Below are 69092 nucleotides of genomic sequence, written 5' to 3' on the forward strand. Positions count from 1 at the left end.
GACCTTGAGGTCAAGGTCACCAGGATTCGCCGCCCGCCCAGCAGGGTGACGACAATACCTCATCAGCTGGGGTGTAAAGTCAGGTTAGAAAGGCGTTTTTAAAGTTCACCGATTTATTATCAAATCTCAGGTCCAGATCGTTAACTGTATTAAAACATCCTTTTGGACTAAACCGTTTCTGATATTCAAATTATGCTAGGGTTTTGAGACTTGTGTGATAAAGGTTTGTACCTCTATGTCCAACATTTGAGGACCTTGTTGGAAATTAAAGGAACAGTCCCACACAGAAAAATTGAACATTTTCTCAGGCCTGTAGTGCCATTTCTCTGTTGGTGTCAAACGCCCAGCTTTGGAGGCATCGCCTGTGCGTTCAGCTGGGACTTGCCTTAATTTTATGACTTCGCAAAAAATAAATAAAACTCAGCTGCAACTCCAGAAATCCCAGCACCCAGTTTCTCCAGTAAACGAAGAAACAGAATCAGAGCTGGCACAAGCTAAAATCCCCTAGGAAGAAGTACTAGGACCACATTAAGGAAAAGTATATTCTTGTTCATTTCATTTTAAATTTGGAGACTAAAGTTGTCGTTTGAAGTCAAACAACTCCCACAGCTGCTATACTCTCTACAAAATGCCGGGTATAAATGAGTAATTGAAATGACAACTTTAATCTCTGCATTTTGACTTTTTTCTCAAAATGAACAATGACATTTATGTTGTTGCTCTAATACTCCTACCTAATACTATCATTAATGTTTACTTCTCATCCCACTGTCACAACCACGAGCTTCTCGTCAGCATGATCACCGGCTTCCTCCCACAGTCCAAAGACATGCGTGCTAGCTTAATTTGCGATTCTAAACCGGCCGTAGGTCTGAATGTGAGCGTGAATGATCACCCATTTTTTTTGTACAAGCCCTGTGACAGATTCATGACCTGTCTGGGTTATGTGGTTATGAAAATGTATGAATAAAGTCATTCTGAAAAAGACACTGAAGCTCAATTTTTCAAGTGTATTTTTGGCACGTTTAGCGCTAAACGGGTCATGGTGTCGCTTTACAGTAAGAAAAAGCAGACCTCTCTACACCAAACCTACTAGACCAGATAAAAATATCTATCTCCCTACATTGATTTTTTTTTTTTTGCATTACACACATAAAATAGATTTAATCATCTGGCCCAGTGATGAGTGCACTTCCTGAATCTGACTCCACTGTGAACCTACAGTCTGTAATGATGTTCATGTGGTTCAGGATTTTGGAATTAATGAGTCACATCATCTAATTCAGTCCATAAATTGTGGGTTGGTCCAAGTTTCAGTTGCACATCTCTGTTACTCCTCAGCAGATGTCTGAAAGACTCAAAGTCTCAATGTTTAACCACTGCGAGGTCTGAGGCGACCCATGAGAAGTTGAACTTTGAGGTTGTTTGTGTAACTGGGTGGGATGACATTGTCTTTGCTAACAATACTGCTCAAACTTGCATTTTAAAGGGGGGTATCAAGGTAGTTATGCAATGTGGTCTAAGCCTGAATAAACATCTACAAACACAACGTCTGTAAATGTTTCATCGTGGTATGCAAAAAAAGAAAAAAAAGTCCCTTTAAAGTGACTGAAAGGAAAACAATTCAAATCTCTCGTCCTCAGGGAACTAACCTGAGCAAAACTCTCAGTCATGGTGCTTCTCAGCGATCGCCGGCGAGCCACAATAACAGAAGGTTTGCGATCGGATGGTGCAGCAGGCCGCTCGCCTTGACCGGGCCGCCCCTGTACCCAGCCACCCTGAGGATCTGTTTGACCTCTGTGCACTGGCACAGACACTGGGATGACCAGGGGCACCATTGTGGCTTGCCTGCTTGAAGCACTGTCTTCCTGTTGAGGCACAATAAGGAAAGAGGCAGGAAGATTAGAAAAGGCAGAAGAGAGTTGAGGAAGTAGCAGGAAAATAAAGGAAAAGGGATTGAGATATAAAAAGAGGAAGAAGTCCAAGTGGTCATATGAGCTTTTTTTGCATTCGGCTTAATTTAAACAAAAAGAATCAGAATTACTGTTTCTGAACAGAAATACCTATTCTTTCTTTATTTTTTGTAAAATTTGAATCACTAAAAAGTCCCCAAGATACAGACATACATTTCTTACATTCACCAGCCACTTTATTAGGTACAGCTGCTTTAACTGCTCATCAGTACAAATATCCAATCAGTTAATCACATGGCAGCAACCTGGTGCATTTAGGCAAATAGACACGGTTAAGATGATCCGCTGAAGTGCAAATCAACCACTTGGAAGAAATGTGATTTAAGTGACTTTAAATGTGGCATTGTTGGTGCCAGATGAGCTTGTCTGAGTATTTCAGAAACTGCTGATCTACTGGGATTTTCCCACACAAGCATCTCTAGGGTTTACAGAGAATGATCAGAAAAAGAGAAAATATCCTGCGAGCAGCAGTTCTCTGGGAGAAATGCCTCGTTGATGCCAAAGATCAGAGGAGAATGCCCAGACTACTTTGAGCTGTTAAGAAGGCAACAGTATCTTCAATAATAACAATCAAGATACGCAGAAGAGCATCTCTTAACTCACAACATGAGCTACAGCAGCAGAAGACCACACTGGGTGCCACTCCTGGCAGCTAAGACAGGAAACAGAGGCAACAACTCAAACAGGCTCAACAAAATTGCACAACAGATGAAAAATGTTACCCGGTCTGATGAGTCTCAGTTTCTGCACCGACATCCAGGTGGTAGGTCAGAATTTAGTGTAAACAACAGGATAGCGCACCACGTCACTGAGCTCATCATCTCAAACTGTTCTTGAACATCCCAGTGAACTCGGTGCACTCAAATGGCCTTCGCAGCCACCAGATCTCAATCTGGCTGAGCACTTTTGGGATGTGGCAGAACTGGAGATTCATGCAATGGACGTGCAGCTGATAAATCTGCAGTGTTATGTCATGACATCAATATGCATCAAAATCTCTGAGGCATGTTTCCAGCACCTTGCTTTAGTTATGCATACACTAGCAGATCTAGTTGTACCTAATAAAGTGTCCAGTGAACATAGAAAGCACAAACAAATGCAAATAAAGTTCAAAAATATATTATTTGAATAAAAAGTAGCAATGACAACAACAACATGATACTATCATGTCAATCTGGACAAATTTCTCTGAGGAAACTCATTTAATCGATGCCACAGAGGAGTAAAGAATAGAGGGAAACATTTACCCAATAAAGTGGCAGGTGAGTTTACGTTTAAGATTTAAAAGCACCTACATGATAAAGAAGTAACTTCTTATTTTCCTCAACCAATAAACGCATATCAGCTTGAAACGCCATATTTAAGAGATCAATTAAAAATTAAAATTTAAAATAAACACCACAGAGCAGAAACATTAAAGTCTCTTTCAAAACATGTGTATTACACCTGTAAAAAAACAAAAAAACAAAACAAAAATAGAAATATATAAAATTTCATCATAGGGCTTTACAAGCACATACTTTTGCAGGCTTTCGGAGACGTCCACATGCCTGCCTGGTATTTCTGCTCATTCTAACTCAAAGAAAAACTAGCAAAATGAGTAATCCTGGCTTCTAGTGGTGGGGGTTAAAGCATGAATCAGTTTTGTGATTCATAATTTAGGCAAAGTTAAGAACAAAAGTAAAGACACTCGAGTCTCGTCTCCTGACCTAGAAAACAAAGTGCAGTTTAACTAACCACAACGCAACAGCTCTGGGTTGTGAATCGCCACCTTAAACCTGTTTGGCGTGTAGTGGGAAGAAAAGGAGTGTAGCTATACAGGTTGACAGTGCTGCCCCTCCCTAGCTCTGCTGAATGACTGGGAAAAGGCCTGAGGAATGTGGAGGTGTGCAGACATGCAGCTGCTCCAACGTGCGCGCGGTGCAAGAAAGCCTCCGATAAGCTTCGTAACCCCCTGAGGGAAGAGGACTACCTGTCCGTGTGCTCGCGTTAAAATGGACTCAAACTGAGTTTTACTCATTTCTGCAACTTGTGTTTATGTTTTTAAAAAAAAAAAAAAACTGCTAAAGAAACCTTAAAGAAGCAGGCCCCAGTGGGTGTGCCACGCTTAGAGTAAATATTATATATCCTGAATAAAACGACAGAGGGTATCATCTTTCATACAGCAGTAAAATGAGGAGAGCAGATCAAAAAGGCGAACCTTCAGTGAACGGCAGACATTCAGGTTTCACCAGATACGTTGTCTGCAGTATCGATGTGCAACTTGTTAAAACAGCCCGCAATGGCTGATGCTCAACAGCTGCACGAGTCGAGTAAACAAGCCCAAGAAAAGGATTTTGTAAACCATAGGGAAGTTCTGCATAGAAACAGAGTCCTTCCTCTTTGTACAGCTGCTTGCCAACTTTGCCAGATGAGAAAATCTGCTCTCACTTGCACAAATTAGCTGCCTGCCCCGTTCCCTCTCAAGCAACCTGAGCCTAAAGAGAGTATTTTATTTCTTTTTTTTTTAAATCATATTACTCTAATAAATGATTGATATATTCCCTACAGCAGCAGTGTAATGAGCCATTTCTCTTTTACCTTTACAATTTTTGCAGGCAGGGACTCCATCTCTGACGCCTTCTGTGCCAGGGTTTCCAAGTTGATCTCCTTGGATGCCCTCCTTCTCCTACGGATGACCCCTCCTGTTGTCACTTGGCTTTCCCCTGCTTTCGCAGCCTGCGCACCCGCTACTCCGTTTTGGGGTGGTGGAGGCTCTTTGGCTTGAGACCAGATGTTTGTGGAAGGGGGACCCAGTGGCGACTGCCCCTCCCTGGAAAGGCGACGCGAGCGCCGAGGAGCAGCCGCGTTTGCGGGCTCTGTGGGATTTGTGCCGGCCTTTTCAGGGCATTGATCAGGAACGGCTGACGCGTCACAGCTTTCAGCCTCCCCTTCCTGCCGCGGCTCCGCCGACTGAACATCTTCTTTGGACCCAGTTTCAGATGGAGGCGGCTCGGCAGGCTGATAAGCGACGAAGTTTTGGGTCTGCTGCTGTTTTGGTTGCACCTGTGGCTGTGTCGCGTCTTGCTGTGGCACATTTTGCTGCTGTAACTGTTGCTGTTGTTGCTGCTGCTGTTGTTGCATTTGCTGGATTTGTTGCTGTCTCTCCTGGAGCTGCTGCTGATGATACTGTTGCTGCATTTGTTGCTGCAGCTGTTGGATTTGATGCTGCTGGATTTGGTGCTGCTGTTGCTGCAAATGTTGCTGTTGTTGCTGCTGCTGCTGCTGCAGCTGAATCTGATGCTGTTGATGCAACTGTTGTTGCTGCTGCTGCTGTTGTTGTTGTTGTTGGTGATGATGGTGATGATGAATTTGTTGCTGCTGCTGTTGTTGTTGCTGCTGCTGCTGCATCTGGTGTAGAAGCTGCTGCTGAGTTTTGGGCTGCTCGCTGTAGGGCAGGTTCGGAATTGCCTTGTTTGCTGGAAAAACCGAGTAATAACCAGATGAGAACTGTTGCTTGCTGGGTCTGAATGTTGCCTGGAAGGGCTGCAGCATGGATCCCTGCAAACCATGAGGTGGCACATGTGACTGGCCTTGGAGCTCCACGCCTTTGTGGCTGTGTTGATAGGCTTGCAGCTGAGCCTGGTGCATCGCCGTCGCTGCAGCATGCTGTTCCCACTCGATCCCCCTGCCTTGAGCTGGAGCCTGTGTGGCATCTCTATAAACCTCCACAGGTCCGGACAGCTGATTTTCCCCTCCCATCGGCAGAGCTACACCTTCGTGGACTCCCTTGTGGAATGTCATCTGATTCCTGACATTCACTCCGCTCATGTAGGGGCCAAAATTCTGCCCCCAGGCCGACACAGGAACTTCCTGGGACCAGCCAGGGGCCTGTAAGGAGTCCTGGTGCATCCATTTTACTGGAGCACCCTGTTGATAGTGCGGTAAACTCTGGGGCCCTTTCTCTTGATTATAAACACCAGAGCTGCTGGCAGAGTCACTGTGGCTTGACTCTAAAGCTGGCGGTCCCATACCATAATAAACCTCCCCTGGGTGCTGCACAGCCTCTTTCATGGCTGCAGCACGGTGCTTACCACTCTTGTCAGTATTTACTTGAGCAGGAAGACTCATAGTAATAGAGCTTTCAGTCCCGATCTGTGAGCGTGCAAAAGCAAGTTGGTGCCTCTGTAGTGCGCTTTCACTGCTTGTGGTGAAGAAATTCTTTAACTGTGTATACAGAGGTATCTGGGAGGAAATATAAATCCCAAAGGAAAGCACAGGGTGGAGAACACGCAGTCCTCCTTCAAGAATCAAATCTGAGGCTCGCTGTCCATCCTCTTTATGGGTGCAAGACCTTACGATAGAAAGAAGAAGTCAGACACTTTTGTTTTCTTAGAAGACAAAGTTTTCACTCGACTCTCAGTCGTCTTTGGCAATGAGGAAATTGAGGCCTACACCAGCAGATAGCCCCGTTAGAGTAAAGTGAAAATATACAGAACTGCACGCAGATTGAGCAGAGAGAAAGAGTGCGCGCAGAGAGGGCATTACAAGTTTCGAAGGGACAGACAGACCTAAACACGGAGGCGCTTACAGTGTAGCTGCCATTTGGCACAACAAGAAATACAGGAAACGAAGGGGCTCGTGCAATCACCCGAGCGATAGCCAGTGATGTTTGTGTGAGAGGAGAAAAAAAGAGCAATAAGGAAGCGTCTGAGGAGCGCAAGCTCTTAGGCAATACAGCAGATTAAAAAGCATTACTTACACACCGTGTGATCACCTTATCAATGGTGCAAAGAGTCGCCCGTGTCCAACTCCACGGAGTCACTTTGGTTTCGATCAACTGCGCGCAGCTCCATGAAGGGATCGTGCGCAGCAAATGTCATAACTCTTGACAACTTTCCCTTGAGTTTCACAGCGCGCAATATGGCGAGCAGGCGAGCGAGCAGCCCCGCGGAAATACGCTCCAAAGTCCGGCCAGGGCCCGGGGCAGGCTCAGTAACGCCGTAGTTACAATGTTGCACACTGTATCCGCAAAACCGTGCACTTCCAGGAAAACATGTCCACAACTTTCCCCCCCTCCACCTCCTCCCCTCCTGCACGCAACGTAAGTAAACCCACACGCGAGACGCTGAACGTGCAGCGGCCCACTCGGGCACTTCCTCAGATCAGTGCGCTTTCGCTGAGAGGAAAGCTCCGAGTGTTTAAAGCCGCCGTTTCGGTTTGTCCGAGGTGCGCGGAAAAAGAAAAAAAGTCTGCGAAACTGCGCAAAACACGCAGAAAGTTGTGCACCTCGAAACGCACCGCCTCACCCCAAAACAGCTCAAGTCACATCCTGTTATCCAATCCGATTGTTTGGCCACTCCCATCGCCGTATCCGTGTGCGTTTGTTTCTCAGTGGCGGCTTCCCCGGAAATCGGAGACTGGGCTCGTCACACGGACGCAGTTTGTTGTTGTTGGTTAAAATCAGGCCTCCAACCGGGTTTACGTTTGGATAATTCATGTGGTTCAACAAACCCCAGCTCTTCGATTATATTTTATTCATCGTTTTATTCATTAAAGCGGGCTTATTACACGTTATTTAAAGCCCAGCTACTCACTTTTATCATTTCATCCATGTTTATGTTTTTAACAAGAAACCTATTTTAAGCAGCTTCTCTGTTTCCTGCCAGAGACGAATACATTTCCCGTCATCTGCATCTGTCCACAGTGTTATTTACGAGCAGGCACCACACTGATTACCTGGGGTGCATGCACAAACCATTTTGTGCCTCATTTTTCACATGCAGAAGACCCACCTACACCCACCAGCCACTTTGGTGGTACACCTGCTCAGATACATTTTGGCATGCAAACATTGTCAACATGGCCTACTGAATTTAAACAGAGCATCAGAATGGTGGAAGAAAAGTCAATGACGGATAGTTTTTATCTTCTCTATTTAAATGGGTTGTTTAATGGACTGTACCTAATATTATTGTTCACCCAGTCACGTGCACATTTATGCAGGGTCTTTTTTTCCCTCTAAGCCTTAAGTTCTTCCTCACATTCCCACAGACTCACTCATATTACAAGGGATGCATCGGGAGAGTTCAGTCTCTTGCCCAAGGATACTTAGACATACAGACTGGGTAAGCCAGGGATTGAACTACCAACCTTCTAGCTAGTATATGAAATGACTTCTCATTTAAAGGAAATATGGGGCTTCAGATAAACCACTGATAACAATAAGGATAACCTTATATCAAGATTTTAATATGTATTTATTTATTTATTTTTGTGGCTTTTACTCCAGAAAGCGTGGATGCTTTCTGGAGTAAGAGCCAGAAAATCAGGAATCATTTCGGACTTGCACAGACCAAAGACACGCTTATTTGGTTAAGCAGTGATTCTATATTGCGTGTAGGTGTGAAGCTGAGAGTGTGTCTCTGTTGGTTAAATAAAATAAATTAAATATAAATACAGAGCCCCAAACCTCCTCTGGCATTAGCATCAAGACAAAAGCTGTGCACTAGGAGCTTTGTGGCAGGGGTTTCCACAACTGAGCAGCTTCTGAAGGTGCAATGTGAAAGCGGCCCAGCGCTTTTGCCCATATAGTTTATGTGGAACGGGGCTCTGATGCTTTGACTCAAACATTTTGTTCTTCACCTGCTTGTTTTTGTTAAAACAAACTTGAGGAGTGACAGGTGGCTCTGATTGAAAATCTAAAGCCACTGCATGCTCATATAGTAGTCGACTTGCAGTAAATGTTTTCTTGCTTCTCTGTATTTAACAGCAACATTATTCTAAATATTGACATCATCCTGACTTTAGACTCACAAGTAAAACAGAACTCATCAATAAAATGTTTGCTAAGGTCAGAAATCCAAGAAGTCAAGTATACTTAGACTTCTTTTTTATTTTTAGAGGGGCTGCCACTGCTAGAAATTCCAAATGATGATGACAACTTTTATAAACAGTTGTTGACCTCATGCAACACACTTTATTTATCTTACTTTTTGATACTCATTGCATTTAAACACATAAATGAGAACACATCATGATTTCATGAAACAGATTTGTGTTTATTTTGCATGTGTTTCAAACACACATGCCTCTGTTTGTAGCACACATGTATAGTCAACTTTTGCATGTTCAGCTCTTTATCTTTGATTTTGTATCCCCATTGTTAGTGGGGCCCTGTATTATTGCATGCACATACAGTCAGCACATACATTCACAAAGACATAAACATAATACAAATATCAATTAAATTCATAGAAGAGAACACAAAAATAAAATAATAGTCAAGCTTAATATTAGACACACAAATGTGGTCACTTGGCTGCTGAGATCTACCCAAATGAGGAAAAGATGGGCCTTCAAAATGCACCTCTTTCAAATGCAGGAACTGGAATGTACCAAGTGTCACATAATCGCAGGGGAGGCCAAGAAATGTTTACTTTAAATAGGTTGTTTATTTTACGTGACATTTGAGTTTGGTATTCAGTTGTTTTTGTTTTTTGCATTAGATTATTGATAAGTTAAACTAACTGACAAACTAGTTGCTGTTTTATTTACTTCTTATAAGATAACTTCTTTGTGGTAGTTCCCCCGTTGGGCGTCTTTGGTGTGATCAGCCAGTATTTAAGTTCCCTTTTCTTTTGTGTCTGATAGGTCAGTTATATTTTCAGTCTGGTTTTGTGTTGTAGTTACTTTACCCTCATGCCTAACCAGCTGAGTCCCTCACAGTCTGTGTTTTTACCCCTTTTGGAGTATTTTGGAGACAAATGCTGGACTTTGTTCTCCACTTCAGGTTGACATTATTTTGTTGATTTAGATCATAAATGCTTAGAATAAATAAGCTAATAAATGATGCATTATCACAACATTTGCACAGAACAGTAGATTTAAGCTGCAATCTCTGCATGTCTTCCTTCATTGCTTCCATGAACCTCCTTAGTGGCCTTCCGCTTTTCCTCCTGCCTGTTAGCTTCATCCTCAACATTCTTTGTCTAATATATCCACCATCCCTGCTCTTCGCATGTTGAGACTACCTCCACCTCCTTACACTCTCCTCCATCTGCTTACTAATCTCACCATAGATGACAATGTGGTCTGCAACCATCACAATCCATGGAAACTCCGGCCTGACATTTTCCTTTAACCTCTTCATCACAATGGCAAAGAAGAAAGGCTATCCCTGATGTAATCCCATCCCCATGTTGAACCCATCTGGTGCTGTGCAGTACAGCAAATGTTGGTATAGAGCCAAAAATAAGTAAATACAGGGTTATACCAATACTGATATTGACACTTTTAATATACCAAAGGCAGATAATATAGGGGAGAGCAGTGTGTCATCACTTATGAAATGACCACTAAAACACTGTGATGTTTTACTTTCCATGGGAACATACACTGAACTGAGGCTAGAAACAAAGTATCGATCCTATCAAGCTAGTATCGATCTGATACTGATATCAGCATTGGCATCGATGCTATCGATATTTCGAACGGCCCGCCCATCTCTTCCTTCTGCCACTCCTAGGCATACCTGACATTTATTTGCTCATAACAAATGAATGTCAGAACTTTGGGATAAAGTATATCTGAATTCCACTTAAAGTCATACTTTGACATTTTTCGCGGCCCCATTGGCTTTTGGGCCCTCGTGTTGCCATTTGTTTTGTTTTTTTTGTAAAGAAAGAAACGTAATCGTCCCTGGAGACAGTGTGTGTCGCGAAGTGAAGGCTTATCGGTATTTTTTTCAAGGGCACAAAGCTGCGGCTCCCACTTCGTTTCTCAGCCGCTGTATTCAGCACTAACTCCTTTCCTCTGGAGCGGTCTCCGTCAGCGTCTCGCGGATGCGGGACTTTGTGGAGCAATCAGTGGACTCGAGTTCTCTGACGTCACCGCCGCCGCTGCTGAGAGAGAGCGTTCGGGCATCAGCAGCAGGCTAGCTGGCTAACTGCGGCTAACGTCAGCTATGGTCCACCACCATTGTCTCATTTCTGAAATAAACAACTCATTGGAACCACTCGCATAGCTCGGAGTACGCCGGGAGCATGGGGACCGCTTGGATTTTACACTCTAGCCGAAATCGCGATAGCGCACAGGAGCGAGGTGAAAGAGGCTTGCTACCTAACCGTTATCCATTGGTAAATGTGCTAGTTAGCTTGTTTACAGGACCACCGCAGTGAACACTGTGTGCTGGCGAGGGTACCCTCTGAATGGCTTATCTTATCTAACGTCAACTGAATATTCTCTGCTATCTGTGTTATGCTTTAGCTGTGATTCCAACTAACTACACTATAGTAGGTTCTGTCTTAAAAAAAAATCAGCTAGAGAAGGTTTGGGTTTTAAATGCCCCTTTGAGAGACGTGAGCTAACATTCACATATGAGCCACATGCTCCGGTCAGAGCACAGTAAGATGACCTGTATGTTCTGTGGATTCAGCATCACGAAGTTTGCAGTGTTTTGAAACAGGAAACTGACCTGGTCTCTAAAAGCTGTCCCCTCTTTGCAGTGAAGTGCTTGCGACACTGATGCCAGCTGTAGGCTGTAGCTGAGAGCACTCAGGATGAGTGGGGCTGGAGAGCACACAGACATCCTGTCGGTGGGAGACGTGGTCAGAGACAGATGGAAAGTGGTAAGTCCCACTTTAGAAGGAAGAAAAATCATGCTGGTTCATTTCTTCACTATAATACACTTGTGCTGACAATAAGAATTACCTTCCTTTTCAGGCCAGGAAGATAGGTGGAGGTGGGTTTGGGGAAATCTATGAGGTTCTGGATCAGCTGAGCCAGGCCACAGTGGCATTGAAAGTTGAGTCTGCTCAGCAGCCCAAGCAAGTGCTGAAGATGGAAGTGGCTGTGCTGAAGAAGCTTCAAGGTGAGTTATACTGTGCCAAATCACTGGGAGAGTAGCTGTACAGGGTGTTTTCTGCACTTAAATGCATTTGGCACCCATCAGAGAGTTTTTGGGCTTCCACCAAAACATAAAGGAAATTCACTAGGACTGCAATTTTTGAGACATATTTGTGAGTGGAGGTGAATTTATTCCAGGTTAGACTACATTTGTGTTCATGAAATGACAAAAAAACGACAGGGAGATGCAGAGTCTTGTGTTGTCAGGTAACGCAGACTCTTTGTCTTAACTAAATGAAGACCATTCAAGATTAAGTGCAAAGTCACTCCCCACAGGCTCGTTTTGAAAAACCCTGTTTGGGGGAAAAATAGTATGCAAGATGCCTTTTCTACCCTTTCTTCCTAAAAAATAGAATTTCTTTAATTCAATTAAAGTTGTTATTTCATGTAAATGTGGGTCATCTAGAGCACACAACACTGCAAAAAATGTGGTGTATCAGAATCATGCTTTGCAGCTTGTTCAAGCAGGAAAGTAATGGATGGCTTGTGCATTATCTCTAAGGAAATGTCTAGGAATGTACCACTTCATCGATATTTGCCTGGTTGACTGCAGTTGGTTCATTGGTAAATGACATGACATTCAGAAAAGGCAATGGCTTTTTTTCTGTGGTCTCCTGTCGTTTTTGCAGTCTTTATAAAGGGTGTGATACAAAGCTGAGATAATTCTTCTTTTCCCCTTGTGCAAAATGGAATATGTAACAGAAATGCAAACTATACAAACAGAAGAAGAAGAGCAAATTCTTGTTTTGTACATTGGCTTTTGTACATTATCTTATTATTACACATAATCGGTGCTGGAAAATATGTATTACTGAAAGAAATGTGTATATATATTTTATATACTATATATATTTATTTGCTTTTATTAAAATATATACCGTATACAGTATAATTCTAATAAATAATAATAAAAAATAGATATCTTGGTTCAGATTTACTAAGCCAGGCTGCAGGCATTAAAAATGCGCAGATGATGGAAGGGTGTAAAATTCTTCGGGTGGTCTACTAACAATGCAGTAAATTCATTTTCAGCTCATTTAAGTAATGACCAGCAGTCTTCCAACAGCAGTGCAAATTAGCAGCTCATACATGAGGGAGCGAGTACTCTACTAACAAAAATGATACAGTGTAACACAGTTTTACACATTTTCTTTATATCATAGAAATTTAGACCAATGATAGGCAGCTGAAGGAGAATCATCTTGTTTCTGATATAATGGCTAACTCTTCTCATCTGTCTTAGAGGTTGAGACAGCTGTTCTCTGGATACGTCTGACAGCTCAAGTGGTGCAGAACTTTTTCACGATCTCTGTGTGAAGCTGAAATCTGTCAGTAACAGCTGACCTGTACGACGTGTAGAGGAGCAGAAAACTTTATTTGCTGTCACATCCTGACCCATACACATATTGAACTTACTGTTGATTCTTACTGTTAATGTGCTCTCTGCGTTTTTTTTCTGCCTGCCACGTGAGGCTACAGTCAGTATTGCATGGCGTAGGAGTCAGACGTGAATCCAACACATTTCAGATGCGTCCTGTTAATTGCTTCATTTTCTCTGATATTTTAATATTGCATGTCGTAGATCTGTTACTGGAGAGCAAAACAAAAAACTGCATTGGAGTCAATTTGTAATGGAGCAGAGCGCTGTATGCAGACACACTCATCTGTGTGTTGAAATATGAATTAAAAACCCGAAACACTGTAAACACATTGCTGACTGTATAAAGTAAGTTGGCTGTCTGTTATACCCAACACACGACACAACCTTGTACAGTGATGAGCCACCTCTAATTCCTTTATATTTTGGTAGGGAAATGGGTATGCTTTCACTGCATTGGCAGTGTGTTTGACATCATTGTCGTGGTAACAAATAAAGTCATTGCCAATCAAATACGTCCCAGATGATGGATCAAAACCTCTTTCCTGATCTTCCCTATACTTATTGATGATAACTGGATTAATCACTCCATAAGACCAGTTACCAGACGTGTTGATTTGGGCTGGTATTTCTTTTTAGGCCTGCCTTTTCTTCTTTTGTTCTCCACTTGTCCAGTTTCCTTAGATTTTTCTAAGGACATGCTTCACACCATGCAAATATGCCAAATTATCAGCTAATAGTTCTTTGGGAATCACCGTGTTGATGTAAAAATACTATTTTATGTTTGTCAAACTGTGTTATCTTTGACGTTTTTCTTTGAGTCAGCTAAAAACATTGGAATGAGTCATGTTTTTGCAACAGGCTGCTAGTATCAAAGTGCCTAAAGATGCATTTTAAGAACTGGTTCTTTGCTGACTTTTCTGTTATGTGGAGATAGCACTGGTTCATTGAGTTAGGTGTTTTTTTTATATATGCAAACAAACAAATAAAAATCATTCCTTTGACAATGGGCCGGTAAAAAGTCTAAACGGAAAATGAGTGGAAAAGCAACCAATGTCCAAAGATAAATTTTGAAAGACCTTCAAAAAGCCTGGAGAACTATTGCTCTAAAAAACACAAAACAAGAAAGCCTGACTCATTTGAAGCAAAAAATAAAGAAATGAGTGGTGGCTCAAGACTTTTGCACAGCACTGTATATCTTGTATAGGGATCTAATCCTTTGATGGGCTTGGCTCTAAACAGGTTCAGGGTGAGACTGGGTAAAGAGCTGCAAGGCACACACAGATTTGAGTCATCCACCCTTGCTAGGTGTGCGCTTGTTCTTGTAACACATTCCCTGTCATTCAAATAAATTCAGATTCGTAGAAGCAACGATCACAATCACAGACATGGAATAAAACACGCTTTTTTCTGTGTTAAATTTAGCACAATTTGCAGTAACTTTCCTGCCATAAATCATATTAGTAGGATTTGCTTAAATTAATCTCTGGCCCCAAATTTTCTGGAGCAAAAGTAGCACTGACTCTGAACCTTATTAGTAAATCCTGATGGTAGTTTTTCAACACCAAATAGGGTTTTGAACATGAAGATGGGCATAGCTCAAACTGTATAAATCTTTCTTTCACAGGCAAGGACCACGTGTGTCGCTTTGTGGGCTGTGGTAGGAATGATCGCTTCAACTATGTGGTGATGGAACTCCAGGTAAGAGCCTCGCAAATCAGCAGTAGTTCATTTAATCTGCTCTACTTCTTGAATTTGACAGTGTTGACTTTCTCTCTGAAGGGGAGGAACCTTGCGGATTTGCGCAGAACGATGACCCGCGGCACCTTTTCCGTCTCCACAACTTTAAGACTTGGCAAGCAGATTTTAGAGGCCATTGAAAGCATCCATTCTGTCGGCTTCCTGCACCGTGACATTAAACCAGTAAGTCAACCCTTGGGTTAGATCTTATTTTATTTGAATATTACAAACAGAAACCTTTAAACTTGTTTGTTTCTGTTAAAATTGTAGTCAAACTTTGCGATGGGAAGACTAGCCAGCACCTGCAGGTGCTGCTACATGCTCGATTTTGGTTTGGCCCGTCAGTTCACCAACTCCAGCCAGGAAGTCCGTCCAGTAAGTACTCTGTGCCGATTATACTAGAGCATAGTTGGGCTTTAAATCATAAAGGTGCAGTGGAACGCCGACTTACGAATACCCCATTTAACGAAAAATTCAAGTTACGAAGGCACTTAACGGCAATATTTCTGCCCGTGTTACGGCAAAATGCCCGCGTAACGAAATCCGCTGGCTCTGATTGGCTGAGCCCAGAATGCCTACAATGCCCACAATGCCTTCCGAATCATGTGACAACCCCCTTGGCTTTCGTACTTGCGCTTCGCTGTTCCACTTGAACGACGTTGTTGCAGTTAGCAATTAGCCTATAGCCTATCGTTCACTCAAAAGGCGCGATGGGTGCTTCGACTTAGGAAAATATTCGACTTACGAAAGACCCTCGGGAACTAATTAATTTCGTAAGTCGGGGTTCCACTGTACTTGTATACATAATATTATATGCTGAGACATGGTTTTATAGCATAGTCTGCCAGCTGTTAAAGGCTTTAGTTTGGAAATTGATTTTAAATAGTGCCCAAAATAAATCAAAAAGAAGTTAGAAATGCATCACCCATGTTCTGTATATAAAAGTGCCAGTATGTATGTACACACGTAGACTCCCTGTGTAGTGTTGTGCAGTTTAAAATCCTAACTTGATCTTAAACAAAAAAAAAATATTGCTCTAGAGCACCAGAGCGTCATCCAGGTGTAATCTAGGGATTACAGAGTCAGAGGTATACATTAGAGTTCACACACAACTGCTGCTTTAACTCAGCATGTCATCATGTGACGTGAGCCTGGGACTCCACACTCAGAGCTAAAGTGTGTACAAGATGAAAACGGTAAATTCAGTTTCCTTTTAAATATAGAAATGAGAAAAATACCCAAATGTTACTTATGAGTTTTAAATGTGGTTTTAGCTTTGTGTTTGCTTTACATTTACACCCGTTTATCACTATCACTCTGCCAAATATCTCTTTTCTTTCAGCCTCGTCCCGTGGCAGGCTTCAGAGGAACTGTGCGATACGCTTCAATCAATGCTCACAAGAATAAGGTGAGCTTGCACTGTAGATGTATTGAGCACATCGATTATATGGAAGTTGGATGTAGCCCCTGAGTCTGAAAAGTGAAGTGCCTTAAACTTAGCTTCTCTTTAATGGCCAGCAGGGGGCGACTCCTGTTGTCACAAAATAGAGTTCGGGTTGTATAGAAGTCTATGGGAAAACAGACCTTGCCTCCTTCGCTCTGTGACCTCAGTAAAAGCTTCCCTAACGAGATAATGACCCAGTGGCTGGTTTCAGATCATAATGAATAAAACATGAAGTTTGTCAGTCTAAGAGTCAGAAAAGAGGGTTGTCTAGAATATGCTCAAATCATGTCTCAGATCCAATTTATCTATTGGATTCTAATACAATATATGGGTACGGTGAAAATTGCTCAAATCGGGGCTTCGTAACAGAACTGTGACATCACAGTGAGGAAACACTATTCCTGAGTATATACGTCTAGTTTTAGGAGCATATGTGTTTGTCACAGACATGGCAGGAAAGTCAAAATCCCTGCTGGCATTAGGTCCAATTTTACCCTTTAACCCCCGTGCCCCTTTTTCTTGTGTCCAAATTTGCAGGAAATGGGTCGTCACGATGACCTGTGGTCCCTCTTCTACATGCTGGTAGAATTTATGGTTGGTCAGCTTCCCTGGAGAAAAATTAAGGACAAAGTATGTGCCTCAGTGACTTCATTACTACATTTTAGCAATACACTGTAAGGTCATCCTCTCACTCTTTTCCCTCCCGTCTTCCCAGGAGCAAGTAGGAAATCTAAAAGAGACATACGATCATCGACTCATGCTAAAGCACCTTCCCTCAGAGTTTAGTACCTTCTTGGAGCACATCATGACCTTGGACTATTACACTAAGCCTGACTATCAGGTTGGCATTCACTCCCTTGTTTGGCTTATTTTGCATGTGCTGTTTATTCTTCTGCAGCTGTAAAATGCTGATGCATGTGTTTTCTTTTTATTCTCCGTGACAGCTCCTGATGTCAGTGTTCGAGAATGCCATGAAGAGCCACAACGTGCTGGAGAATGACCCCTATGACTGGGAGAAATGTGATTCAGAGGATATGCTGACCATCACTGCCGCAGCAACCACTGCTCAGCAGCTCACCCGCCTCACGCCAGCATACTTAGGGTACGTGTTTGAAATGCTGTAGGTCCATCGTTTAACTCACACTTCCTTCACACTCGGTTGGGTATGCGCTCAGTTATATAGCTGCAGCTTTTTTTAGACTCGAAATCTGCACAGTCAGATATCCCTGAGAAATCACTGCTCTAAATTATGTTATGGGAACGAGTTGCAAGGTGACCTTCCGGTCTCTTCCACAGCATGGCCAATGCTTCAGTGCTGCCAGGCGAGCTGCAGAGGGAGAACACTGAGGATGTCCTGCAAGGGGAGCGCCTCAGTGACGCTGACAACTGCCCCCCGATCCCCACGCCGACCACCCCTGGTGCAGACGTATGGGAAGAGATGGACCGTAACAAAAACCATAAACACGCTCAGCCACTGATCAGGAAGGTCAGTGGAATGTACTTTAATGTAAAGTATGATGCTCTTAGCTCTATGTAATATTCATACAGTACTGCTGCTCTTTTGTGCTGTTGGGTGGATCATTTTGCAACACTACGCTGGCTGCTCATGCCCCCCAGTCATTACACATCATCACCGAGTGTTTCCCATAAATATGATTTAAGAATACATTTACTTTTCAATGAGAAAAGCTCTCTCTGACCTCTGCTCCTACATCTTCCTCTGCTAAACTTTGGTTGAAATTGCTCACTGTCGTCCTGACGAATTGGTAAAGAAGAAACAACTTGGGCTGCCTTCCCCTCTTTTTAAAGTGTCTTGCTACAGTTTCTGAAACTCCTTCTTCCTCTTTCTTTTTTTTTCCCTCAGGTTGTGAGTGAGGATGAGCATAGTCAGAACCAGGGAAACCAAAGTCCAAACACCGGCTCCATGCAGAGCTCACCTAGACGGGTGCGTTCAGAGACCATGTTTTTGGAACGTGCTGCACCGTTGCTCCGGAGGATGAGACACAGCCAGAGCTTGGCTTTTGAAAAGAGGCTCGGACCAGAACCCAAGCCCACCATCGAGCGATTCCTTGAGGCCTAGTCAGTAATTAAAAATTACAATTAAACAAAAGCTTCAGCCTTTAAACAGACGCATTCTTACCTTAATGCTTACAATGTGTCATTTCAGCCTGGGCAAACAGCGGCCTGTCCTTTCTCATGTTGGAGAAAAGTCAATTCCTGAAAAAGGCCCTGAGCAGCAGATGTCTTCCTGCAACGAAGAGCGCTCTGGCACAGCAACCCCCGACCCAGAGGAAGCCGCAGCAAGCAGCGGCTTTGTTGCTGTAAACTTTAGTCCCGTGCCTCAAGAGGGAGACTCTCAGGAATGGGTGATGCTGGAGCTAGAGCAAGGATCTGGAGGAAGCAAGCCAGCAGCAGAAGCATCACCCGAGGGCAAGCCCGGGTCTCACATTGCTGCTGAGACGGAGAACCACTCGTCCGAGCGGCAGGATGGCCAGTCAACCGGTGTGCCCAGCAGCCCTGTGCTGTCACAGATGGCCATGCCTGGCACGTGGTTACTGGGACACAGGAGGCTGCCGGGCATGCTGGGACAAATGCCTTCAGTCATTATGGGAAGGTCCCAGATGGAGCAGGTAGGAATAACAATAATCTTGTTGTACATTAACTGAGATCAACACAGGGGAGATGAATTTGACTAAACAGGTTCAACTTAAGGCTGACTTCACACAGAGTTTGCACAGTTGCTATGCAAATGTAGATGCAATCTGAATGTTTGATGGATAATTTTAAGAATAAAATTTAGCAGCATACAACAGCAAAGAATATCCAGTTATTACATGCAAGGTTAACATTATATCAGTTAGCTATTGTATTTAATCTTAAATGTTATTCCCAAGTGTCAGTTGGTAGAGTCGTTGAATGTATAGAAAGCTAAGGCTATAATTATTTGGGGAACTTCTCTCTTTAAGCTTCAGTTGCATTGCACCTGCTAATTAGTGCTAAGTAACATACAAATGTTTCACTCACAGGAAACTGTAGTACAGACTTACTGGACAGGGTGTTAAAGTTAACTGCACTGCAAACCACATTTTACATGAGATGGCTGTTAAAAATACTCCAAAAGGCACCACCACTACAAGGAGAGAGGTCCAGTAAGTGGAGGTGGAGCCTAGCAGATAGCTGGTTGCTACAACCACCTATGTGGACATCCACCTGTGAATCACAGTCCATCCCTGTAATTTTAATCCTTAAAATAGTTTAATGGGCAGCTTCTAAAGATTAGGATTCCATGATGCCACCTTTGGCTCTTGCTTGTTGTTACTCATGTGTCGTCTCATGTTTTTAATTACAATTAACTGATCAAATAACCTGGAGGCTTAGAATGGAGAAATGTATTTTACTGATACCTCCTCCTTATAATTTTTACAACTTTTGTTTTTTACCATCTAATAATCATCTAATTCCCTTCAGTCCTCCAGCTGTGCGCCACAATCACCTGTACAGGAGACGAGTGATGCAATACCTCTAGAGGCACCATCTGGTAAATCTGAGGAAGGGAAGTTGGACTTGGCTCCTGTCCCAAGCCTTGCCAAAGGCCCCACAGCTCATCTGGCCAACGACAGAGACCCAGAGAGCGATTCTGGTCTGCCCGATCGCTCATCGGAACCGAATCAGCAGCCTCAAGCCGATACCGTGGGCGGTGCTGTGGAGAGCACAGTCACCGTGTCCTCCTCACCGCCTCCTGCTCTGCTCAAACGAAGGGACTCTCCCTCATCACCAAGGTTGAGTCGAATCCCTGTCCGAGATCCCAGCAACCCCCTGGACTCTCCGAGCAGGGACTTGAACATAGAGAAGCGTAACCGCTGGAGCAGTCCCATCCCTGGCTCCCCCACCCACTCACCCTCTCCATCTCTGTCCTGTGACAACCTCCCCTCCGCCCTGCCCAGAGACAGGCTCTCCTCAGACCGAGGCTCCAGATCCGACTGTGCAGGAGAAGACCCTCTCTCGCTGTCCTTGTCATCATGCAGTAAAAGTAAAATCCCACGTCCTGTGAGTGCCACGTTTGTGCCGGAGCAACTCACTAGCAGGTTTCTGCCCCGGCCACCTCCTGGGAAACCACCCATCCGTCCATGTGTAGACAACAGGTATGTGTGTCCAGACTGTGGAAATGTGATACAGTCATTGTTTTTCCCAGTAAGTTTTTTTTTTTTTTTCACCTGCCCAAGATCTATAATTGATGTACTACCAATAATTCCTGTTCTGAATTTTCAGGTGCTGCTAACCAGTTAACTCTAAACTCTGAACCAGTAAACAGTAAAATTTGCAAATGTCTGACGTGATTTGTGTGTAACTTTTGAGGACTTATGAATGCCCGCTCTAATCCACACACAAATACGAAGCGATTTGACCAAACATAAAATTAATTTACAAATGCATACGATTTTACGATGCATGCCCACGCAGAGTTTTGAGACTAATTTCATGCTGCCGGCTTCAGACAGATCCATGAATGTACGGAGTAGTCAACTCCCAGTGTAAAACTGGGACATCTGGGCAATATATAACTGTATATCTAACACAGCAGAGACAAAACAAATTTGTTTTATCAACAAAAGTGACAAAAGAAATGAAACTACAGCCTTACATTAAAAAAAATCAACTATATGATTCTGTTTGAGAAAACAGAGTTTAAAAAAAAAAAAAAAAAGGAAAATATGGCAAATTTTAATTTTTTTTTCTTTGACTGCTTCAAAAATCAAAGCATCCCTCCGTCATATTAAGTCTGTTTGGAAAACAAACAACAACAAAAGGATGGACACTGCCAACAGGATAAGCATACAATGAAACTGGAAGCACTGCTGAACTTTGTGTATACAGACAAACATAAACAATCATACTATTAAAATAACAGAATAATAAAAAAATAGGTTCTTTACTATAATAAATTAGAACAATAAATAAATATGTAATAATCCTAATGATAGCAGCTAATACTAATACACAGTAATTCAAATAGCTGTTGCTGAGAATTTGCTTTGTTTTGTTTTTGTTTTTTTGCAGACGGCGGCGGTTAAGGGTGCGTGCCAGCAGCACCAGCGACGCAGACTTCCTGGCGAGCCTGACCCAGCTGATGCAGGACCGCAGCGGGATGCTCTTCAGCCCGCCTCCTTGCCCTCGCAGCTCATCTTCCTCCCTACAGCGTTCGCTCAGCTCCTCCCCGTCCCGGGAGCTCCGCGACAGCGGGGCACTGCAGGGCCGTAGCCGCTCTCCGTCTAGCTTATCTGGCTCCCCTCCTCGGCACGCTCACCCTCCGGACAGGTCTGGCGGGCTGGGTCAGTGGAGCCACGGCTCCAGAGGAAGGGGTTCGATCTACGAGGGTAAAGGCTCCGGCAAAGTGACTTGATGTGCCCGTGTTTCCACACAAATGACTGATCCGTATCGTGCAACTTGTAGCGAGAGGCTGCCTCACATCCAGTCACCCTGATAGCATGTGTAAATATGGTATTTACTCAAGGGAATGTACTGTATGTAATGTAAAGTGTATGATAAATTGTATTTATTTATTTATCCATTCATTCCTTGGATGTGTCTCTCAGAATACTTGACTTTGGTGGCTTGATACCTGCAGCGGAAACACAAATAGTGAGAAAATCTTGAGATTGCCAACTTTTACCTCTCATATCACTACACTCTCTTAACACTCCATATAGGCCTACTATGAGACCAAAAAGGTTACGTTTAATACTTGAGGGATGTAAAAAAACATAAAATAAAGTGATGCTAATTGTAGATATGTACCATTAGGAAAATGGTATACACTAATAGAGACCATGTACTCACATTTAGAACACTATAGTAGTAAACAACACCACAAGCAGCACACAGACATCAGCATTCATGTACAGAAGCAGGGCATGCAGTCCCATATTGACCTCACTCCTGTAAAACTGCTAGATTAATTATAGTATGTAACAATGACTTGCTCATTTTGGCATATCAGAGTGTAGTAGTGTGCTCTTACTTTGCTATAAAGTATTTAACATGCAGAAGGCATCAGCATATTAGAATGTACATGTTTAAGTGCACTCATACTTTAGTATTGTAAACGTGCATGAGTGTCTTTGCAAATGATTTCTGGGTTGTTTTTTGTTTTGGTTTTTTTTTTTTTTTATTTGTACAATCGGCTGAAGCATCTGCATTTTTATTGAGCTGCTTCTGATCAAAATACATCCATGACATAGACCAGCAATGACTTGGACTATTCCTTCTCATGAATTTTGAAATTGTATCTTGTTGTTGTGCTTCGTGCTTATCTTAAAGACAGTTTTAATATAGTTTACATTGTAAGTAAGTAAACAAATGACAGCTCCCCAAAAAAAGGCTTTCCACCCCTTTACGTCTCTGCTCCTTGATAATTAACAGAATTTCTGCAAACAGTTTCTGTTAGAATCAGCCAGTTATCAGACAAGGGGGAAAGAATGCACAGATGAACCTCGACTGAGCACGCTCAAGTGGTACATTTTATGAAAGTCATTTCCCCTGAGAACAAACTCTTGTCAGATTCCGTTGAAGCAGCTGCTTTTGGCGACAGATGCCTCTGCAAGCGCAAAACAGCCTGCTGACAATGGTGGTTGAATGTTGTGGTAGAGCTGAAGGGTTACAGATAACAGCGATAAGATGGAGGCATCTGTTATTTCACAGATTTAAACTGAAAGAAGACAGTGTGTTAGCGGCAGCAACTAACAGGAAGTTAAAGTGAGGTCAGACATCTAATATTTAGATAAAGGTAGATTAAGTATACATCACACTGTGTGGTCTTTAAGATATGATGAGGCCTGATTACCTGCATACAGTAGTTCATGATACTGTGATGATCACATTATCAGCTTAATACAGTACTTTTCTCTTGGAGTGGAGGCTTACTTGTTTTCCTAAAAGTAGAATGGAAGACAGAGACTTCAGCTATCACAGCCCTCTACTTAGTTGTGTTGCAACAGGACTTCCCATGATGCACTGAGCACTACAATTCCATTGATGTGCCATGATGTGATAACGTTTGTCTACTCAATCCGTGTTTGTGTTTTATCTTCATCTCTCTATGTTCTTTTCTTTCCTTTTCCCTCATCTCCCCCAGTTGTTTACAGCAGAAAACCACCCTCCCTAAGCCTGGTTCTGGTCTCTTCCTGTTAAAAGAGAGTTCTTCTTTTCACTGTTGCCAAGTGTTTCCTCGTAGGGGATTGGTTGATTATTGGGATTTTCCCTCAAATATTGTAGGGTATTTGTTGGCTCCATAGTTTAGTGGATTGGATGTTTGTTTGGCAAATGAAAGGTGGCAAATCCGCTTTGGGGTTACGTCAGGATGAGCATGCAGAATAAAACGCCAAATCTAACATGTATAACTACTCGCTGTGACAAAAGAGCTGCCAAGGGTTTCATTGTAAGATCTTTAGCTTTAGTGCAATATAAATTCAAGTGAACCAGCGTACAACTTCAACAGTTCCATTAGTGAAAATTTCTTAACATTTAAACGCTAATTTTTTATATGTAAAGTAAGATAAGTGTTCTGGATTCGTAGTCATCCAACATGCAGGAAAGTGTAAGAAAAATCTTTATAGTAAAAAATATGTTTATTTACAATATAAGGTAAGCTGACAAACAGTTTTTATTTCATAATGAAAGGTCTTTAAAAGTTATGCATACATATATTCTGCTCTCCTCCAATTAGCATACGGTAGTTCATAAACAGCCAGGAACTGTACTAAATGTGTGACATGCTTAATTATAGAAGGACAAAACTTTGAGTGGATGACAAAAATGGTTGGAACCCTAAATGAGAAGCCAGCACCACATGAAACCTAAAAACCGCAGGTTTCTTTTGAGGTCTAGAAGAGCGGCGCAGACTGTCTGGGGTCGTCTGGTAAAACGCTGATGGAGTCCTCCGCCTTTCCACACAGCATGCAGAGCATAGTATACTCCTGGACAACACAGAAAAAGACCCGTAAAGTAACAGAATCCACAGTGTGAACCTCTACCGGTTTGGTGACGACAGCGCTACTTGCCTGATATTCATCGACAACAGAGAATGTGTATTCATGCCTGGCGATGACGTGGTCACAGTTTTTACAAACATCTGGAAAGACAAACAGATGACGGCATTATTTTTAAACTGCTTCTGGATGGGTTTTCCCACAGTCTGGAAGTAAAAAAAAAAAAAAAAAAACAGCAAAAAAAAAAAGACAGATTTACCATAAGCTACTGTGTGTGACCATTTTGATTTAAAATCATTGTCAATGTGTTGCTCTATCAGCTTTTCCTTATTTTCTGTCATATATACATCAATCTTTCTTTTTAAATAATACAATCACAAGATGCTGGATGTTGGAAATAACCCTGAGGCTTTTAAATGGATTTGAAGATTGCGGAAAAGTATAAATACTGTATAACTTCTATAACCAATAGTCGTTGCTACTAGAAGTGCAATTTTGCCTTTCCTCATTTTCTGTCATGTACAATATCTGGGAAAAAAGTGCTGGGCCCCTTACACATTAGATCTACAGGAGCTGCTCAGCCATGCCAAAAAATTATCCTGGCTTATCATTTTTGTACTGATGTTAATGCCAGAAGTGGTTTGGGGCTTTTATTATTATTGTTATTGAGTCAGCAGAGCTTTGGCAACTTTTACACCGCATGCACCCCAGCACTCTGCATCTTTATTTGGACTGACATTTGGTGGTTGAGTTGCTGTGGTGCCTAAATGCTTCCACTATGCAAAAATACCACTTACAGCTGATCGCGGAAGATGAATGAACGAGAAATATTTCTTCCCCCATATTTGGACAAGTTTTTTGTTACAGCAGCTGAAATGATGATGTAATAATAATAACAACACTATATCTAGGAGGAAAGAAACTTGTTGCAGCGGTGGCATCCTATTACAGTGCCACGCTCTGATTCGGTGAGCTCTTTAGAACGACCCATTCTCTCACAAATGTTTGTAAAGGCAGACTGCAAGGCTACGTGATTGATTTTACACATCTAAATTAAAATACTTAACATACTTTTGAATTCTGAATTAAGATTAAAACTAAATTAAGATACCCTTGTGCAAACAAATACTAAAGCATGATGAATAATAAAGTCACTATATGTGAAAGTCCCAAAAAAAGTTGATTCTGTTCATCTGGACGTCATGTTTTCGGTGGGAGAAACGTTTCATCACTCATCCAAGTGACTTCTTTAGTCTCACCTGACTGCATGTTTCTTTAGAAAAAATGCAAGTAATCTCTTTTAGCCCAACATTTAGGCTTCAGACTGCCTGGAAACCCTCCATTTCAGGCAATTTTTTTCCTACTCTTGGATCTGTATGTTGCCAGTAAGAGTGGATATCCATAATATGGTCACCTTAGATACCCCCAATCGAAAGAAGCTTAGCCTAAAAAGGGAGAGTCTGTTTTGTGTCATCCACTCATTTCATGCAGTGGATGAGGACGCACCCAGGCCCAGCTTAAGATGAATGTGAATGAAATCAAAGCTACTCTAGTAGATTGCATAAATACAGTTACAGAGCTGTACATGAGAGTAAGGGGTCGTCTTTAAAGACTTTCCACAAGCTTTTGGAATTTGGCTCTTATCCATCTACAAGAGCACTTATGTATCATCCACAGGTTGATACATAAGTGCCCATGGAACCCACTACGTGGAAAAGGAAATAAAAAATTGCAAGGACAGTTTTCTATAAGATGTCAGTGCAGCCATACAGGTCCTTCTCCAAACCTAACAGACTGCTTGTGAATACATAACAGTAGGTGGGGTGTGGGCCACATACTACCGCCCCATTGAAGTGCATTTTTATCTGGTGGCACTGCTATTATCTTCAGGTTTTCTCTTCTAGTTGGAGCACTGTTGGTAGAGACTAACGATCATATGTGACGATCTCTTCTCCATCATCGTCCTCGGTGGCCTTGTTGCTGATCATCACGAAGTCCCTGTGATGGCAGTTGGCACAGGCCAGGTAGTTCATCAAGTAGGAGCCGTTCTCCAGACAAGTGTTACCCTGTGCGGGGAATAAAGCATTGCAAACATATTTTGGCTCCTTAACGTGATTCTTAAGCATTTTATCAGAGCATCACTGTTTGTTTTGGCTTGTTTACCAAACGGAAGCGAGATAAACGTCACTCAGAGCAAAGTGTAGCGTTAGCTGGACGGGGCACTTTAAGTTTAGTCACTCGGTATCATCAACTTACCCGGTCCGGATACTCTTTCTGCACGCAGCCGTTGCACATTTTAACCAAATAAAATTTCAACTAATTAAAATAATTATAATTATTAAAGAAAAAAAACGCCACACATACAGTAACACCCAGCTAACAAATATGTAGAAAAACCGCCTCTTCCGCACGGGACGGCGGTCTCTGTAGCCCAACCAGAGCTGTAAAACATCCTGAACGGCGGACATTGCTCGAAATCCTTCTACTTGCCCCATCTTACCTTTTGTAGATCTACGAAATCTCCTTTCCTCTCACAAACTTCCGGTTTCCGGAACGCGATTGGCTGACTTTGATGTGACGTGATTTACGCAGGCAAACATGGCGGCGTAAGACCAGTGGATGCTTGTTGCCTTGTGAAATTTATGCGGTAAATATTATCTGCAGCTAAGATTTTGTTGCGTGGAACCCAAATAGGCGTTACTTTGATGCGATTAACTTTACCCAGCGGCTTTGGCGAATCGTAATGCCGTTAATGCTTGAAAAAAGCGTTAAAACCGTTTCAAACGAGTGGCTAGTTCTGAGTTGAAGACCACGTTGAGCTAATTTTCCCCCTTTTTTATTGAAGTGCTTCAATAGCTGTGCTTCTTTTCTACTGCTCAGGTTGAATATAAATGTTGCCATCAGTAATGACATGTTGAGACACTGAACAGTTTGGGGTTCTAGTCTCACGTCATCAGAAATGGCAAACGTTCAAACTCCACACGAGAAGGTGGTCAAATCCCATGTGGAGCAGAATCCTCCCCAAACCTCACAGACGTCTAAAAGCAGCTACTGCATTTTGTGTCGCAGCTGGTATTTGAAGCATGTAAGTGGCTCTTAATTCACCGAGGCATCTGGATTCTCAGTAGAGATGAATAACCTGCAGTTTCTTTATAGATAATTTGTAATCTTGATAATATGTCTCTAACTACAGGAAGCACACGAGCATATGCACAGCATGCTGCATCACAGAGAGCTGGAGTCAGTGTTGGGCAAGTGAGTACTGTGTCTAATTTGAGAAATGTGTGTTTATCACTACCGAGGACAAACACTTTTCATTCAGTCAGACATGCAGTGCAGTGCAAGAGTCTTGAACCACCTCTCTTTTCTTTATACGTTGCCTCAGAGAAGCCAAAACCTTTTGCAGTTTTTCAAGTAGCCTTGAACAATATTGAATTCTATTCAATTTTATTTATATAGCGCCAAATCACATTAAGGTGCTTTATATTGTAAGAAAGAAAACTCTGAAATTCAAACAATCCCCTTTGAGCAAGAATTTGGTGACAGTGGGAAGGAAAAAAACTTCCCTTTAACAGGAAGAAACTGCTGACTGATCTAGGCAAAAGGAGGGGCAACCATCTGCCACGAACACTTGGGGGGTCATAAGAGAAAGCATGGAAGAAAATATTTCTTTGGACTTTGACTGCTTCCCCTTTCACTTTCAGTCCAGTCATTATACCTGACCATTTTCAGTGTTTGTTTGTTTGTTTTTTAAGCCGCTGACAGTGACTTACAATTAATTCAAGCATAGAAAAGGACATTTAAATCAAGAGATGAACTCATGGCCACCAACTTGGCAAAGAATCTGTTTTAACTTGTATCTTTAGGCACTTTTCTATTAGCAGCCGGTCACAAAAGACATTATTTATTCCTGTCTCTTTAGTTGAATCTATGAAAATGACAAAGTTTCACTGACATATAACGGTATTTTTAATTCTGACAGTATATGTTGTACCCTTTCTTGAACAGAGATTCCTTTCATGACTGTCAGGCATGCAAAGCTTCCTCCATGGGTTTAAATGAGTATGCCCAGCACATCTCGACCGTTCAGCACAAAGCCAAGTTGAAGAGCTTGATGTCCAAAAATGTGAAGCCCCTGTCTCTGTTTAAGACTCTCAGCACAGAGTCTTTAACCCGGCTCATGGAGAGAAACAAGGCACTAAAGAGAGAGAAGTAAGTTTTTCACCTGTTTTTAATAAAACGATTGGAATCTCTCCATGTTATAGTATGTTGTTGATGGAAACGACTTTTTTTTGTCTCCCGTCGTAGGAAGAAAGTAACAAAAAAAAAGAGAAAGAAACTGAAGCAGGTGGCTGGTCAGAGGCGTGCTCATTCGTCAAAGGGAACCACCAAAACAAAGACTCGCGCATCCAAAGTGGAAAAGCATAGACAGTCAAAACAGGTGCAGCTGGAGCAAAGGCAGAATGATGAGCACAAAGGCAGGAGCAATGCTGTCGTCCAGAACAAGGAGAACAAAGTATCCAGTAAGCAAAGACCTCCTCACAATGCAGAATCAAGCCTTCATTGTCAAAGCAGGAGACTGGCTCCTATGTCTGGAGAGCCCGAAGGTCGAAGCTGGCATAACGCTTCTGTCAACAATCAGCCCTGCCTAGTCAAACTTGTGACCTCCCAAATGGAAAGATTTGTCAAGACTCAAGGGGGTGCCACTGACCTCTGGCACCAGATGGCAGGACCTGCTGTGAGCCAGTACAACTATCGCAGCAGGAAGTATAATGGTGCAACAAACACAGTCTTCACCAGCGACCAGCTCCCTGATAATGGAGCCATCATCTTTGATCGGAGCCAAGCTGCAACTACAGGGCAGGAAAGTGTACGCCGCTCAGCTCAACCTGCACCGGCCAACAGCGCAGCTCCTATACGAGAAGTTGATGTCACTGCCATGCTGAAGCAAATCAGAAGAGCGCTGGGTGTGAGGGAGCCATGCAGAGCAGACCGAGAAGCCCGGAGACAGAAGAGTGAGGCCGGCGTCCAGGTGGCTGATCCCGTGACCTCACAACAAAGCAGAACTGAGGCAGAGCAGCCAGCAGGCACCTCCGCTCTGACTGAAAAAGCTCAGGACTGTGAAAAGAGCTCAGGAGGTGCAGACAGACTGCCAAACAATGGGAATAAGGCATCTCAGGTGGCCACCAACGGCCTGACTTCACCTAAAAGATGTACTGAAAAGACAGCTTCATCTGAGCCCGACTCAAACAAACCTAAGGTTCGAATTGCTCACAAAGCAGGCCAAGCTCATGGGGAGAAGGAGGCTGGATGTAAATCAACTACAAACACGTTGCTTAGCTTTTCAGGGGCCAGGAGTAATCAGAACTGGACTGCGGGGCATGAGGAGGTGAAAAGGAAGGCAAAAGGCACGCAGAGGTGAGGAAATCGCCATCTAATAAGGTGTTTCGTTGTATTTGTGCTTTCCCAGTTTGGAGTTGATATTTCTTTATGCTATTTGTTGTCACTGTTTAAACTTTCAGGTTTGGAATTGAGTTGTCGAATCGTCCGACTCACCAAGACAGCTCAGTGCATCCGCAGGACTTTGACCTGCCGCTGTCCGAAGGCTTCCACTGGGAGTCGTTTCCAGACTCTGTTTCGATGCCACACTCGACTGCACCCCCTCCATTCCGAGACACTGCTGATACTGAGCGTGACACAGAGACACAGTCAGACTCTCAGGTTCAGGAAGCTTCGGGACAGCCGGCTGCAGCTCAGGATCCTGGCAGCAGCCAGACAGCTGCACGAATACAGATGAAAGTGGAGCCAAACTTTGAGGATTTTAATGCAGATTTAAGGGGCAGCGCTAGTGCCAGCAAGAGGAAACACACCATGGTGACGGTGATTAGTACTGCATGCTGTGACGCATTTCCAAAACATCCAGTTTGCCGATGCATTTCAGTTCTGGAATTGATATGTTTTTGCAGGTTGACGGTCTTTCTGACAAGGAGCCAAGTGGGAAAAAGAAGAAAACAAAGTCAAACAAAGGTGATTCTGATGATTAGTAAGACTTTTCTTTAGGTGACAAACCTTTTTATATGCAATGAAATGAAAGAAATTGGAAATATTGTCACATTTGACCTCTGACCTCTCCTTCAAGGCCAATAGATTGAGCTTAAGGTCAAAGTGACAATGATGCTATATTTAAAACTGTTTCCTGCTGCCATTGTTTGTATTGACATTATATTGGGAATGATATATGGGGATTCTAAATATCACATTAACTTTCTACCTCAATCTGCTTTCAAATGTTCATAAACTGTCTTTTATCCTTAAAACTATGCTTAAATTCTGAGGCAGCTTATGATAATGTAGCATTTTTTTTGGGGGGGGGGGGTTCCAAACATTCGTCAGTCGTTCCTACTTTCTTTTTTTCCTCCACTTGCAGATCAGGAACAAATGGACCAGCTGTTGGCGGTGTCACTGCGTGAGGAAGAGTTGAGCCACTCATTGCAGAATTTGGACAAGTCTCTGGTCCAGGCCCGTAATGCCCTGCAAGCTGCATACGCAGAAGTCCAGAGACTTTTGCTACTGAGACAGCAGGTAATGAAGAAATGTCCAATAAATAAGTGTTTGACCTCAAAGGAGCCATTCATAAGCTTGGGTTTTTCTGCTGTTTCAGTTCACTTCTGAGGTCAACAGCCTAAGAGCCAAGCGCATTGAGATCCTGCAGGGAATGCAAGGTACGGTAGATGTACATTGGCAGTGAAAGCTTGAACTCAGAATGGTTCTGTGGGCAACAAATGCTTTTCTCTCGTCTTTCTGAATCTCTTCCAGAAGGGTACTCAGGAACATCGTCATCAGCGGGAGCTGCCAGTGTTCGATCTCCCTCCATTCCTCCTTCGAGCCTGTTATCTGGCTCCTCAACAACTCCGCAATCAGCTTCCACAGCTCCAGCATTATCCATCACCCCACCTCTTCCAGCTCCTCTCGCTTTAACAGTGAAGCAAGAAATGTGCCATCGGTCCACAGTTGGACAAGCCAGCCACTTGTCCACAACGGTGCCCAGTAACACCGATGCTGCTCAGGTCCCTCTGAACCAACCCGTATCTTTGTTTCCCTCCCTGCTGCTCCCACAAACACACTTAGCAGCTCCCTTGACTGCTGCTGCTGCCATCTCTGCCAATCAGTCCAACGCAGAGTGCTCCACATCTGCAAATATACTTCTTTCTCTTGAATCATCTTCCAGGCAGCAGCAGCAAGAAACAAGAGAGGGATTACAGGACTGTGCAAAGACAAAGATGGTGGCCAAAGAACCAGAGCCAGCCGGTGGTAGTCCCGAAAGAGAAAAACGGCAACCTGTGGCAGATGACAAGGGGAATGAGAGTGACGATTCTGTTGAAATGATTGATCGCTCCAACATGGAGGTCATAGCCGTCGATGAATCGGACTGTGAGGACTCCCTTGGAAAAGATTTAAAAGTTCCGGCGCAGCCACAGGAGCCTTCTCACTCTGTGAATGCTGAGTTCAGCTCTGCAAGCACACAAACGTCTCAACAAAGTCAGAACGACAGGTGAGGTTCACGCTTTGGATCGTTTCAGGGTTCCAATCCTGAACTTTACAGGAAAACTGATCCATTTCTCTCATCTCTTCAGTGAAATTAAGCCTTCAGCTTTGGAAGGGAAAGATGCCAACACTCCTGCAGGTGAGTAATCTCTGCTGTTTGTCAGCAATGATAAAACATACTGCCTTTTTTGAGCTAAATTTTACCGCGAAAATTTCAAATATGTATTATATTTTTTAGATTCTTAAAAAATAAATAAATAAATAAATAAACCTAGTCGCTGTTATTTCAGCATCCGTTGACGATGAGGAGCCATCCTTGGGAGAGTTTCTAAATCACAGCGGCCCCGTGAACAGCCTTCAAGTCCACAATGGCGTCCTGTACACGTGCTCGGGGGACAACACGGCTCGGGCCTACAGTCTAGTGGTGTGTTCTTGGCGCTTCAAAATTTTGTCCAGTTTTATCTCGAGTGCATTTTATTTCAAGAGCTACAAAAAACAATTACACAGTTTCCACTGTGTCACTTACTGGTGACATATTTATAAAATAATTTACAATTACCTGCAGAAAATTGGTGTCAGTATATAGTAAGTTATATAAATTACTGTGAAGACATAACTTCACATACTGCACCCGTCTCTACAGATTGTAATGAAATGTTGCCAAAAACCAGGGGAAACCTCTAGAGCTGAAAATTAAACCCAGAACGTATTTTTACAAACTCTTAAAAACTTCCTCTGACTGCAATTTGAGGCTGTCTCCATGTTGAAATGCCAATTTTACAGTTCCGCTAATTTGAGTCTCTGAACTGGACTTCTCAAGTATCTTTGTGGCATTGGTGCAGTTTTTAATGAAATGAGCTGACAGTTAACCGTGAGCAGGGGTTAAAGTGGGATTTGGCAGGCATTGATACACACTAAGACTGAGTGTAGCAGTATTAGAATTACTAACTGTACCAACTGAATTCAGTAAGATGTAAGCAGATATTATGTAAGATATTTGGCTAATTTCCAGTTCCTATTTGCTAAAGTTTCACTTGCAGTTTCCACCTGTGAAAATAATCACTCATCTTCTTGTTCTTCTCTTTCTCACAACTTTCTTCATCATCAGTATCGCACATTATTGTTTTTTCTCTCTGTGGGAAACGCAGCAGATTCAGTGTGACAAACTGTGCAGATACCTTGCAGACATGCTCCTCTTTAGTAGGCAGCTATAAGCTTAACTACAGCAACCTCAGCTTTACATGTGCACCATGAATGCATCACAGGGGTGAGACCGGGGTGTGTTCAAGGTGTAAATGAGCCGTTATTTTCTTATCACTGAAGTATCTCCAGGCGACCACCAGAAGCAATGCCAGGCTGCAGCGTGTGAACTCATATCAATATGCACTAACCTGACTGCCAGATTTAGTTGCTCATTAGCTGAAAGTTCTGGAATGCCGTCTTTCCAAACTGTTCTGGTCCACTTTAGCCCTGACCATGGACAGCATAGCAGATTGTAAATGGGAATAAGAGGTTGCTGGCAGTTGCTTGGAGAAATTGGTCGTAAACTTGCAGTTGTGCCATTTTAAATGTGGCGGTTTCAGCTCCAAGCCACAGCTTTTCTTTGGAAGGTAAATGTGCTCTGTTTCTGATTTGCATTGCACTTTTACAAGTTTTACTACCACTCTGTGGTTAGTTAGCCAGTGTTTGCAGACAAGCATTTTTCATGCAAACGGATGGAAACTGAGGGCCATCTGCTAGCGACCAAAACGATCACAATGAGGTTTTTGGTACAGCACCCTCTTTGAGAGTGATTTTAATCAGACATAAGCGACTGAATCTCACTGTTTTGTCTTTAAAGAAATGTATATCTCTTTTCTCTAACATTAACATCTATATTTTGTCTTATGTATCCAGACCAAGGAGTGCTTAACAATATTTGACGGTCACACAAATAAAATCAACTGTCTACTGGTGTCATCCATCCCAAATATGCCGACACGCCTCTACACAGGATCCAGCGATCAAACTATCCGCTGTTACAGCATAAAGGTATAAAATGTCTTGATAGGACTTAATGTGGTTGGTGTTGGACATGTTTTTGGAAGTAATAAAGTGCTGCTGTCACAAAGTTGTCCACTGGCTGGATTTTAGTGTGAAACTCAGGAGTCAGAATGTGTTTGTTGAAGTAAACATATGTGTTTTATTTAGCATTTATTGATTTTGTCTTATAATCGACTGTTTTCTGTAGTCTAAGAAGTGTCTGGAGCAGCTTGCCCTTCCTGACAGAGTGCTGTATTTGCACATAGCCTGGAATATTCTGTATGCTGGGACTGCCAGCGGATCAGTTGCTAGCTATGATGTAAAGGTCAGTGAAATCGGATAATTAAATGCCATAGTGTTCATTTAAAAGAAAATCCCTTCTCTTCTTTCCAACAACATCCTCTTTGATCTTTTTAGACTCTGAAACAGCTGGATGTGTTCGAGTGCCACGGCCCACGAGGCGTGAGCTGCCTGGGCACAGCTCAGGAGGGCGCTCGCCGGCTGCTTCTGGTCGGATCGTATGACAGCACTATAAGCGTGCGCGATGCCAAGAGCGGCCTGCTCCTGCGGTCACTGGAAGGTCACACCAAGACTGTACTTTGTATGAAGGTGGGGAAATTCTACATCCTTTAACAATCTATTTTGTCCATATTTATTTCATGTTAAAAAAAGAACTCTTAGAGAAATTCATCATAACTCTTGCAGATCTCCTTATCTGGCTACTAGATACTAGATATTCCACCACACTATGAAGCAAATTAGATAGAAAAGGCTGAAACAAGGTTAGGCAATAACAGACCACAACAGCTGTTGGCCAGACAGTAAAAAATGTTATAAATGAAAATACAGTACAACATTTCTTTTGTATTTGAAAATAAATTAAATGTAAGTTGGAAGTCAAATAATTAAGTTTAGCCCAAAGCTGAAAACGGTTATTAAAGTTCTCATAATCAACATCAAGTCTGTATTGACATCAGAGTCAACATTCAGCATGTGGTAAAACTTGATAGTCATAAAATGACAACAGTGAAAATGTTTTGTTTTCTGTAAATGTGGGAGGAAATGGTTGGCTGGTGTTTGGTTTATTACCTGCAGGCAGCACTTCTTGCATCTTGTTGACTTTGGTTGTTGTTGTTGTTTTCAGGTAGTGAATGACCTGGTTTTCAGTGGTTCCAGTGACACATCTGTACATGCCCACAACATCCATGTAAGTGACTTGACTTACTTAAAAAAGATCAATGAAATTATGCGAGCAGAGTTATTAGTGTTGTTTTAAAAAAATGGAATTCTGTTTTAATGTTTTCTTTTTGTTTTAGTTTTTTAGTTTGGGTGTTTTTAGTCATAAAATGTTGATGTTTTATCGCATATAAGATGCAGATACCAAATCATTTCTGCTAGCATGATTTTTTTTTTAAGCCTGGTTATCAGTCAACCATAAAAGGCTCATTTTTGTCCGGCAGCTGCATAAAAACTCAAGTTTGAAAACGCAATAACTCAAGAACAAGGTGATGAAGGATTTTGAAATTGACACAACTGGTGCATCTACTAAAAATCTCAAAAGAATTTGAATCTCAGGGAGCTCGACCTCAAGATCAAGGTCAGAGGTGCATTTTTTTAAATGTTGTGAACAGAATAAATCGAGAAAGATGTCACTGAAGATTTTCGAATTGCTACCGTAGAAGCACTACTAAAAGTGTCTGACGACTTCTAATCCTGGTAACCTTGACCTCAAGGTCAGAGACCAACTTTTGTGAAAATCACTGATGATTTTCGGATTTATAACATAGGTGCTTCTACTAGGAGGCTGAGGGCTATTACTGTTGGCTGCCGGTATTTTTAGTGTAACTTTAGTAATGTGTACTAGCCTTGTGCATTTGGTAAGTGATGTGTGCTTGTTATCGTTTAGTTTTGTTGCCATGTTTTCCTGTCTGCAGACGGGCGAGTTGGTTCGTATCTACAAGGGTCACGGTCATGCTGTCACATCAATTGTCATCTTGGGGAAAGTGATGGTAACAGCCTGTTTGGATAAACTGGTTCGAGTTTTTGAGCTACAGGTATTATGACTCCATTTTCTTCCAAAATAGAACAGAAAAGAATGCAGCTAAGTCGTTTTTGAATGGATGATTAGGTTACTATTTTTTTTCTTTTGTAAATGACCGTTGCAAATCCATTTAGACTTTAAATTCTGTGCGGCATTGGTTGATGCTACATATTTGTCCCTGTGCATGTAACCAGTAACACAGACAACACAATTTGAGGAACTTTGATGGGGGGGGGGGGTTTCAACTTTTTGGGTATTAAAAAAAATAAATAATAATTTTTATAAAAACTTTTGTAATCTGGTTTTAGTTACAGTTATCTATTGTCGTGTGTGCGTGTGTTTTGCTTTTTGTTTAGTCTCACGACCGGCTGCAGGTATATGGAGGTCACAGTGACATGGTGATGTGCATGGCTGTACATAAAAGTGTGGTAAGTGCAATTAAAACCAGTCCAGCTGTATTTTTTTTTTCTTTTTAAATATAAACTTGTGGGGCAGCGGTTCATACAGGAAGGGATGGATAAACACTGCTGACTTGTGTCTCTGTGGTCGATTGCTCCACACACAGATCTACACAGGCTGTTACGATGGCAGTGTTCAAGCTGTAAAGCTCAACTTGATGAAAAACTACCGCTGCTGGGTAAGAACCTGATGTTATAAACTGGAAGAGTGACTCCTGCAGCCATGTTCACACAGTGTCTTTTTCTTAGAGATTTTTTGTTGTATTTGCTCTCTTTCCAGTGGCAGAATTGCTCTCTGATCTTCGGCATGCAGGATCATTTGCTACAGCACCTTACTAAAGATCACAGCAACCAAAATCTGCAGACGGTCAAATGTCGCTGGAGAGGCTGCGACACGTTTTTTGCCACGCAGCATTCAGTCAGACAGGTAGTGAACAGTTTGTTAGCGTACCTCATTAGCTAGGCTATGTGTTTTCTTCTTGTGGTTCATTCAGAGGGACCAGTTTGTCAGCTTTGTTTGCGTTTTTGCCGCAGGAGCTTCCTGAACACATGCAGACTCACGTGGAGAACGACAGTAACGTGCAGCCCTGACGGGAATGGTGGTAAAGTGATGCAGCAAGCCAGTCTCACACGCACTCACATTTTTGTTTCCAGCTTGTCATTTTGGTGGTATTCTGAGATTTCAAAGTCCTCAAACTACAAGTAAAATTCTGAAATTCTCTGAGATTAAAGTTAGAAAATTGAGAGAAATACACGACACAGATTGTGTTTCAGCGAGAATGAGCAGCGGATGATAGCTTGAGCTGGAAAACATAAGCTTCTAAATCATCTAAATCACTGTTGCTTTCTCCTGGAAAGGCTCAGTGCTAAAAATCACTAGTGTGCTACTGATGGTTATAAAGTAAAGCATAATGCCATAACTCATGCAGTGCCGGCATTTAGACCTGATCAGCATATCTATGCAGAGTAAAGCCACTTGCTTTGTTTCTTCCTCTCATAAATGTGTCAATTAATCTCAGGCGATTTGTATTTTCTCACCGCTTTGTGAGTTAATAATAATATTTGGCTTTTTTCCCTCTTAAAATATTTTGCATTTTTCTCCTATAGTTACCACTTTAATTCCACAAAACTGAACTTCTTTTCCTTGGAAGTTTATAACTGGTATTTTCTTGAAGTGCCACTAATCCGTTAGATCATTTCATACTTTGTAATTTGGACTTATTTGATGATTAAAGTTGTTTCCTGCGTTTTTTGTTTTTTTTTTCTTCCTGTGAAGACGTTGAGCTGTCATGAATATCATTCATTTGTATGTGAAGCCTATAAACATGCAGCAAATTGAGAAACGTGTCAGGATAACTGTGAAGTAGACTGTACGGTGAACTCCACCAGCTGATGATGTTATGGAGGCTCGTGTTCGCCACTGAAAAAAAAAAAAAAGTTTGCTCTCCATAAGTCAGCATTTCAAGTTGTATATCTTGAAATTTCAACTTACTCAGAAGCACCTTAAAATTTTGAGGTATTTAGTAAGCCAAAATTTTGAGATGCGCAACTCAAAGTTTCAACTTTGTCTGGCAATTTTTTAAAACTTATTTATTTATATTTTTCCAGTGGCAGAACTGAGATTCCATATGATACCCATGAGTTTTCTAGGAGACTCCTCGACTCCCCAGACAGATGGGAGAGATCAAAAATAATGCAGCAGAAGCAGAGATACTGTATTTCTTTGACACATAGCTGAACCGCCATGATTTTATTCATGTAAAGCCTCAATTCTCTTGCTTATTATTCCTTAGCTGACTTTTGGTCATTTTCACATTTCTGACTGTAACTCTTGGAAATGTTCTGTTTCCCTGTTTAACTTTGTTCTACATCACATATTTGAAACCAGGCTGTCCAAAGACTCTCCAGCAATCTTGTATAATAAAAGTCACGCCTTAATTTTAGTACAGTATGTATTTTATTTTGTTTAATACCTACTGTATGTGTACATCAATAAAATTGCAACAAATAATCACAGTGTTTGCTTCCACTTTAAAATAAAAGCATTGATAGCCACATATTCTTTATGACTTAACAACAAAGGTAAATTCTGCATCTGTGCGTGTCTGTTTACATTTCACATTAACATCTGATGTAACCTGGTTATCAGAGCTCAGAAAACCTACTTCTTATCTGTTTTAATATTTAAAAGATTACAGGAATAAACCTGACCATTAAATCTGAATCTAGTGGAAATTGGAGCAATGACGAGCTACGTCACGATGAAGTTTATTCCAATCTCACGTGATGAGTCGCCAACTGACATGGACATGATCTATGAGTACATCGTCAGCTGAAGCCACTGTAAAGAGAATAAAAGAGAATAATTTATATTTACTGTAGCACAGCAAAAGCCACCTTAATGATACCATTTCTGTGTTTTGGTTTTTACTGTGTGACTCAAGTCAGCAAAAAAGATATTAGAAACACCCTTCAGTGAAATGTAGTTTTCACTCTGTACAGAGTACACTTCTCGATTTCTGTAGTTCCAGGCTTTCCTCCCCTCATTTTATTCCTACTTTAAGTTTTATTCTTTACAAGGTCACAAATGACCTAAATAGGACCAGATTAAGTTATGGAACGAGGCGCAGAACAGAAAAAATAAGAGCGTCTTTTACCTCCAGGACATTGAGCTTGATTATTCCATCTCCATCTTTGTCAAAGGCATTGAATGCTCCTGTAAGAGACACAACAGATTATGGAGCTGGGTAACTTTTCAACCACTCAGAGCTGTAAAAATACATTAATTCATTCTGTAAGATAATTAGATTCAGTAAAGTAAATTTAATATCACTATATCATCATAACTATGTCTTAAATCTGTAAAATAGGCTAATAATCAGTCCTATGCAAGTGTTTTTGGCATATCATGTTTAATGTGCATAAGCACCAGATGTGTGTGGTCTGTACTTACTGAACATGCCTTCTAGCCTCACAAAGCAGCAGATGTAACTATCAAAATCTATGTTCAGGCGTTCATCTGCATAGCGCATGGCTATGATGTCATATAGTTGTCTGTTGAGTTGAAATCCTGATATGGAGATAAAAAAATATATATATGTAAATTACATCATTCTCACATTAAACTGGAATGCACAGGCAAGGAGTGCATTGGCAAAATATGTTAATTCTAAAAAGAAATAATAATTATTGTGCTACAAATGAAAAATCTGCAAGTTTTTTCTGCTCACCTGCATCATTAACAGCATTCCTCATCTCGAAGCTACTGATAGACCAGGTTTTATCTTTGTCGTAACGTTTGAAGATGAGCTGCAGACCCAAAGTCGGACAATCAGATAAAAACATATTAAGCATGAGCAGACATCAGCTGTGGTTAAAGCTATCCTACCTGCCAGTCCTTGATCTTTTTCCACAAGTGTTTGAACTCCTGCAGATTCAGCTTTCCTGTCCCATCAGTCTGAGCACAAAAGCATCAGTCATGGAAACACCTGCTACGTACTGTTCAACCCAACTGTTTTACTTTGACTTTCCAGAATAAAGTATTTACATAAGGTGCAATGTTCTGTTCTGTTACTGGGAAACTGGGCAAACAGTAGAGTTATGTGCACGCAATCCTCTAATTGAAATCAGTTGAAAGGATACGTCCATTAAGGCGATCATACTCCGACACGTCTCGAGGCTGAAACCTTCTGACTTGATGTCATTATCTGTGGAAAAGCACAGCTCAGTGTGAATGCCGAGCACGCTGGCGGCAGCTGTAATCGCAGTCTTTTCTGCGTACTCACGTTTGGAAAGCACGTTTTTTAAGATCGTTTTGAGTTCATTGGCACAGATCTGCATGTCCTGAGGGAGCAATGATTTGTTTCATATTAGCCGATGAGAGTCTTTATAGTGTTGTCCTCAAACTAACTGTGCAATACTCACATCACCAGCAATCTGTTGGTAAATAGCCCTGAACTGCTTTTCCTCCTCAGTTTCCTCAGGTTGGAGAAGTTTCCGCTGAAGGAGAGAGGAAGGAAATTATTTACAAAGACAGATTCACAAAAAGAAACTGCGAAGACTTAGAAACTTGAAGGAAAGAAACACTGATGAACTTTGCTGTGCAGCAGTAACTAAAGATTAGAAATAAGATTTCAAAGTTCGAATGCTTCTAACTGAAAGAGTCCAACACCTGTAGTTGTGGAAGAAGAAAGTTTTCACAGGAATCTGTGCAGTCCCATGAAAAACTAAAACACGGCTGATTCAGTCACTTGAAGAACTGCACAATAACCTGAAGTAATCATTTTCTGTATGACTTAATGAGTCTTTACGATGTTGCGTCAGTTCATTGGGGACATTTGTGCACAGGACCTCGATTCTTTTCTTTTTCAGTCATTCTGTTGTAGATTTGTTGTTGCACGACCCAGTTTCAGCTTTCGGCAGCTGTTGACAGATGGCCTCACATTTGGATCTAGAATACTTTGGTATACACAGGAGTTTATGGTTGACTCAATGACAGCAAGGTGTCCAGGTCCTGTGGCTGCCAAACAAGCCCACATCATCACCCCTCCCTCAGCGTGCTTGGCAGTTAGTATGAGGTTTTTGTGTAGATATGTTGTGTTTGGTTTTCACTAAACATGACGTTGTGCACCTTCACTTTGGCCTTGTCTGTCTAAAAGGCACTGTTCCAGAAGTCTTGTGGTTTATTCAGATTCAACTTTGCGAGCCAAAGCTGTGCTGCCATGTTCGTTTTAGAGAATAGAAGCTTCTTCCTGACAACTCTTCCAAAAAAGCTCTTGGATTTTTTTGCAATTTCTCTGAGCATTACCTTGGGGTGAACTTGGTGATACATCCACTCCTGGGAAGATTGTTGCACTGTATTGACACACAACAGAATGTTTCTGAACAGTAAACAGTCAAAACCTCTGATTTAAAGAGGTGCTCCCACTTTCTGATGATCAATTAATCAAGTGCATTTGATTACAAGCACCTAAAAGCACTAACAGTATACTTCGTTTCTGAGAGGACTGCATAGAGCCTTGTGAAAACTTTCTTTTTTACACGAGTTATTGATATAAGTTTTAAAACTTAAAGTTTATATTGACATATAAGCGATCAAAGTGGCACCTTTGAGGAATTCCCCCTTCCATCAATTCATGACCCAAAGCTTGCACCCAAATCAACAAAGACTGGTTTCACCAGAAGATTAAAGTACTGGAATGGCCCAGCCAGAGCCCAGACCGGACTCCAATACTGAGTCTGTGTTTGACTTTGTGGGGAAATAATTGTGGATAATCTTCTTCCTGCCAGAGAAGGATGTTTTCTGATGTTCGAAGCAACAAAGTTGGGTCATTTTCAAAAGGTTTTTATTTGAAGATTTCACTATTTGGTACTACTGTGCAGTATAATGCAGTCCAATACATCTTCTCTATCATAGGATCCATTTATATCACTTTCAAATTTCATATAAATTAATTAAGTCATATTTAAAGGTAGTGTTACACTAAAATATATCGACAGAGTGTTTTGCTTTGTTATTGTTGTTCTTGTGAGCAAGTCACAAAGTTATTTAATTACCATACTAACTCGTCTTTATAGGCATTATAAAGGCAAAGCAGGTATATCTATAAGGTGAAACATTAAAAAGGGGTTTTCATGGCTTTTATCCGTCTATTTAATCATTAAATGATTGGATGTGTTTCTCTATGATACCAGAGGAGAGCAGCATATGGGGAAAAAAGACTGCGGACAGCTAACATTAGAGTATGTCTCTACAGCAAAACAGGTGCAGCTGAGTTACTTGAGCTCTACTGGCTTCAGACTCAATTGTTTTATTCCCAGTCATGTTATTTGATCCAGTGAAGATTGCATTTTGGAGTCATCAGTCACCAGGAAGATATGACAGACATGAGCTGTCTGCCATGTGACAGAAGACTCACCATTAACAGTTTATCTGCTTACCTTTGGTTTCTTCCTCTTCTCCCCCCGAATCGTGTCATGCTCGATTTCTTTGCTGGCAAGTGCTCTGTCTGACACAAATACAATAGGCTGGCATGTAGAAAAGACAAAAAGAATTAAAAAAAGAGTCAGTTTGCAGTAATCCCACTGGTCATAAACTCTACATTTAATATTGTGTCTGCTAACACTTCTAATAGCTGACACATGATGGAAAGGGGCAGTGAAGAAATAGCATGGTTAAAAAGCAGCCTAACAATCCAACTGCTACATGCACTCATTACCTTTTCTTTCAGTTTCTTTTCTTGCTGGTGACCAGTAAGACAAGGAGAGACAAAATGATGAAATGAGATGAAATGGAGGAGGAAACACTTGGAAGTTCAAGTCTATTAGTTGGTCTGAGTACAGAACATATGCATCAGAACAAGCTAGGGAAAGTTCAAGAGTAAAGTTAATGAATATGGAAGACACAAAGCTGGGCTTTAAAATCAAATTCAAACCAATATTGCAGTGATCTGTAGGACATGCTGATCTGAAAGCATATTAAGGCAGACTTTAAACAGTAAGTGGGATGTTTAGTGTCATATTTGGCCAAATATATGTATGTATGAATAAGAGGGTGGGCGGGGCCCTGCCACTTTTTGTTTGAGCAGCCAATTATGAGCGAGTGAGGTTAAGTGGAGGAGAGCTTGTTTCATATAGTGGATTAACTGAGGGGGGTGCACCTAGGATATGTGAGGGTTATTTTGAACCAAATATATGCAAAGCTACATGAGTCCAAGAATACGGAGTTGTATGTGAGCATAGTGTTAAAGTTAAATGTGGCATCTAATGACTGTCTGCTGCACTCCGTGGAAAGATGAATTTAGTATTTTGATCCTTCTTGAAGCGGGATTTTTGCCCTGATATTCTTCCTCTTTTCTACTTTTCATCTCTAGTGCTTTGGTGTAAGGAACTGAACCTGCATATTTGTATGTATGGATTAACAACCCCGTCTTTGTGTCCTTGTTTCTATTCAACATCAGAGTCCTTCAGTTATATTAAAACTCCCATAAAAAGGAAAAGAAGTGATCTCCATTTCCATTTTGTACAAAAGAAACAATTAAAGAAGATATAGTATGGTTTACACTTCCCCAAACAGTCAATACACTGTCACAGCTGAGAAAGTCCATTATCTTCATTAATTGAGTATGATGAGGGAGTTGAGTGCTACAGTAAGGATGTGATGTAACCCCAACTAGCAAATTTGGCACTGTATAAATAACTAAATAAATAAAATTGAATAGATGTTTTTGAAATACACTCACCAGTCACTTTATTAGGTACACCCATTCAACTGTTTGTTAACACAAATCAGCCAGTCATCGTGTACATTTCTTCAACAGCAGCAGAAGAACAGGAAACCGAGGCTACAGTTTGCACAAGCTCACCAAAATTAGACAATAGAAGATTGGAAAAAAATGTTGGGTGGTCTGAGTCTCAATTATGGATGGTTGGGTCAGAATTTGGTGTAACCAACATGAACGCACAGATCCATCATGCCTTGTATCAACAATTCAACCTGCTGGTGGTGGAATAATGGTGTGGGCACACTGAGCACCTTTTGGTCTCCTTAGTACCAAAAACGTTTAACTGCCAGAGCCTACCTGAGTATTGTTGGTGACCATGTCTATTACTTTCTGACCACAGTGTATCCATCTTCTGATGGCTGTTTCCAGCACAATAACATGCCATGTCACAAAACTCAGATAATCTCAAACTCGTTTCTTGAACATGACAATAAGTTTACTGCACTCAAATAGCCTCCACAGGCCCCTGATCTCAATCCAATAGAGTACCTTTGGGATGTGGTGGAACGGGAGAGTCCTATCATGTGTGCAGCTGACAAATCTGCAGCGGCTGTGTGATGCTATCATGTCAGTATGGACTAAAATATCAGAGGAATGTTTACAGCAGCTTGTTGAATAAATGCCACGAAGAATTAAGGCAGCTCTGAGAGCAAAAAGGGTACAACCTAGTACTATGAAGGTATACCTAATGAAATGACCGGTGAGTGTGTGTGATTAAACACAGGTTTCTAAACAGGAAAGATAAACCAGCCCATCAGTTTACAGTCCACTGCTTCTAACATTACGCCACAAACCTGCGTTTGATCTGATCCAATCGTAGTCTCTGCCTCCCTGTGGAGAAAAGCAAACATACATCAGCAGTGCTGCCTTTCTACATCTTGTAATTTTAAAAGCAATTTGGCTCTCAAGAAAAACACGATAGTAACCCTTACTCTGATGTGCTCTGCTTCTCAGAGAAGACCCTGAGGATGAACTCTCCTTCTTCGTGGGGTTTAAAGGTTGTGGGGATGATGACGTACTCACCGGGAGGCAGACAGAAACGCTCCGTTACCTCCCGCAGGTTAATGTAACTCTTGCATTTTGCCTTGGAGGCTGTGTAGAGGAAGAAGTCCTTCTGCAGATGTTGATTCTGCCCACACATCTGTGAACAGGGGTGTAGAAATGGTGACTTGTTAATGATAGCAATAAGAAATATTATAATGTATTGTAACTTTTCTTTCCACCCTTTTTATACAAGTGAAACCTCTCTTGGGGATACAAGCAAATAAAGTGAAAGATGCAAGATCATCATACCTCCTTCGGCACCTGCAGAGACACAAAAGAAGTTAAATATCACGTTAACTTCTGAAATCCTGGACACGTGTGTACTTTCTGAAGAAAAAATGAGGTGTGATCACTACCTCGTAGATGGAAAAGCCTATGGTGAGAAATTTGGCCCCGTGATGGCGCTGCATCCTTCGACCTTTCTGCATCAGTGCCACGACAACAGTGCAGGCCACCTGCTCGTCATCCGGGTCATCGTCCTCCTCATACAGCTGCAGACGATACTGAGGGTTTGTCCAAAACGTGTCTGTAAAATACACAAAGTAAATATGCAGCACAGATTCATATAAACACGAATTATGTAAGTGAGAGTTTTTACAATATCGTCTTTTAAAGGATGAAAGCTGATCCAAAAAGAACAAAGCCTACCTGGGAAGTTCCTACAGCCACCAGCAGAGCTTCCTCTCACCCAGCGACCCTCGTGGACCGACACTGTCCAGGTGTTTCTTTCATCCCCCTGCAGCGCGTCGGGGGTCAGGTTGCACATCTCCAGCTTGCTGAAATTCTTCTTGAAATCAGCAAAGGACATCCTGAAGTGAAACACAAAAGAAGTAAAAATAAAAAAGGTGTTTGCTGAGTAAATACAGTCACTAGGTTCATCATTCCCTCACAATGCAATGCAAACGAATGGTTCTCAAGTAGAAAAATGTTAAGTAAACAGTGGCAGAACAACTCCAAAGAGTTTTACAGATATTTGAGTATAGTTAAATACATTTAGCATTCACCTAGGTTTTATTGGCTTTTGAAATTTGACTGTAGTATTATACTGTAAAAAGTTAGAAATTGTAACTCTTTGAAGGTTCATTTTGTAGTGAACAAAACTGCTTGGTGGATGGATGGATGGGTTTTGCTATTTATAGGTTTTAATCAGTAGTGGGGCAACAAAGAGGCCATGCACAGTGGCAGTTGAAAAGTCATTCTATATCCAATGATATCTCAAAGTCACCATAAGGTGTTTGACGCTAAGCTGTGATTTGAGCTGAATACTAACAGTGATGGTAGCTATATTATACTGTAGTAGTAACTTCTCACAAAACTGTGGTGGAAAGATTTAAAAAAAAAAAAAAAAAAAAGTTAAATCATTATAGACAAAAAGTGTGTGGGAAGGTGTTTCACTCACCAGAACTCACTTGCCTCTATGGTCTGTTTTTTCAGGTTTTCTCTGTCTGCAGCGGAAATTGTCGACCACTCCTTTGAACTGTGGAAAGATCAAATTTCTTAAATACAAACTAAGCAAATAGGAGAGACTATTTTTTTTATTATGCTGGCAAGTGGTGAGACCTCCACTACCACCATGTCTTACTTAAGGGTGATATGCTGCATTATTTAAGAGTAAAAATATACAAACTTTGCACTCCAGGGTCCTTTCCAGAGCACAAAACCCCAGGGATTGCGTAAACGAATCAGGCGAATTCTTGTGTCCTTTGAAACCTCGTCACACTTGCAAAGAAGCAGGAAAAAAAAAAATAACCAAAAAAATGCCTTGTCCACCAGAGGATGTGCATTTACATGGATGTCTCACTCTACCTCCTCCAGGCTTATGATGGAATAGGCATGGCCCCTGACCAGCCCCTGCTCAGTCCGACTCTCCAATTCACTCTCTGAAAAAACCTGACAGACAAAGCATACATCATATGTTTTATTATTAGACTCCATAGTAGCTTTGACTGATTCACAGTTCAAAATAATCCTTGTTTATCCTACACTTGGTATTGTTGTGGACACTCAGTTTATTCCCTGTCCGAAATAAGTCATTTTAACTCTAAGCCATTTTAAGCCAATAACAGCAAAACAGCAGGTGGGTGGGGCTGTGTGCCCGAGAGTTACATATGGACAGATATCTGCTCTCTTTGACAGAGCTGAGGGGAGGGAAAAAATGTAGAAAACTCAGTGTGAAATCTGTGCATTTGACTTGCATTTATAGCTAACACTTAAAATGAAATGAAAGAAACATGACAAAGATTGATGCTTTAACCTCAAACACATACATCTATGGAGCAGCCCATCAGTGAGCCTCTCTCCAGCGCATTCTTCATGATCTTGTAGAGCTCTGTGGGATCATCAGACAATTCAAAGTACTCGGTAACTCCACCTGTGAAATCCTCCATGGCTTCCAAAGTGTTCCCTCCTTTCAGTGCCTCATAAGACCCGTGCAACCTGAGAGAGAAGTCGATCATTCTGGTCAGTGTGCTGACATGTATGTTCTCCGGGGCTGATACTTTTCACAGAGCTGGCTGCCAATTCGGGAAATATGAGGACGCTCGAGGTGTGTCACAAATCAGTGTGAGAGTACACTGCAAAAGTACATACGGCTCAGTAACATAGTTCATAATTGGTTGCTAAATCGCAGTTCAAGACTGAGATTTGTTGTTCAGACTAAAACATTTATTGAAAAACCTCAATTTGCGTTCAATGCCAGACTTTTTTTCAATAAGAAGAAACAAGAACTGTTGTTCAGTGTATGGACTGGAAATCTGAACCACGCTGAACAGCAACGCATGTCAGATGACGGTGTGCACGGCTGCGTGACTGCATGGGACATTAATAGGCTCTGCTTACTTGGCATAAGCTTTTTCCAAAAGAGCGCTCCAGAACTCGTTCTTTCTGAAAGACTTTGTGAAAACCAGCTGGTTGTTGCAGGTGGGAATGCGGTCGTCCACGACGACATCGATCCACTCGCCATAACGCCAGAACTGAGTGTGGAAACAACAGAGAAAATCATTGATGACACAGCAGAGAAAGTATTTTTACCATACAAGGAAAATAGCTCACCATCCACGAGATGATTTATTTATTTATCAATTTGTAAGTAAGGCGAAACAACTGATAACTTTTCTTTTCTTTTCTTTTAAAAAAAAAAAAAAAAAAAAGCACTTTAACATGTGAAAAACATCTTTTAAACTTTTATCATGTGTTCTATGCCCTATGCCCTGGACTACTGCAATTTATTGTTTTCAGGAGGTCCAAAAAATTTCCCTGAAAAGCTTTCAGTTAATCCAAAATGCTCCAGACAGAGTACTGACATATAACGGACATATAGGGACTATAAAGAGTGAGCATATTTCTCCTATATTGACTTCCCTTCATTAGCTTCCTGTTAAATCCAGAATTGAATTCAAAATCCTGCTCCTCAAATACAAGGTCTTAAATAAACAGGCCCCATCTTATCTTAATGACCGTTTAACATCATATCACCCCATTAGAGCACTTTGCTCTTGCACTGCAGACTTACTTGTTGTTCCGAGAGTATTTAAAAGTAGAATGGGAGGGAGAGCCTTCAGTTTTCAGGCCCCTCTTCTATGGAACCAGCTTCCAGTTTGTATTCGGGAGACAGACACTATCTCTATTTTTAAGATTAGGCTTAAAACTTTCCTTTTTGCTAAAGCATACAGTTAGGGTTGGATCAGGTGACCCTGAATCCTCCCTTAGTTATGCTGCAATAGGCGTAGGCTGCTGGGGGATTCCCATGATGCCTTGACTATTTCTTCTTCAGTCACCTTTCTCACTCACTATGTGTTAATAGACCTCTCTGCACTGAATCACAGTGGTTATTAATCTCTGGCTCTCTTCCACAGCATGTCTTTTATCCTGTTTTCCTTCTCTCACCCCAACTGGTCACGGCAGATGGCCGCCCCTTCCCGAGCCTGGTTCTGTCGGAGGTTTCTTCCTGTTAAAAGAGAGTTTTTCCTTCCCACTGTCTGAACTGAATAAACATGAAGCAAAAATTCTGGGGAAAATTACTAAGGAAAACATGCTTGATGTAAGCTGAGTAGACTCCAATCAAGTCAATTTCATTTGGCCAGATTCTTTTAAAATGAAAAATGAACTTTGCAAAATTTACATGTAATCAAATTTCTATTACTAATAAGTCAGTATTTTGGGCATAATAACTTTGTGTACATCATTCATATAATTATACTGCTGTCTGAAAAAAGGCATCAACATTTTTTATTTGACAGAAATTTGTAAATGTATTATCTGTATATCCTTCATCATATCATATGTTTCACATGAATAGATACTATAGTATAATTCCATGTTGACATATTTGGATTTTTTTAAAAAGGTTTTATTGTCATCTACTCAAATGTGATTTTGAGTTATGTCTTTAAAATTTTATAACACTTTATAACACTGTGTTTATTCAAATATGTTTTAGAGGCAAACATTAAACCTTTTGCCCCATTGTATTCATTTTAAAGACTGAGCTATGAGTGAACATATTCACAATCAGGTTATTAACACTAAATACACTCAACAAAACCAAACCAAGGCGCATTTTTACACTTTATCCAAGAACATAAAAATGTATTTATAAAAAAAATACTCTCCCACTGACTAAATAATCATAGTAAAAAACTAATATATCTAAATCTGAAATACTCTTTGACATATGTTTTACTTGGTTTTTCTTTTACTAGAAATTTGACACACGTAAAATGGTTTTCTGTTAACAGCATGATGCCCAAAATGTCACATTTCAACCTGGAAGTGGAAGATGCCAGCGTAGTTTTCAGTGAAGCTCTGATCCGGGGGAATAACTCTGTACAGCAGCTTCTCGTTCAGCGTGAGACAGGCGATGGCAGCCAGCAGCCAGCAGTCACCTGTCGACAACAGATTGATGAGCTGTGATTTCATCCAAACAAATTACTTCACAAGGTAACAGAGTTGTCACACATCAAATTGCTGCAAGTGTCAGAACTCGAACTCGGACTCAGGCTCGAGGTCAGTAATTGTTCAGTGTGCTCACTTGCCCCATAGCCAATATAAAATCAGCCTGTAGATGAAACTGACACTTACACTGCTCGACTTAATGTTTTCAGGCTCTGGTAGCTGTTTTGTTTGATGTCATCCCTTTTTAAAAAATTAGTTAGAGGCAGGGCATTTGATAGTAAACCATTCGCACTGCCAATTTAGAATCACCAATTAACTTATTAATTAAAACCATGCATGTTTTTGGACTGAGTACCGGGAAAGAATCCACGCAAACATGAGGAAAACATGCAAACTCCACACAGAAAGGCCCCAGCTGGAGCTTCTTGCTATGAGGCGACAGTGCTAACTTAACATGCAGGCTTAAATCACCACTGTAATGTCTTTTCAAAAGAGTGAAATGTGGGTAAAATCACTTTTTTGAAAGCACAGACAGTTCAGATATTACCTAATTCTCCCTGACAGATGTCTGTTCTGTTGGCTCCATCTATGATGAACTGGGGGTTTTCACAAATTTCCTGGAAGACAAAAAACGTTAGGAAGGGATTTTTTTTTTAAAATATGTTATGAAATCTCAGTCATTTCACATTATGAAAGTAATGATGTACTTTCTCATTTAACCAAAGGCTGTTTTCCATGACATAATGCATTTGTTATGTGTCAGCAGATGACGAAAATGACCAAAAGGCAGAATAATTGTTCTTTCCATGGAGAATCGGTATAGAATCTCAATTGTTATATTTTCTTCATCCAGAAAGTGAAACTTTTGAGATTAAAAATCTCTTTTGCAACACTTCCTGCGTCCCGACAGGCAGTTAACCCGTGAGAAACCTGAGCCCCAAGAGAAAACCCAGGACTTTCTTTCTTTGAGCCACTTTTCCTTTGGTATCAAACTGCATGGAAAAAGTTGGCTTTGTATATAAAACCAGAAACTTTGGTTCCAAGTTATTTGTACGGATTAAGCTCCTGACTATAATGTAACTGATACTAGACAAAAGTTCTGTACTGCTGTTTGTGTTCATACAACTTTAATATCTGCTTTCAAACATCAGATCTATGTTTATTCAATAATTTGTATCACAAAATTATTTTTCAACACTAAATTATTTTGATCCCAGAGTTTTGTTATGTATGTTTAAATATATGATATATTTTATACACGTATAAATCTATAATAACTTTAAAACCTGTTATTTAAAAGTTTAGGGAGAGGGCAGCAAAAGCTTGGAAAAATAAGTGGTACTAAAAAGAAACAGCTGGGGAAACATTTTGCAATTAAATAGTTTATTTGGCAACAGGTTAGTAATATGACTGGTTTAAAAATAACTTCTTAGAGAGGCAAAGTTTCTCCAGAGTAAAGGGCAAAGCTTCACCAGTCTGCAAAGAAAACTGAATTCACGAATTGTGGCACAATTTTGGAATAATACTCCTAAATGTAAAATTGTGACGACTTGGAATATTTCATCATTTAAAGTGAATAATATCATCACAAGGTTCAGAAACTCTGGAGAACTCTGTGTATCAGAAAGGCTGAAAATCTGTATTGGATGGTCATAATCTTTGGGAACTGAGGCAGCACTGCACGATTCTGGCATGGGAATCACTTCCAAAAATCTTTGAATGTGGACACAGTTCATTCTGCAATCCGCAAATGCTTTGTGACGCAAAGATGAAGCCATGTATAAAGATGATCACATCTAGAAATCTCATTTAAAAACGACTGAAATAAACTGAAAAACTGTTCATCTCTGAATCTACGATCATCTCTGAACTCAGCCTGTGCATCTGAAAAGGCACTATCAGTGCTGAAAGGTATATACAGGTTCTAGAGTGACATGTGCTCCTATCCAACGTCTATTTAGAGAGAGCCTTACTTATTCCAGAAACACAATGGTAAACCACATATTGTGTCTATTAAAAAGCACAGCTTCGTAAAAGAAAAGTCCCTGTGCTGAACCTTTTCAGAATTGGGTTTGTAAAAGTCTGTCTCCTCAACTCTTCTCTCCTCGTGTCACTTTCTCACCTCTTTTGGGATGGATTAAGGTCTTTAGTTGAGGAGTTTCAAACATTTGAAGCTTGTGAAATGATAAAGGGGATTTGTCCATCCTGACATGCTGCCCTGGTTTGCTTTCTGTTTTTACCAAACTTCTCATGGTTAGATTTCAGATTGCCACTTCCCCAACACTCAATTTATTTGCAATGTAAAATATATAAAATATAAAAGCTTATATTTCTGTTGATGGAAAACTAAAATCTGGATTTACAACTGAAAGCAAGTTGAAGTAAAGCCTTCTGCCAGGTCAGGTTTTGGAACCATGAGACGCCCTCTGCATTCACTTCATATTTACATGGAATCTCCTGTTAGAGGCCCTCTGGTATAAAAGACCTCACCTCATAACTCCTGATTACAAATGTATTTGTAAAACAAGGCATTTTTGTGTGGACTGTTCACTATAATGTATATTCAAACACATGTACATACATGATTTCAACATTTGACTTAAGTATGAATTATGCTGTGGGTCATACATCTCCATTGTATAATACAGCCTGTGACTAAGGCCGTAATTCCCCTGAAATTAAATGGAAAATGTATTTTATTTGAAATTACAATGTAGTTAGATTTGCCTACAAATAGTTAAAGGTTGGTACACAGAATATAATGTAAGCAATTTTTAGTAGTGTGCAATTTCATAGTAATTTTGAAGAAAAACAAACAATTTTTTCCCATTTTACATCATAAAATATAAAAATGCAGTTTCATGTTCCTGATTTAAAGCACCCTCCACAGCTGACCCCTGTGTGGCATTCAAGTATCACTGATCTCAGCTGAATGTCTCACGCTTCATTGGTGAAACATGAAGCAGCAATCAGCCTTCATGTTAGTGTTATACTGTGTCTACAAAGCACGCATTTAAGAATGTGATTAGTGAATAATGTTGGGTTGAAAATTATTTTCTTATGATTTAATGAAAATGTAAAAAAATACATCATACCATCATGCTGAAAGGAATAGACAGAAGAGCCATATTTATGCTGTTCATACAGGTCAGTGATGATTAATGCAATACACATATGCATTTATTTATTTTTATTTAACACCTTTTATAATCTTGCACCCGGGTTTTTAAACAACTTTTTATCCTAATTTTTGCTTTTCTTTTCATTTTTATCATACTTCTGTGAATTTTGTGTAATGGAATCGAATGCCTTTGTACAACACTAAAAAGTGTTGAATAGGAAAAAAAAATGTAATACTTCCACTTTGTTGTGGTTTTAACTCCACTTCCTTCATCTGATATCTGATGTTAAACTACAGATTTCATTTTTTTTTTTTTTGTTCTTTTTGTTCGCTCATCCAGCCAAAGGACCGATGAGCTGATGTCATGGCAAGGCATCAACTGTCCACAAATCTGTCCGCCCACAATTGACAAGAACTAGGTGTGTCACAGAGTGTAACAGTTTAAAGCTCTTAAATCCATGACACATACCACAATGCTGATACTCAAAGTTTTTTTGGGCATATTTCCAACCTGTACATGCTATGCAGGGTAAGATATATGGACACTGTAGCTCATAAAGCATTTATATTATGAAGGAAACATTAAATATGCTAAAGGAAAAACAGCTGATTAGCAAGGTGTCCAGTTGGATCCACTGATTTATTTACTATGTAATGATCCAGGTGGTCATCTTACATTCGTGAGCTAATATTTGGAATAATTCAAAAAGAGCATTTTACATTCTGGCATTGATTCATAAGTTTTGTGTAACAGGTAGGACTTTTCTCATCGCTGCTTCTGCCTCTTGGTGTTAATGTCTTTCTCAGTGTGTTTGCATGTAACATGAACATGTCTGAATACCTTTTGCCAAATGCCACTTTAACGACTGCCAGTCTGACTCATTTATCGCCAAAGGCAAATGCCCTGGAAAAGTATCAAACCCTTTTGGGAGTGTGCATCATAAAAATATGAACCCCCGAGGTCAACGCTGAGTTGCCAGTTTGAATCCCAGCACCAGCTGAGTGCGACCCTCTGCGTGAGAGTCAGCTGTCTGTGATTGTAGAAGGTGATAACCGAGCGCAATGCGTGAGCCACCATGCAACCGTCTGAACCTGACACTCCAGCCATGTGGTGTGGAGGAAGTGATAAGGTACACAGATTTAAGAAAAGCACCTATGTAAACATGTAAGAGACTCATTCGCATTATGTGCAACTTGGCCTAAACGACACGATCCCTGAAGACTGGCACTCACCGACGGACGTTTCCATTCAATCTTCATTGAAGGTTTTCTACTGTAGAAAAGTGAGGAGTCATCTGCAGGGAACAGAGGGTCTTCAAACATAACATTCTTCTCCACATATTTGTCTCGCAGCTCCAGAAAGGTCTTAAGACGCTTGGCATCTTTGACGGCCTCATTCCTGCTGAGAATTGCTGAGTAGATGGAGTTTGACCCTGCATCTGGGTACGCAGCTTTGGTATCCAGCTGGAGAGATGTCTCAGTTTCATAAAGCACTTTCACCTTTGTTTTTTCAACAATAGGCACTTTGCCGTCGTGTTTCTCATCTCCCATCTTGTTAGTGAACTCCTTGGCCTTTCCTCGGCTCTCTCAAGTGCAAAACGGAAACTCTGTTGCACAAGAAGCTTCGAAATAGCCCAAAAAAAGTTCTTGTAACTTCCCTGATTCCAATGCTCACTTTTAGTTCCTTTATTTAATGAAAAGTGCTGTCATGGATCATGGGCAGCCACCAGTCCAGCTCTCACACCAGCACTCACTGTTGTGTCCCTGGAGCTCATTGAACCTAATTATAGACCTTTTAAAAGAGGGGCGGGGGCTTCTCAGAGGGAAACTCTGACCCTGTCCTAACATTTGCAAGTCACAGTGAGAGGTTAAAAAGGGTGGTCCATATTCTAAAAGAGCTTAATCAATTTTTTTTTTAACTTTTGACAAGAAAATCTGCAATGTGGGTCAAGATGAGACTAGAAAATAAGCTCCTACTATAGTCTGGTGTTCACTAAAAAGTCCTCATGCCACTTCTTAAAAAATATTAATTGAATTGTTGGTTAGTCCTTTTTATAATGTACAGCTTGATAATTACTACTTTCATACAACAGTCAAAGATACACTCACTGGCCAATTTGTTAGGTACGCCTTGCAAGTACCTGGTTGGACCCTCTTTTGCCATCAGAGCTGCATTAATTCTTCATGGCATAGATGAGACAAGGTGCTGGAAACATTCCTCAGAGACTTTAGTCCATTTACATGATAACATCACACAATGTGAGGAGAGATGTGAATCTCCTCTTCCACCACATCCCAAAGGTGCTATATTGCATTGAGATCTGGTGACTGTGGAGGCCATTTTAGTACTGTGAACTCATTGTCATGTTCAAGAAAACAGTTTGAGATCATTTGAGCTTTGTGACATGATGAGTTATCCTCCCGGAAGTAGTATCTTGGATGCAGCGAGTGGTTATTTGTGGTTATTTGACACCTCAAAGCGCTCTGGGAATACTCTTTCTGACCTCTGGCATCAATAAGGCATTTTTACCCCCCCAAAAAACGTTGCTCACTGGATATTTTCTCTTTTCCAGACCATTCTTTGTAAATGACGGCGATGACACCAACAACCAGGCCACAATAAGAGTCACTTAAATCATTTTATTTCCCATTCTGATGCTGAGTTTGAACTTCAGCAGGTCATTGTCAGCATGGTAAATCAGTTAGTTACACAGGTGTACCTAAAAAAGTGGCCAGTGAGTGTAATTAAATTTACATACATCCAACCAATGGGCAGTGAGGAAGAATTATTCTGGAATATTTCTGGGAATTTAAAGAGTTCACCTTTTTTGTAACTTTATCTTACCTTGAAACCACAAAATATTAAAAATGCAGCATAATACTACATAATGAGCAATACACAAATATCTACATATCGACAAAAAGGCTGTTATACTATCTATAAATAAATATTTAATGCAGACTCTACGATATTTTGGATTTAATACCTTTACACAAACCTAATTATGTACAACACAAAGTCAAAAGTCAGGAGGTAAACATTTTCAATTAAAAAACAAATTAAGTGGTGTGTTCTGCTTGAATTTGGACTCAATTTAAACCCAGTTTAATTCAACATTAGTCGTGTAGACTGAAAAGACACCTAGCGTTAAAACAAACGCAATAACACTGACTTCCTTGTGAATGGTTTTATTTGGCTGACAAAGACAACCATTCACCGGCATTCACTATTCAGTTGGCCTACATGTCTGTCAGTCAATGCCCATAACAAATACAAAAAGGAAGGGCGTTAAACACTGGTTGCCAGGTCTGAGAGAAATACGCTTTCCCCCCAGTCCTTTAATAACGAAACATTATGACATTCATGCCTTCTAAATCTTCTTCTTCATTTGTGGCTCCCTTTACATGAATAAATCAAACTGATTATGTTTAACTGTCTTAAAATTATCAGGTAAAATGATGGCCTACCAAATCAAATATTGCAAATTTGACTTATTTATCGTTTTGACTTTTGGATACAAATACTTAACTTCTTGCTGGATATTTTCTGACCATTCTCTGTAAACCCCAGAGATAGCTGATTTGGAAAATCCCAGCAGATCCTGAAAACACTCACTTAAACAGTCTCTCAAATCCCCTTCTCCCCATTCTGATGCTCAATCTTAACTTTAGCAAAAGTCTGTGCAACAGCAGATCTAATGCTCAGTTGCTCAGTTTAACTGCTGTTCATGGAGAGCCTTCAGTATGAACTTAAACATGCTCAAAAACTCTCCAGTGTGGCTAAATTAAAACAATTCTGCAAAGAAGTGCGGGGCAGAATTCCGCTGCAGCAATGATAAAGACTTATTGCTAATCAGCCCAAAAGCTGTACTGTACTAAATGCTACCAAGTGTGGCCCAAAAAAATATGTTTAGGGGGCAATTAATTTTTCACACGTCCCGTTTTTTCCCCTTTAGTAAATTAAATCATCCCTTAAAAGACTATATTTTCCCCCTTTTTTGCGTAATTTTGTCTGCTATTAAAATTAGCTTGATTTCTAACACTGAAGTGGGATAAATATAAAGGAAGAAGGCAACACCGTGCAAGTTACGTGGGAACGATTTGAACACCCCAGAAGGGGGATTCAAAGCCTTGTATCTGGCAACCCACAACGGCTTTGACGTGCCCGAGCTCGTAGTGCAGTGTGCATCTGGAAGTTGTCGCCATCATATCTGGCTAAATGTTAACCTAGCTCTCAAGTCAGTTAGCCACTGTGTTCGAGGATATAACGATAATGGTACGGTTAGCCTGCCCGTGCTTCCTGTGCTGAGCTCCTGTGATGGTCGTGATGCTTTAATCAACACTTAGGACTGTGGTGCTGTGACGTTTACTCGCACTACCAGCGGCTGTTGTCAGAGCTCACATTAGCAAGAGTCTTGAGAAGAGGTAAGGGGCGGAGGACTGCTCCGACTGACGAGGTCTAGCAAGTACAAACAGCGACAGACATTTAATGTCAAAGTTAGTAAAGTAAAGGTTCTGGGTGTCTCGTAGACTCTTCGTTAGCTGTGTCTGCTGTCGTTGAAGTTCGCAACGTAGCTCCGCAAAGCTAGCTGCAACTCCGCCGAGAAACATTGAAGATTCGCAGCTGACAGAGCTAAACCTCCGGCCCGGATTGCTCTGCGGCGACGGGAGTCTGTTAAACTGGAGCTGGCATCGTCTCATCTCCCATCTATAATATGTATGTCCATGTGTTTGTGCTCATAATTGTGACTTATTGTGGCCTTTCCTGTTGGAGCTAACTTCCTTTTGCAAAGTCTCCACGGTGACTCTTCACCTGCAGCTAGATTAGCCGGCTACAGCCACCACGTAGTTACATGTTGTTGCCTTGCTAGCTTTCTAATAACAGTCGTACAGCCCCAGCAGATGAGAAATGACATTATGTAGTATGGCGTTTATATTCTGGTGGGTCATTTTGTGTGTTCTGCAGCGGGCTGCTGGCCCTGACAACCGGGAAGATGTCTGAGGGAGAGAGCAAGCAGGCCCCGGACACTGTCCAGGAAGTGAAGCCGGAGTCCGCGGCCGCTGCACCCACAGGTCAAGGTGTGTCATCCGTGTCTCCGCCGGTGTCCATGGTGACCCAGCCTCCTGCTGCTGCTGCCACGGAGGATGAGGAAGAGGAGAGTGAGGATGAGTCAGAGATTTTGGAGGAGAGCCCCTGTGGACGCTGGCAGAAACGCAGAGAAGAGGTAGGGAGGGGGGTCAGTTTTTTTTCTCCACTAACTTAACTTGGATAAACACCTGGTGCATTATTTATGTATTTATTTTTACTCCCCTAAAGGTGAATCAGCGCAATGTGCCTGGGATTGATAATGCTTACTTGGCCATGGACACAGAAGAAGGAGTCGAGGTGGTGTGGAATGAGGTCATGTTCTCGGAAAGAAAGAATTTCAAACTGCAAGAGGTGTGTGCAGAGCGAGGCCAGTGTGGTAAAATACAGCTAAAGCACTAGGTGACTGTGCACGTAACCACAATTGACCTATATGTAGTGATGGTGCAGGGTCTCTGTCACCTTACTCGACAGAAGCCTGTGCATTTTTCTGCTTTCTGTACTGTTTTTTGTCAATTTTATAAACAAAACTGATATTTAAACTTGATTGATGGCCAAAACCTCTTTGTATATGCAGGAAAAACCACAGTTATGGTCAGTTATATGATTGTTGGAACTAACAGCATACTTGGAAGCAACAAAACAGCCTAACAAGGGTTTTAAGGATTTTTTTTAATGGGATTTGTTGCTCTCTTTTCTGTAATACTGCTGCTTTTTTTCCTCTTTGGTTTTAAGCTCCTTAGGCAAGTTGTTGGACTCATTGTGGCCAGAACCCATAGCAGAGTTCACGCTGTACCCATGTAGTTGCAGAAACAAATCAGAAATTTGGAAGGGAGGGAGTGGACTACAAGAACAGAACAGTACAATCTGTATTTCAACTTGCTGTCTAAAAAGATTCCAGTCCTGGTTGATTTGGCGACACCTGGAGTCAGTGGTGGAAACAGCAACGACAGTTTTATGCTACAGGTCACAAAATTACGGGCAGCAAATCAAATTATTGTTTAACTAAAAAACTCAGAAAGCATTCGGACTTTGTCCGCCGTGATATGAGGAGCTATGATTGATTGATTTGGTTACCTTTCTGGAAAAGTGAAGAAGTGCAGGCCGTCTTCTTCCAGCCTACTTTGGATTCTCCTTCCTGTTGTGCCAAAAAGTGATTTATGGTAATTCCGAAAAAAGGATTGTGGCAAAAAAATCCCAAACATACCTCTCATGAGTGATATTAAGTCATTTTGAGCCACAAAGAACATTGCTATTACAAGGTAGATGTTACAATCGTTTTTTTGGCAAAGTGAGTGTTATATAAATGTCCTTTTCAAGAGACATTTGGCCAAGAGGGCAGTGGAAATTGTAACAAATAAAACATCACAGATCTATAAAGATATTTTAAGGGCCAAAAAAGGAGTAGATTGATTATAATGTAGGTACGGCACATTAGGATACTCACCAAACATGTCATTTCTTTATTTTATATCTAACTCCTTCATAAAATGCAGTTCACTGCAGTCTGTTTACCAGTACCAGTAAAGATATTAGACATATTGGAAATCACATTAAATCACTTTTTGGCACAATCTAGCCTCTGCAATATTTGTCGCAATGATCCATCTGATTCAAAGAGTTTGTTTGTTTTCGTAAAAACACCTTGAGAAACAAGATTTTTAGATTCTCTCATTCTAATTTTGTCTCCAGGGGTGGATTTAGTTGAAGATCGACCCTGCTGCTTACTGCTTTCTGATAAAATGAATCTGTTAGTAGTTCTGTGTTGGTTAGCTACCAGCTTGAGCTCTTCAGGGACTGGATAGTTCGAGGCTCTTGTCATGTTATGACCTCAGGTTATTAGGGGTGGAGGTTCAGTGAGGATTTTAGTAGTTTATTTTTGTTGTGTTTAGAGTTTTAAAAGAAATGAAAAGAAATTAAGCCATATAGTTACAGGCCTGCCTTACCAAAACAGCAACAACAAAGAAAAAACGATTTTATGGTCTGTACAGAAAGAAAATAAAGCTGAATTACCCATAATTAACACTGTGGAATTTGCATATTAACCTTTTGTTTAATAGGCATACTGTCCAAACATGCTAAGAAGATTTGGATATTAATATTGTTTAGATCTCTGTTTGACTGTTTAACTTGTCTGCAGTAAAACAAGAACATATGGGATTTTTCATTTATGAGTAAAGTGTTTCATTCTTTTTCTTGTTTTCACCAAAGGAAAAAGTCAAAGCCGTGTTTGACAATTTGATCCAGCTGGAGCATTTGAACATTGTGAAATTCCATAAGTACTGGGCAGATGTCAAAGAAAACAGAGCGAGGGTAGGAGTTTGTTTCATCGTTTCATTCTTTGATCATTTCATCAAATTATGTAAACACAGGCACAATGGCCTGGATTCTTATTTGATTTCAATATTGTCTTTTGTCTGCAGGTTATTTTCATCACTGAATACATGTCCTCAGGAAGCCTCAAACAGTTTTTGAAGAAGACAAAAAAGAACCACAAGACAATGAATGAAAAGGTGGGTGGATTTTGAAATGTTGATACATTTGAGAGATCAAACACGGTTAATTAACAATCATGTTTAAAGATATTAACGTCTCTGTTTGTTGTTCTTATCTGACAGGCCTGGAAGCGCTGGTGCACACAGATCCTATCTGCTCTCAGGTTAGTGTTCTCTGTCACAGTATTTGTGGGGTGCGGCACTGACATGATTCACTGCTACACTAATATGAGATACATTTATTACAGCTTTATTAGGTTAGCTATGGTACAAAGGTCCTGGTTTTTATTTTTAACCACTGTTTGCTATTCTCCAGTTACCTGCACTCATGTGAACCTCCCATCATTCATGGAAACCTCACCTGTGACACCATCTTCATCCAGCACAATGGCCTCATCAAAATTGGCTCCGGTGGGTTCCACAGATCATTTAAAGCAGTTTGCAGTGCCTTCAGCGACGGTTTAGTTTCTGTGTTGAAGATGTTCTCACTGCTTTTTTCTTTTTTTCTTCAGTTGCTCCTGACACTATCAATAACCATGTGAAAACCTGCCGGGAAGAGCAGAAGAGCCTTCACTTTTTTGCTCCAGAATATGGAGGTGAGGTCCTCCGGGTGTATCGTTTTATGCTGCTGAGGTGTGCAGTTGTGTTTCTGTGATACTGATTAGGCTTCCGTCTGCTTTCAGCTGTTGCCAATGTTACCACAGCTGTGGATATCTATTCCTTTGGAATGTGCGCCTTAGAGGTGAGGCGATCCCTTTTTCTGCTCCTAGCTGTTAGTCACCTGCTCTGTTGTTACTGTGGTAATATGAGCGCAGTTTGCCTGAAGACCAAATGCAGTGAATGCTCAACCTGTTATTTCTGTCTTAAAAATACTTCTTTTGTACCATAACAGCGACTGTTGTTGACTGAAGGCTCCTGTTTATTTCATGAATCTCTCCTTTGTCCACTCACTTGCTCAGATGGCTGTGTTGGAAATCCAAAGTAACGGAGATTCGTCCTATGTGTCCCAAGAAGCCATAAACAGTGCCATTCAGTCCTTAGAGGACCCGCTGCAACGGGTGAGCGAGGAGCAAGCAGTCATCTAAAGTTCTTGTGGCTGTTTGGAAGAGAGATTTATAACCTGCATGTGTTTCAGGAGTTTATCCAGAAGTGTCTGGAGGTCGACCCCAGTAAGCGACCCACAGCCAAGGAGCTGCTGTTTCACCAGGCCTTGTTTGAGGTGCCCTTACTGAAGCTGCTGGCTGCACACTGCATCGTCAGCCACCAGCGTGAGTCAAAGCACACACACACACACACACATGGAAAATCTGATCCTTTATAAACACATACTTTCACTTTAATAATGCACTTGATTCCCTGTGCTTCAGGCTTGCTGTTTTGGCAGCATCGACTGGGCATTCAGCTCAGCAGAGACCCAATAAAACACTAACACACCTGCCAAATATCTATACTTAGACTTTATTGCGGTAACATAAGCAGTTTGAAATAATGTCAGCAGCTTTTAAAGGACAAATTGTCAATATTTTTAAAACCATAAATAAGTGAGATGGAACAGGTTAGCAGTTACAGTCATTATGACGCTTCCATCGTATGCCAAAATACTTTGTTATGCACTCTGCAGGCACAAAGACTTATGCACAGTCACACAAATTGCCTGTAATGTTGTTTTTATTTTGGAAAACTAACTATCATTGATCCGGTGTTCTTCTTTAATAGTGATCTTCTCTGTTTACCTCAGACATGATTCCTGAAAATGCTTTAGAAGAGATGACAAAGAACATGGACCCTAACCTGGTTATCGTTGAGGGCAAAGAGGGGATTCAGATGAAGTAAGTCTGAGTGTAAATGTAGGAAATGTAAATTGTGGAGATTTGATGGTTTCTGTGATTTGATCATCTTTAGTTTATCATCATTGCCTTTCATTAAGTCCTACTATGTCTAAAGTTTTCTGACTGTTTAATTACTGGAGTGGAAATAATAGTCTTTCTTTTGCTCCAGGCTTTCCCAGTTTCCTGCTCTTGAGCTGGACAAATTTCTGGAAGATGTAAGGTAAGAGAACAGCTGGAAATGCAGTTTTTAACACATTTGCAGTTGGTTATAAATTTCTCACTTTAAAGCTTGGATCATTTGGCAAAATCGGCTAAGGAAAGTGAAATGAGAGTTGTTTCCGCTGCACTGAAATCAAAAACAGGAAGCTGTGGTTGTGTTTGTTGTGTGTTCAGTAAAAGCTGTTTTGGATGCATTGAACAATGTGCAACTGCCACATTTTAACTAAAGCTGTGGTGGCTTAATTTGACATTCATTTAACAGGAATGGAATCTACCCTCTGACTGCATTTGGGGTCCCCTGTCCTCAGCAACCCCAGCAGGAGGCTGTGAAGTCACCCATAGTTCCCCCATCGGTCAAAACCCCAACCCCTGAACCCGCAGAGCTTGAGACAAGGAAGGTAAGAACAGAAAGCAGACTGACATTAGATAATTAATAGTACTGTACATAGATTTTAATACCATAAAAATAAAATGATAATGCATGGCTGTTGTCTTTATCAGCATTTTCCTTTTATAAATAATAATAATAAAAACTTGCAATCATTTTAATCCCAACCTGTCAATGCATTAAACAGTTTTCCTTTTGACCCTTGAAGGTCCTTCAGATGCAGTGTAATATTGAGCCTGTTGACGAGGGCACGAAACATCACGTAAGTCACAGCTCTGCCAACCTGCTGAGTGATGAAGTAACGACATCTGTACTACATGTGAACGTGCTTTGTTAGAACTCTGAATGGACTGGTTTCATTCTACTTTCAGCTGACCTTGCTGTTGAAACTTGAGGACAAACTGAACAGGCACTTGAGCTGTGATTTGTTACCAAGTGAGTGTCTTGTTTTGAGAATAATATTTCACCATGCTTTCATTTTTGCATGCCTTTCACAAGTGAGAAAATGGTTTTAAATGCTTTGTCAAGAGAGGACAGTGCCACAAGTTTGTTTAACTCAAAGCAGAGAACTTAAAGATATACTAATGATACTACGATTTAGTGTGTCTTTAAGTATTTTTTTTGGGGGGGGTTTCTATCTCAAAGAATATTGCTATGATCTGCTGCTGATATTTGTTGCATTGCTACCCTTACATTGCACTCATAAGCAGTGCTGGGTAATGTTGCTTTTAAAAGTAACTTTATACGTCACACTATTACAAGTCATCCGATATGTTACAGTGTTGCCCACTAAAAATAAACACCCCTTTTCAGTTAACTTGCGCCAGTTGGTTATGTTGTCCAGTCTGTTCGGCCTGCTCTGCATTCACTTCTTAGTGTGGGCCGTGGCCCCCTTGTGGGCTTTGTAGGTAGTGCAGGTGGACTATTTTAAGCTGCACTTAGCTCAAAGGTACCTCTTAAGCGATGAAATGCTTATTTGAAAAAGTAACTAAATATCTAATTTGAGTGCTGTAACCTGTGACTTTGACACCCAGCACTGATCACAAGAACTCTTAAGCATTGCAGTATTTCTCAGGTGATGCAACTGTTACAAACGATAGAACAGGACAAAGTAGGCATCTAAATGCTTTGTAACCCCATCACCATTTAAATATTGTGTTTTTGTTCAGATGAGAACGTGCAGGAGCTGGCTGTGGAGCTCGTTCAGCTGGGGTTTATCAGTGAGGTGAGGTTTTATCAGTGAAGTTACCACATACTGCTATCAGAGAACAATTAGAAAGATTACTTTGACCTCACTGCCTTTTCATTTCAGGGCGATCAGCCTCGACTCGCATCTGTTCTCGAAGAGGCCTTCTCTAAGTTTTACAGCCGGAATGGTTCTCTCAATCCGGTGACTGTTTCCTCATAGCCGAGGACTCGCCAGGCCTTCTTTCAGCCTTCCTCATCCTTTTACAGCAGGACTAGCTTTTGCTTCACCTCCGAGTTGCAGGAAAGCCTTTGCGAGGACAGAGGAGGAAGCCTTGGTCTGACTGCAGATCCCACAGCCTGTTCTTGTATCTTCTAGTGGGAAAAGCTGCCACTAAGTGGTTGTTGCTTTAGATCACTTTGTTTTCCCACCAAATACAGCCATCTGCTTCTCTATTAAGAGGAAATCCTAGTTGCAATGGAAAATACAAATGTTTTCACAGTTTGGCCTATTTCTTTCAGTTCTGAAGTAGTGAAGAAATGTTAGAGGTAAGCAAAAAAAAAAAAAGGGGTGGCAACAGTATTTTCCTTAAGTCAGTGTTAAAATTGTATTTTAAACATTTTTACTTTACACTGTTTAATAGTTGTCTGTATGGAAAAACTTTGTCTTGTGTGTGAGTGTGTGTGTGAGAGATGTTAATGTAGGGTTAAATCTGGTTGTCTGGTCCTTTAAACTGTTTCCTGAGCAGTGAGTGAGGAACCATCGTACCTTGTATCACTTCTGGAAGGCTGAATCGCATCAAGCGAGTATCAGTTTTACTTTACAGATCTGAAATTGTGCAACATATTCATGAAATGCAGCTGAAAAACAATCGAAAGAGCTACAGATAAAATATTCAAAAGATCAAACTATTTATTTGTGTTACATCTTTTTCTCAGTGTGTATTGTACTTCAGTTCCAGCACTAAGGCCGGTGGGTGTTTGAATGTATGCTTTTACTTGCCCTTTTTCTTTAAAATCACACACTTATTTTTCACAACAAAAAGGTGGCACCGCTTCACTGCGGTCCAGCTACTATAAGTAGAGAATTGCAGCACTTATGAGTCGGGGTTAGGTTAATGAAAAGTTGTCTGTAGGTGACATTTTACAAACAGGGTGTTGGTTCGCTCCATGTGGACTTCCTCTAGTGTTTTAAGCATGTGATGGATGATCATCATTGAGGTTGGTGAATGCATGTATGCTTTTCCATGCCTAAATGGAAATCGATGCATGCGGTAGACTTGCTTCTGGAGTTTGTTTAGTTTTTTTTTTTTAAAGATTTACTGTGATAATGTACCATGTAGAGAGACTTGTGTCAGCTTAGGCCTATCAACCTTTAGCTCGAGTAGCTCTGACATAGGTTTCCTTCATGGATACCTGAGCTAAAATCTTTTGAGAAGTTCAGCTAATTGGCTCAGACCGCTCTTTATCTGTTAAGTGTCTGGGAATCTCTCTGCTAGTTTGCACATTTCTGTATCCTGTTGGGAGATGTCCTGTGGCTTGTTTCTCGTGTACACCAACGGGAAGTTAAGATTTAGAGATTGAAATTCAGTCGGTGATCCAGTCTTGGTGTCTCCATGCTGTGACAGGGTCTGTAGATACTGTGAGAGACGAGTGTGGCGCTGCCTGGCATGCTTGTAAACATCTTGTGCACTGTATGCTGGACACTGCTCTGTCTCTGCAATGCATTAACCCTCTTTTTTCACTTCCTGAAATAAAAAAAATTACACTGTCAGCACTTAATGATATTGTTGTGTGGCATCTCCTTTTTTATCAATAACAAACAGATCAACTCTAATAAGCAAATAATAGAAAAATCATCATTCTTATTTGTGCTCAGACCAGAGTTAAAGTTATCTGCCTTGATCTTTCCATGGGGAATCAATCGGTGCTTCCTACCCAACCTCCTTAAAATCTGGTTTATTTGAATAATTTTGGCATATCTCATGAAGTCCTATCAAACTATTCCAAGTTACAGGCCCTTGAAGTATATGAGAGATGGTTGAAATGTAATACTTTATAAATCGCCTTGGTTCTTTCTGCATTTTTGAACTCTCATTATTTCTACATTCCCAGAGAACTAAAAATCAGCTTTAAGCTCTGTTTAAAAATTCCCACCGAATCAATTTTACAACCACTCCAAGGGTCACAATCTCCAGTCCAGTAGGGGTTTTTTTGTTTGTCTTTTTTAAAAGATTTTTTTTCAATAACGCGTTTATCGTTACTGGGATTTAGATAGGGTCGTTATTCGTGTGTTGCGTTCAATTTACCTCGGAAATCGGAATACGGACCTGGGAATGATGTCACACTCGAGTAAACGGCGTTCTGGTTAGCCTTGTCAGAGAAGCCGGGATTCCAATATGGCGACGCCCTCGAAAACGGTTGTTTTGCTAGCCCTCTACAAAAACAAATTACTACTACACACATATTCAGCTCATCTGCAGTCAGGAGTTACCTACATCTTTCTACTCGGAAGGCAGAATTCCGAGTTCCGAGCACAATCGAAAGCACCACGACTGCAGTTTCCGTGTTGGACGTAAAAAGCGCACGTGACGCTATGACGTAGGCTAGAATCTTAGACCACTGAAGCACTTAATCTACCATCATATTTTATTTATCTACATGGCCTGACTGGAGGAAATATTATTTTGGTTAAATATTGACTATTTGTGAGGCTGAAAATACTTGTTATTTATTTTATTTCTCTTTGTGAGGCTGAAAATACTTTTAAGTTTGCCCGTCAGTACTGAACTGACAGGGCAAACTTGCACAGTTGGTGCAGTTCAGCTGTTTTCAGTTAAGTTTACAAAGAATGGACAAAATGTGTGACAAACTGTGTTTATGTTTAACCATTTTTGCACTATTTTGATACTTACAGCTCGTAAATGGTCTGAGGCACAGTTTAATGTCGGCACTGCTAAAAGTATACTTTCTACCCATTTCAATGGCAAAAATAAATATACCTTTCAAAAGTTTCAACACACTGTATGTCGTGTTTTGCGATCCACTGCTTCTTCCTAGTGATATTACGTACAATGATAGCACTGATGCATCAACCCCAAAATGATGTGTTTGCATTTATAGAGGTTTGAAACAAATGAAATAGATTAAAACAGAACGATTAAAAGTGACACATAAAACAAACATTGTTAATTTCTAATTAAGTTTCATTCATTTCATCATTAACTTGCACTCACACTACTACACTGCCATTTTAGGTTCAGGCCATTAGGTGGCACAGTGGACTTGTGGCAGGATAGTGCTAACATGTAAGCAAGCTAGAAGACTGGCATCCTTGCTGGTTATCCAGTTAGGTAAGCAACACATTAATAAGAGAATTCTGAGTAAAACCAAAGTTACTTTCCCTAGTAACTAGTTACTCTGAAAGTAACGAGTAACTTGAAGTAACTGAGTTCAAAATGTCTTCAAACCCATGCCCCAAAGGCACTCTGTAACTTAGCTCAGCATGAATCTACAGATCAGAAAAGGAGATCATCTTAAATAATCTCAGCGTCTCTTGTTGATCTGTTGTGAGGCCAAAAAGTTTAAGATGTTCTTTATTAGCCATTACACTAAAGTTTTCAGAAAGCACTTCCCTTTGCAGAAGAAGTCAATTTTGCTCGTTTTGCCTTCAAAGTCAGAAAATGACACCATAAATGGCTCCTGAGTGAAGGAACATGCACACGTCTGCACAAATGAGACTCATTTGATAATTCAAATAATTTATACAAAACAGGGTCCTGGTGTATCAGGAGTGTGATCTCCAGCCTCAGAGCATTATCGTTTGAATTAACAATTGTTCGTCCAAAAACATTAAGAAACTGTAGCCCTTGTACAAGTATATCCATGTACATAAAGTCACAATGTGTGCTCAAATAACGGTTGAATAAAACACATTTCATGCTGACAAACACAGTGCCGTACAAAATGACAGCAGTATAATTGAAGAACAGCAAGACTAAAAAATATTTTTGATATAAAACACCCTAGAAACACGCTCTAAATAAAAAGCTACCAAAATGGCGACATCCAGTTCGTGAGTGTTTTTCAGCTGCGTGGGTAATTTTTCAATTCTGTACACTGAGTAAAAAAAAAAAAATTAAGAAAGAAATGAAGCAAAAACTACAAAAACAGTACATAGCACTTCAATTTAAACACATTACTCTTTCACATTAAAATTTGTGTTTTACTTCCGAGTTTGAAAGTATATAGGCACAGTAATTTCATCCGTGAGCCATGTTTCGTCAACACCGTCCCCCTTGTCCTTCACGGCTCTGCTTTACCTCTCGGACAAGGTCACGGTCTCTCTTTTCCAGATGCCACTGTGGAGCCACGAGCTGCCAAACATCAAAAAAATAGCTGGCTCTCAGTCGCAGCTGAAGTGAGCTTTCTTTTACAAAATTTATCAGGTCAGTAAGACAATAAAACATCACTTAACTGTTCTCAAGAGTCTCCTGGATGGCAACCAGGAATATTCATACAAAGGTGCCGCCTGTTATGCAGGAATATTCCAACTCTGAAGGGTTTCATTCCAAAGCTCTGTGTTGAACGCACATCTTTTGTCTGAATTTCAGCACAATTAAGATACTCCTAAATCTCTATTTACAGGCACACACAAGAACATCTTGCTGCATACTTGTTTTAAACATTTGGGGTATGTTAAATAGTCACATTTACACTTTGATAGAATGGTACGAGGATCAGCCACAACATTAAAACCAGACAGGTGAAGTGAACAACATTGATCATCTTGTTATAATTTTCAGCAGGAAGATTTTGAATTTACTTTGAAACCCACCCACTCATCTGTTTTCGGGTCCGGGTCAGAGCTTCCAGCAATTCCAGGGTCTGCCTGGGGGCCTCCTTCCAGTAGGAAACACCTCCCCCAGGAGGCATCCTTGTCATATGCCCCTTGTGAACACCCCAGCTTCTTTTTGTATCTCTAAGGGAGAGCCTACCCTGCCTTTGGAGAAAACTCTTACAGTGTCTGAAAGAATGAGATCCATCTACAGCACGTGGCCTTAGGTGAGAGTGGAAAG

The 69092-nt window shown here is 41.0% G+C and overlaps 6 protein-coding genes across 15 annotated transcripts in view; 3 read left to right on the plus strand and 3 right to left on the minus strand.

Moving 5' to 3' along the window:
• The window catches only part of mideasa (mitotic deacetylase associated SANT domain protein a), a 14596-nt gene extending 7315 nt beyond the window's left edge, over positions 1-7281 (minus strand). The window contains exons 1-3 of one of the 3 annotated variants that reach the window (XM_063495756.1): positions 6730-7281; positions 4554-6306; positions 1653-1868 (exon numbers count right to left, since the gene is read on the minus strand). In XM_063495756.1, coding sequence (XP_063351826.1) covers positions 1653-1868; positions 4554-6083 — 1746 coding nt within the window. In that variant the 5' untranslated portion in view covers positions 6084-6306; positions 6730-7281. Of the gene's footprint in view, positions 1-1652; positions 1869-4553; positions 6307-6714 lie in introns of all 3 variants that reach the window. The other 2 variants (XM_063495754.1, XM_063495755.1) reach the window with 2 other exon arrangements.
• A 3551-nt stretch (positions 7282-10832) lies between these two features.
• On the plus strand, positions 10833-22680 carry ttbk2b (tau tubulin kinase 2b). Of its 2 annotated transcripts, none has more exons than XM_063495381.1 (15): positions 10833-11089; positions 11459-11581; positions 11676-11823; positions 14864-14937; positions 15019-15159; positions 15247-15351; positions 16319-16384; positions 16958-17050; positions 17136-17261; positions 17365-17522; positions 17717-17906; positions 18285-18499; positions 18588-19050; positions 19889-20562; positions 21479-22680. In XM_063495381.1, the coding sequence occupies exons 2-15, from the start codon at positions 11513-11515 to the stop codon at positions 21819-21821; spliced, it is 2865 nt and encodes a 954-aa protein (XP_063351451.1). In that variant the 5' UTR covers positions 10833-11089; positions 11459-11512; the 3' UTR covers positions 21822-22680. The 2 variants fall into 2 exon arrangements, with proteins under 2 accessions (XP_063351451.1, XP_063351450.1); XM_063495380.1 differs by having other exon boundaries at positions 10833-11054.
• A 1232-nt stretch (positions 22681-23912) lies between these two features.
• churc1 (churchill domain containing 1) lies at positions 23913-26820 on the minus strand. The gene is made up of 4 exons (XM_063495382.1): positions 26662-26820; positions 26336-26471; positions 24478-24548; positions 23913-24393 (listed from the first exon to the last, which is right to left on the minus strand). Exons 1-4 carry the CDS (start codon positions 26698-26700, stop codon positions 24301-24303), a joined length of 339 nt encoding a protein of 112 aa, XP_063351452.1. The 5' UTR covers positions 26701-26820; the 3' UTR covers positions 23913-24300.
• Positions 26821-27007: 187 nt separating this feature from the next.
• znf106b (zinc finger protein 106b) lies at positions 27008-37112 on the plus strand. Of its 4 annotated transcripts, XM_063494748.1 has the most exons (21): positions 27008-27052; positions 27286-27490; positions 27599-27660; positions 28414-28617; positions 28714-29823; positions 29928-30285; positions 30372-30432; positions 30833-30987; positions 31067-31127; positions 31222-31957; positions 32040-32089; positions 32241-32374; positions 33847-33981; positions 34181-34297; positions 34390-34581; positions 35117-35179; positions 35907-36026; positions 36370-36441; positions 36579-36650; positions 36752-36898; positions 37006-37112. In XM_063494748.1, the coding sequence occupies exons 2-21, from the start codon at positions 27365-27367 to the stop codon at positions 37060-37062; spliced, it is 4032 nt and encodes a 1343-aa protein (XP_063350818.1). In that variant the 5' UTR covers positions 27008-27052; positions 27286-27364; the 3' UTR covers positions 37063-37112. The 4 variants fall into 4 exon arrangements, with proteins under 4 accessions (XP_063350818.1, XP_063350817.1, XP_063350819.1 ...); XM_063494747.1 differs by having other exon boundaries at positions 27011-27490; XM_063494749.1 differs by having other exon boundaries at positions 27011-27490; positions 31225-31957.
• Positions 37113-38711: 1599 nt separating this feature from the next.
• On the minus strand, positions 38712-54383 carry capn3b (calpain 3b). Of its 3 annotated transcripts, XM_063494752.1 has the most exons (23): positions 54046-54383; positions 50239-50308; positions 49563-49681; positions 47637-47770; positions 47066-47234; positions 46605-46688; positions 46426-46517; positions 46198-46275; positions 45447-45607; positions 45155-45324; positions 45048-45059; positions 44687-44895; positions 44549-44585; positions 42690-42713; positions 42412-42498; positions 40396-40470; positions 40257-40314; positions 40114-40178; positions 39860-39928; positions 39702-39780; positions 39425-39541; positions 39129-39187; positions 38712-38812 (listed from the first exon to the last, which is right to left on the minus strand). In XM_063494752.1, exons 1-23 carry the CDS (start codon positions 54361-54363, stop codon positions 38786-38788), a joined length of 2313 nt encoding a protein of 770 aa, XP_063350822.1. In that variant the 5' UTR covers positions 54364-54383; the 3' UTR covers positions 38712-38785. The 3 variants fall into 3 exon arrangements, with proteins under 3 accessions (XP_063350822.1, XP_063350823.1, XP_063350824.1); XM_063494753.1 differs by lacking the exon at positions 42690-42713; XM_063494754.1 differs by lacking the exons at positions 42690-42713; positions 44549-44585; positions 44687-44895; ... (9 more) ...; positions 50239-50308; positions 54046-54383 and adding an exon at positions 41279-41325 and having other exon boundaries at positions 42412-42461.
• Positions 54384-56979: 2596 nt separating this feature from the next.
• nrbp1 (nuclear receptor binding protein 1) lies at positions 56980-65796 on the plus strand. Of its 2 annotated transcripts, XM_063495516.1 has the most exons (19): positions 56980-57237; positions 57343-57529; positions 57779-58037; positions 58130-58252; positions 60110-60211; positions 60322-60411; positions 60517-60557; positions 60710-60804; positions 60906-60989; positions 61077-61135; positions 61353-61451; positions 61529-61661; positions 62132-62222; positions 62392-62442; positions 62704-62839; positions 63038-63091; positions 63201-63264; positions 63999-64054; positions 64142-65796. In XM_063495516.1, exons 3-19 carry the CDS (start codon positions 57807-57809, stop codon positions 64235-64237), a joined length of 1605 nt encoding a protein of 534 aa, XP_063351586.1. In that variant the 5' UTR covers positions 56980-57237; positions 57343-57529; positions 57779-57806; the 3' UTR covers positions 64238-65796. The 2 variants fall into 2 exon arrangements, with proteins under 2 accessions (XP_063351586.1, XP_063351587.1); XM_063495517.1 differs by having other exon boundaries at positions 56980-57529.
• Positions 65797-69092: the final 3296 nt, after the last annotated feature.

The sequence above is a fragment of the Pelmatolapia mariae genome, linkage group LG15 (genome assembly GCF_036321145.2).
Source record: "Pelmatolapia mariae isolate MD_Pm_ZW linkage group LG15, Pm_UMD_F_2, whole genome shotgun sequence".
NCBI lineage: Eukaryota > Metazoa > Chordata > Actinopteri > Cichliformes > Cichlidae > Pelmatolapia > Pelmatolapia mariae.

Bases quoted from the DNA above. Each gene is read 5' to 3' on its own strand.
- ttbk2b (XM_063495381.1), top strand. From the start codon at position 11,513: ATGAGTGGGGCTGGAGAGCACACAGACATCCTGTCGGTGGGAGACGTG. The intron at 11,824-14,863 runs GTGAGTTATACT...TTTCTTTCACAG, and splicing joins TGTGCTGAAGAAGCTTCAAG to GCAAGGACCACGTGTGTCGC. The intron at 14,938-15,018 runs GTAAGAGCCTCG...TTCTCTCTGAAG, and splicing joins ATGTGGTGATGGAACTCCAG to GGGAGGAACCTTGCGGATTT.
- churc1 (XM_063495382.1), bottom strand. From the start codon at position 26,700: ATGTGCAACGGCTGCGTGCAGAAAGAGTATCCGGACCGG. The intron at 24,549-26,335 runs GTTAGTCTCTAC...TTGTCTTTCCAG, and splicing joins AGAGATCGTCACATATGATC to ATGTTTGTAAAAACTGTGAC. The intron at 24,394-24,477 runs GCAAGTAGCGCT...TGTGTTGTCCAG, and splicing joins CTGTTGTCGATGAATATCAG to GAGTATACTATGCTCTGCAT.
- znf106b (XM_063494748.1), top strand. From the start codon at position 27,365: ATGGCAAACGTTCAAACTCCACACGAGAAGGTGGTCAAATCCCATGTG. The intron at 31,958-32,039 runs GTGAGGTTCACG...TCATCTCTTCAG, and splicing joins CAACAAAGTCAGAACGACAG to TGAAATTAAGCCTTCAGCTT. The intron at 32,375-33,846 runs GTGTGTTCTTGG...TTATGTATCCAG, and splicing joins CTCGGGCCTACAGTCTAGTG to ACCAAGGAGTGCTTAACAAT.
- capn3b (XM_063494752.1), bottom strand. From the start codon at position 54,363: ATGGGAGATGAGAAACACGACGGCAAAGTGCCTATTGTTGAAAAAACA. The intron at 47,771-49,562 runs GTTGAAATGTGA...TTCCACACTCAG, and splicing joins CTGGCATCTTCCACTTCCAG to TTCTGGCGTTATGGCGAGTG. The intron at 44,586-44,686 runs GTAAGGGTTACT...TTTTCTCCACAG, and splicing joins GAGAAGCAGAGCACATCAGA to GGAGGCAGAGACTACGATTG.
- nrbp1 (XM_063495517.1), top strand. From the start codon at position 57,807: ATGTCTGAGGGAGAGAGCAAGCAGGCCCCGGACACTGTCCAGGAAGTG. The intron at 58,038-58,129 runs GTAGGGAGGGGG...ACTCCCCTAAAG, and splicing joins GGCAGAAACGCAGAGAAGAG to GTGAATCAGCGCAATGTGCC. The intron at 60,990-61,076 runs GTGAGGTCCTCC...GTCTGCTTTCAG, and splicing joins TTTTGCTCCAGAATATGGAG to CTGTTGCCAATGTTACCACA.